Genomic DNA, 72,089 nt, shown 5'->3' with positions numbered 1-72,089 from the left:
CTTGAACATGTTGCTTAACCACCTATGCCTCCGTTTTTCCTTTGGAACAGTCAAGATAGTGACAGCACATACTTCTTAAGGTTACTGTGAGAATTAAGAGGGTCAATATATGCAAAGCTATCAAAAAAGTGCCAAGATAACTAGGCATGGAAAGAATGTAAAGTATTGTTACCTGCGGTGTCTTGTCTATCTTGCTTCCAGGAATAAAGGAAGGGCAAACCAATCGGCATTTCCATCAATAGTTAGTCTTCTTTTTGTTTTAGTAGTCATGAGGTCGACTGATGCTTGAAGTTATATCCATGATGTTCTTGGATAGCCAACAACATTGACAACTTACTCCCAACACAACTGACTCCATGGAAAAGAGCCTACTTATCTCCTTCTGCTATAGCTTCCTTAGTACAGAAATGGATCTGGACCCAATGGCCCAAGAATTGATTTGAGGCCAACCACATATTTTCTACTTGCAGGCTCTTCATTTCATGTTTGGACTTCTATTTTCTTTCTGCCCGCATTTCCAGTAACATTCCTTGTTTAATTCTCAAGGTTGTAAGGGTTAAACTACTTTGTCCCTCTCACTATGAGAACTGCATTGCACTCCACCCTCTTATTGGAAAGGGGCTTGTCCTTAAATGAAAGGCAAATTTGAATACTACTGAGTCATGATAAATGGTGAAACTTCAGCCCACAGAATATTTATCTTTGAACATATTTTTGTTATGACATCTTAAAAATATTACATGATGCAATTATCTCCACAAGTATTTGTTTAAACCACTTTCTATTCCAAATGGGACCTCAGGTTATTACCATTATCATCCCATGAATTCCTACTCTGTGTAAAATATATTAAGGATATGGCAAACACAAAGAAATGTATCACAGACCTTGGCCACTAAGGGTTTAGAGTCTGTTTGGGGAAATTGTACAAGCACAGAAAGATAATGGTCCCAAACAGGATTTACTATGTGGCTAATAAATGTAGCAGGTAATACGTGTGACATACAAAGTATAAAATGGCTGGGAAGGGTCTTAAAAGATGAGTATTATTGAGACAAGGGAAATAAGTATATCAGAGTACTCTTGACAGAAGGGATGTAGTGAGCACACATTATGAAAGTCATGTGACATGCCTGAGAAACAATAGTAGAACTGTTTGGCCACTGTGGAGAATTTCAATATGAAATCATCTTTCTATTTAGTAAAAACTACAGAGTTCATAAGAGAAGAGGAAAATAACCCCCAAACATCAATTAAAACAAAATATGCATTATAGCTGTTAGGTGAATATTCTTTTTGCTGTGAGCAAATATTTCTTTTGCATGTCTTTTCCCCTTTCCCTTCCTTTTTGATGGCAACCTAGTGTTTTTGATTTTGACACCAAGCAAGAGCATCTTGAATTTTCCATGAGACAAAGAAATAGAAAATTTAAAAAAAAAATGGTTAGAATGGTTATCACCTGAAGAATATGGAAACTAAGAAGGGCCCAGATGGTATATCCAGTGTGAAATGGTTCCAATATCTCCAGAAGGCCCCTGTTTCTACTGTACAGGCTAGTTTTTTTGTATTTCACAATACGGTCAAGTCCTGTGGTGTGCTGAACTCCTTGTTCTTTTTCTCCTTCTCTTCAAAGGTTAAAATAAGCAAGAGAAATTGGGTGATGATCATAACAGGAAGAATGTGGGTGTGGGAGGTGTGAGGAATCAGTGCCTGAGGCTTGAGTTGGTTCTCCCTAGAATGACTGGAAGTTACCATGTGGTCTGATGACCAGAAAGTATACCAAAAATTTCAAGTAGAAGCTTCAGTCCAGGCCCAGGGGAACAGTATTCTGCAAGGATGAATCTAATCATCCCTCACTCACATTAGCCAAAACAATTAGCCAGGAGAAGGACATCCCTCTCCCGCCAGGTCCTGTTTCTTTCTCCCAGGATGTAGTATCGCCTGTTGCTAATGAACCCTTATGATGGCCTCAAATACACCCTGACAGCTGCAGGAGATTTTGGTAACAGCCCTGACTCTAGTTTCCCTTCCATCTGTCTGCAGATGTTTTAAATTTGACCCCTTAAAAAAAAAAAAAGTATCTTACCAAGAAGCAATTACTATGCTTGTATATTTCCCATTTAAAAAAATAACGGGACTGCGATTTGCAGGAGTCTTGTAATTGTGGATTATGTTGGGAGTTTGACACTCATTCTGGACATGGAGATTTTTTACACTATTTGGGGCTGGATTACTAATATTTCTTTTAGATTTATTCAAACTGTCAATCATAACGACATAGAAAATAATCAGAAATGTCAGCCATCATGCTGAAGGAAGTTAATCCTTTCAAAATTATTCATTGCTTTTATTTTCCTTTTTCAAAATATCTTTCAACTACAACAGGATAATACAACACCAGAATGTTTCTGTTTATCATGGGCCATCTGGATTTCCTTTATTAATTATATAATTCTACAAAATTTTTCTTCTGAGAATTGCAAAAAACAATTTCAAGGTGTTATTTCAATGTTCATCACACTTCAAGGGGATTATCTTAGTATGAATAATGTAACCAAGATAATTTAGGAGAAATAAAGATGTCAATAAAATCCTAATGTATTTCAAAGAATTATAGAACCTTAGAATCTTTAGGGCCTTAATGCTTTCTGGTCCAAGTCTTTCTTTTGCCAGGTGGGGGTCTTAGGTACAAGAAAGGTTGACCTGCCTGGAGTCAGTCCTTTCGTTGGTCACTGAACCAGAAGGAGATGCCAGTCCTCCTGAGGCTTGATTCAATACTTCTCACACTGAATTTTTCCGAAGATGTACTTAAGTCATTCTTCTTGAAAAAGTCAAGTTTTTGTAATGATTTCATTCCTCTCTAAATAAAAATCTCCGAAATAGGAGAGATTTCACTTACAACATATCAAAGCAATATTTTAAATCACTTGCTTTGTGTACAGTACTATGGAGCTTACCAATAAGAGACACAATCCCTTATGTAAAGAAGCATATTATTCTCTAGGGAAATAATATTGGGGAATCAAGGCCAAAGTATGTGAAAATATAATTAAGACTGTAAGGATGTATACAATAGAAAATGAATGACACAGTAGATACAGGAGACAATAGGGCTTCTTACTGGCTTTCAACAGGTGCAGTGTGAATACTTATAAGTCATTGAGCTATATTTACTTGGAGAAGATCTTCTCTTTGGGAAGAGGAAGGATGAAATCAACAATGTCGCCTACTCATTTTCAGTAAAAATCCTATAGACTTGGGTTTAATTGTGTGCTTTTGTGTATTTTATATTTTTAAAAAGATGTATTTATTTCTTTTAGAGGGAGAGAGCTAAAGAGAGAGCACAAGCAGAAGGGGGAGAGGGAGAGAGAATGTCAAGAAGACTGTGCTGAGCCGAATTCAACACGGAGCTCAATCTCAGGACCTTGAGATCATGACCTGAGCCAAAACCAGGAGTCAGTTGCTCAACTGACTGTGTCACCCACATATCCCAATTGTGTGCTTTTTAAGCATATTTAAATGTAAAATAAGTCTAGAAAGACATTTGGGTGTCATGCATTCATTCTATAAACCTGATGATAAAAATAAGGATTATATTAATATGTGAGAAAAAATATTTCTTTAAATAATTTTCTAAGGATTTTACCAGTAGCTTTCTGAACTATGATGGTGAATTTTATATGTCAACTTTGTTAGGCTGCAGAACCCAGATATTTGGTCAAACACAAGTCTATATTTTGCTGTGAAGGTATTTTTCAGATGAGATTAACATTCAAATCAGTAGACTGAGTAAAACAAATTATCCTCCCTAATGTTAGCGGATCTTAGCAACCAGTTGAAACAAATGTCTCTTGCATTAAGCACCTGAAGTTTGGTAACTGTAATCTCAGCATGACTTTCCTATTCTGACTCAAATACATCTGAAGAGAAAAAAAAAAAAAAAAACAGGAAACAAAAACTGACAATCCCCAAAGGAAGAGGGAATTCTGACCACAGTCTGTCTTCCGATTCTAACTGTAACATACAGTTAGAATTTTAACTGTAATATCAACCTCTCCCTCAGTTAGGGTTCCTACCTACAAACCTACCCTGCCAATTTGGAATTTGCCCAATGAATGAACAAATGAATGAATGAACAAGCAAATAAGTGGATAAATAAGTAAATAAAATTCATACACACACACACACACACACACACACACACACCCCTATTGCTTCTGTTTCCCTGTGAACCCTGAACAATTATACACCATCAATGTAAAAATTTAATAAAGTATCACAAAAATGAGCTGCTCAAAGGAAGATTCATCTCAGTGGTTCAACAGAAAAACAAAAGTAACACAGACATCAAGAGAAATCTATCATTGTGCGTGACCATTTGACTTGCCTTGGATTTTGGCAGTTGGAATATTCTTTTGCAGGTAGAGAACTGCTAAGTTGTGCCCTTAAGGCAGGGCAATTTGTGGTCTAGACTCAGATGAATTATACCTTGTATCCTTATTTATTGGCTGTATCTCTTGAGTAAGGCATTTAAGTTCTCTGTCATTATTTTTAAACTGTAATTAATTTAAAATTGCATATTATAATAATTGTACATATAAATGCATATAATAGTAATATATAACTATGTTCCTATCCATAGGAAAAATACTCTACAATATTTCACTATTTTTACTGGTTATTCTTTTTCTTCCAAATGTGAATGAATACTTGATTTTTGGAATCCTTTGGAGAAGTTTTATCATTTCAGTTGGATGACTATATTATTGAAGAAATACTTCCATGGTTGGCTTATAGGTTTCCAGAGGATATTTGGGGATTGATATATTGTTCTGTGCTCAGGATTTTGCTCAGTGATTTACATATTTATAGGTACTCAATACATATTTGTTACCGTTGGTGGCCACAGTGGAGAAAATGTTCACCAAGTATTTCCTGCCCAGCTTTTCCCATGTTCATTTAGCTGGATAGGACCATGGGAATAGTTTGAGTCAACTAAATATGAACAGAAGGAAGAACATGTTTAACTTCCAAAATGAATCCACTACAAAAACAAATAAATAAATAAATAAAATAAAAATAAAAAACAGAAACAGAAAAGACTCAAGTTTCCAAGTGTTGGAACTTCAATATGCAAAACCTTCCTTATTCTGGGTTCTAGAGTGGATAGAGGTCCCTGTAAATTTCTACACTGAGTGTAGAGTAAATTTTTCTTACATTAAGCCTTTGAGGTCCTATAATTATACTTTCAGCCTACCGTTCCTATCCTGTTTAAAACAGTGATGTACCATGCTTACCCTTCAATAAGAATAATCAGAGACATTCCCAAATAACTGGAGACTCCAAACAAACATTACATTAAGTAAAATATAATGAATTATCTACATAATATGTGCTGAGAAGACAAAACAATGAGATGACTCAGATTGAAAAGAGTTTTTACTTTTTAACATTTTGTTAATTTATACGTTTGTATAAAGTTTGATGTTCAAGGAATCTGTATACTCTTTACTTCAAATAAAACTTATTCTGAAACTCTTTACAGAAGGTTCAAGTAATTTAGGGAACTAACATACATTAAATGGGTTTGGCATTTTTAATTACAAGCATGTTTTAATATTTAAGATAAACTCCTTTATCTGTACAAATTCATAAATTTAGTTTCAAAAGTTGAAATACCCTTTCTGGTGTCACTCGACTGTCATTGTAGAGTTGAGATTGTGTCAGAAGCTGAAGAACAGTATCCTTTAATTATTAGCATGTTGAGATACTGAAATGGTTCTAGAATTTGAAACAATAGTATCAGTCATCCCTGATGAAACTTAGAGGAGATATTCTAGTACCAGTAGGATAAATTCTATAACTCTAATACTAGTGATATCAAGAACTATGACTGGGGCATATTAGAATGCTGGATCATTGGCAAAATATTTATAATGTTTCATAACTCTCCAACCATGCGAGCCTTGTATGCTCTCATCAAATGTATAAACCATTTTAAACTCCAAAAAGTAGATTTCTTTAAAAGTTTAAAGTACATTAGACCTAAGAGGAAAAAATCCAGAATTACATGAATCCCTTATACTTTCTAGAAATTGTAAAGCTTATCTGTATTTCTAACAAGTCATTCTAAATTAATTTTTTAAAGCATTTCAAGTAATGTAACCTTGCTTTGTGATAATGCAGCTGGTCAGAGCTTGTTGTTTTAAAATAAAATTAGCTGTGTTAATAATGACACTGGAAAGGTCATTTGCAGTCAAGAAATGTTCAATTTAAAAAGGTGAAATGTTTCTTTTATAAAATTTCCCACACAAATACAATTCAAACTCTGTGCATGCAAAGCTAAGTTAAACGAAGACATGTAAAAAAAAAAAAAAAATCCTTTGAGATAACAGTACAAAAATCATTTTCAGAGATCTGTGGGGCACCTTGGTGGCTCAGTCAGTTAAACATCTGACTTTGACCTGGGTCATGATCTCAAGGTCTTGCGATCAAGCCCAGCCCACATCAGGCTCCCCACGAGGTGGGGAGTTTGCTTGGCCCTCTTCCTCTGCCCCTCCTTCTGCTTGTTCTCTCTCTCTCTCAAATAAATGAATAAAATCTTTAAAAAAAAAAGGCCTATAAAGAGTTTCCACATATAAAATATCTGTGTCTGTAAGGAAGAAAACTAGCAAGAAGTCATATTTTAAATTCAGAAATCCAAAGCTAGCAATGTAGGTGGTTAGCTCTAGACAGGGTGTCTTCATTAACTGGGGATAATTTGAAGATGCTTCCTGCAGAAAAAATAATAGTTTGCATGTGCATAACATCTTAGTGTCTCCAAAATGTGGGCCATAAATTCCTTATTAACTAGGAGAGATGTATTAAGCATGCATAGCCAGTAAGTCATGAAGGCAAAGTGTTTAATGCACAGACATCTTAAAATGCAATTAATGTCTCTGTCCTTAAAAAATAACAATGAAAAAAAAAAAAAACCAATGAGATAGTAAGATAAGACATATGCGAAAATAAGAATGTCTACTTTAAACTGCGTACTTATATACTGAAGAACTCTATCTTACCTGGATTCAAGATGTCTATTTGCTTTAAATGTGGTGTGAAATTATTCGAGGGAATAAAATGAGAATTTCTTTTATGCTCAAGTCCTGCTTATGGGACAAGCGTTGGTCAGGGAATCTGGTCCAGAGAGACAAGAAAGGTTTTGCCTAAATGAGGAGGACAAATCCTAATTTAAAAAAAAACAAAAACAAAAAAGTTGTAATAAGGAAAAATGACATGTGCTGAATCAAAATTATGAAATGGAGTCAGATCTACATTTATTTGGTATCCTGAAAATCAGGAGAAGAAATAAGCTTTCCGTGCATGGCCAATTCATGCAGGATGGTAGTAATAAAAGCACTAACATGGTGTACAAAAAAACGCAGCTGCTTCAAGGACTGAGCCAAAGTGACCACCTTGACCTTCTCAAGTCTGACAGATAAGGAAGCAGAAAATTAAATAGGTTTTCCTATTTTACAGATCCTGAGCTCCTGTGAGATGAACTTATGTCTGAATCATTTTTCTCTCCTGGGAACTGACCTCAGGGACCAAAAAAAGAGCAGGAGTAGTTGTAACTCCACAAACTCCCCAAATAATAAGTGCTAAAGGCACTGTGTCTTTGGTGCTTGAGGGCTATTTTATCTAACCCGTATAACTATGCTACTCGTGCCCTCAGCCTCTCACAGATGGTCAGGTTTATCACCTACAAGGGTAATCAAACCTACATTTCTGAAGGATCTGAGTTTCTGGGACTTGCCTTTATAGGTTTTACGTTATCTTCCCTGATCTTATTTTGAAATATGGAAGTAATAAGATCTATTGTAAGAATCCCCTGAATTCCACACATATTTATTCTTACCACAAATTACTAGCAATCTATTTTCCCCCTTGGTTTTATAACCGTCCTCCATACCCATTAGTTCAGAACCATGAGGAGCCCAAAATAGCCAGGTGTTGGTCCCCACTCCCACTTTAATAAAACAACTGTTGTATCCTCTGGTAAAACTATTCCTTCATTAGAGATCATAGCAAAGCAGCCCTCAAACCTGCAGGACGGTAAAGCAAAAACTTGCCAAGTGGATTGTTTGTTGCAAAGGAGGCACAAATATACACTATGAGGAGCGCATGTGCCTATAGTGTATATAGAGAGTTTATTAGAGAAGCATTTGTATGTGTGTGTGTGCATAAATGTGTGTAAGAAGCATATATAGTCCCCTGAACTCCACATCTTGGGTCGAGATGGCCTGGATGCACCCTGATTACTGTTCTCCCAAAGGAGACCTGCCAGGATAAAAGGCCAAAAGAGCAAGTGAGATCATGCCAAGACAGCCAGTGAGCCCCAAGGCCACACTGCATTGCACATTCATAGGTGAGCCTAAAAAGAGATAGAAAAAATCCTAGCTAGGCTAAGAAAGGAGAAATATATCAAGTTATCTCTGGGCCCAAGTATGATGTTACAGAGGAAGCATTAAAATGACTCAGGGCTGCATACGGAGTGCCCTGAGAACGGCTTGCGTGCCCAGAATGCAGACATAAATTAAAGCCTTTCTTGTTTCTCTGTGGGTTCTTACCCCGACTGAACCAGCTCTCTGCTAAGGTACCAAAAACGAAGAGAAAAGGAGCCTGGGGTCCATCTAGATTTGTCTCTTATTAGGTTTATAAATGTACCGGTGAGAGAATTACTCCTACTTCCCTCAGTCCCCACACTAGGGTCTTGGGATAGTGGAAAAGGTCACACGGCGCATTAGTTCCAGTTTCAAAGCAGGTTCAGCAAACTTTGTAAGCCAGCAAAACCAACCTTGGAGCACATTGCCCAGATGACCCCCAGATGGAAGCATTAGCTGTTCCACTACCCTACCAGAACAGTCGGTGCCTGAATTAAGTGCATTTTGATGGATGCGGATCACCCTCTTCTCTGGCTGTGAAATGGGTCTCTCAGAAGCTGTGAGCTGTGGGATATCTTGACGGTGAGGCACTCTGTCATTGTACGGATGCTGGTGCTGGAGGAAGAAGCAAGGTGCACAACTACGGTAAATCCACTTGTGTATCTGTATTTATGAAAACAAGTTTTGCTCCCCCAAAGTCATTTTTTCTTCTGAGAGATGTACTGTGCAAGTTACAGCAACCTGCCATTCAGCTTAGAATTTTCCCCTATGCTTTTAGAAATGTGGCTGACAAGGCAGAAGATGGGATTTTCATTTATTTCCTGCTCCCTTTGCACAGAGAACTTCCTAGGTTTTTAAGTTATTCTTGCTGCTTCTTCCTTACCAGACTCAATCGGCATCACTGTCATGGGCTAGAGGAATGTGCTGAGGAACATCCTGGTCAAGGACTTGAGGACTTTATCATATACAGAAGCCATGAAAATTAAAAAGCCCTAAGATAGAGCAGTCTCTATACCTTATATATTTATAGATTCAGTATTCTGATGTCACTGATGGGTGAAATTCTCTTAATCCTTGCAGATTATTATGGAGAGAAAAAGGATATAGGCTCTTTGCCAGCAGATCAATAATTGTGTACTGAGGGGCGCCTGGGTGGCTCAGTGGGTTAAAGCCTCTGCCTTCGGCTCAGGTCATGATCTCAGGTCCTGGGATCGAGCCCCGCATGGGGCTCTCTGCTCAGCAGGGGGCCTGCTTCCTCCTCTCTCTCTGCCTGCCTCCCTGCCCGCTTATGATCTCTCTCTCTCTCTCTGTCAAATAAATAAATAAAATCTTTAAAGTAATAATAATTGTGTACTGAGTTCCAAAGACTCTTTGCTTTCTTGTACTGAGGATACACACCTGGGAGAGTAGTTATAATTGGAGCCATCACCTGATTGAGTTTATGACAGTCTATAGCAGTGCTCCAAGGCCCCTCCTGCTTTTTGTGGATGAGTTAAATGTGGAGATCCTGGAAATTGCTATTCCTCTATTGTTTAATTCTGTGTAGAGGAAGCTGATAGACATAGTTCCTCCAGAATTTTGCTTCTGGTTTACTCTTTAGGTATGGATGGACAATTCCAGGGACTAACATGCGGCCCTTCTTGTCATAATGACCACTAGAGGGGATTCTGTCATTTTCTTCATCTACTTTACCCAACTATGTGATCAGGACCTGGCACAAAAACCAAAGGATGGACCCATGGATTCTATAGGCCCACTTTGAGACAGACTTGGGCCCAAACCATTCACCAGCCAATTTCCGTAAGTTTCAATGAACCATAGTGACCTTTCAGGTCCACAGGGATTAGGGTGAACTCAGGGTCAGTATCTGGCATTTTTTTTCCTTTCTCTAGTGTGCAGAGTGGCAGATAAAATAGCTATATACCATATCAGGGGATGCTTAGAGAGACATTTAAAATCAGTTCACGTGACAGTGTTGCAAGGCCATTCTCAAGAGGGTCCTGGTGTTTCCTTCAACCAGGGGATCAGGTTTATAGACTAGCTGGGGTGGAAGAATTGGGTAAGAGGTCATGACTTGAGGCAGTGACTCACATGATATTTCTGCTCCACAAATTTCCCGTAACATAGATCAAGTTGTATTTTATGATTATTTATTTTGTTGCTGGGACTCTAATTTCTTAGCCATGCCCCAGATCCCTAGCGGTTAAAACACTCTGAATGGCAGTCCATCCCTACAGCCAGTTATGGTAACTGAGCTGTCCTTATCTCTGGAGGTTAAGTACCGCCACCTGGCCTCTGCAGCTCTGGGATCCTACAATTCCCATTAAAATCATGGAAACTACATCAAGGGTGGCAACTCCCACAATCATCCCCAATCTACAGATGACAGCCAGCACCAAATTTTCAAGGATTCTGCTATTTCTCTCATAACACATTTCTCAATGCCCCAGGGATAAAAGTGTTTTCTGTAACTTTTAGGCAACATTGTCAGAAGGAGAGAAATTAAGTTGCATGTAATAATTTTATTCTAACATTATCAAATTTGTAATTCCGTTGGATTCCTTCCTTTAAATACTTGCAGAGTAGTTCTGGCATCTTGATGTCATTAAACCTAGCCCCTTGTGGCATCCATGCCTTAGTCAGTCAACCAAGCAAATTATTAGAGCCATTTCCCACCGGCAAATTAGTATATTCAATCCGGGATCCAACTTTTTTGTTCCATCTTCTTGGTTTAACATGCCCAGGATCCACTCATGTGCATGCTTCTCAGTTTCCAAATGGTAAACATGGGCAGATTCTTTCAATCCTTGTGATGTGTAGACTCTCTTCTCCCAAGATAACTAGTGATTCTCCCCTGGGTCTTATTGGAATATTATCTAGAGGCAATGAGGTGTGATACAGGTATATCATGCAAGAAGGCTAGTATCCTCAGAAAGAAGGAGGGAGTTGTTTCAAGTAACAAATGAATTTAGGAATTCAGTTATGGAATTTATTTAATCATGGGAGACCAAAATTTCCAGCTTCATCTGAGAACGCCTAAATGTTTCTTCTGACATCTAAAGGAATTATTCCTTCCTCACTAAATCCCCTATGGTTAATGGAACATTCTTGTCAAAGTTGTCTGACCATTTTGCTTCATAATTATCCAAACTGTACCATAAGATTTTAGTCCTGATCATCAACCATGCTTCCCTTTGTGTCTATATTGAATAAAAACATTCATTTAAAGTAGTCATGAAGTTTTCTGGTTTTCTACTTTGTTTTCTTTAAAGATTTTTATTTCTTTATTTGACACAGAGAGATCACACGTAGGCAGAGAGGCAGGCAGAGAAAGAGGGGAAGCAGGCTCCCTGCTGAGCAGAAAGCCCAATGTGGGGCTCGATCCCAGGACCCTGAGATCATGACCTGAGCAGAAGGCAGAGTTTTTAACTCACTGAGCCACCCAGGCGCCCCTCTACTTGTGTTTTGATATAACAGCTCAAAACTTTGAGTTGTCTTTTTCTTTTATTTTCTTCCTTCCTTCCTTCCTTTTTCTTTCCTTTTCCTTTCCTTTTGTTCCTTTGGCAGCCCTCCCGTATAGTCTCAAATAACTTTCTAACCTCTACAATACTTGCAACCATTGTCACTGCTACAGCAGCCAAGTTCAGGAGACTTAATTTCTTAGACTCCTGATACTTCAGGTGGTTGTGATGCCACTGGATTACTAAAATCCCTCTTTTTGCCTGCCTGGGAGTTATTCCTACACTCGTGCTCTCACATGAGAACTCTATGCCACAAACTTTTCTTGAAAATGTTTCCTGGGACCATTCCTTATAGGCAAAAGTATTCCTGTCACATTCCAACTAGTAAATAAAAACCACTCTGAGTACTTAAAATAGCAAATTCATCTTAGGAACATGGTTACAGGGTAATAGAAATGCTAAGGAGATGGAGAAGCAAACCACAGAACAACAATATCAGGAAGTCACTCCCACATGTAGAGGCAAAAGGGAGAAGCAGTATTAAAGGAACCTGGGGCCAGGGAACCTGGCAGGAGCTGAAGCCACAGAGGAGCCATAGTCATTGCTGGAGACGTAGCTGCTGCCAGAGATGCTGCCCAAACTGCACATACGGCAGGAGGCAGTAAAATATCTTGGCTTATCCCCATCTCCTTGCTCTGTGCTTTAATCATCAGCCAGTGCCGGAGGTCAATACTCCTGTGATACTGAGTGGAACATCAGAAGATTTGGGAAGAGATCCGAGGGCAAAAAGACATGCAGGAAAACAAATGTGGTTGCCCTTTCTAGAACTGAGTCTTTTGCTCCAGAGGAGAAACTATTTTTCTTTCCACCTCAGAATACACACAGAACAAAAGCCACTGCCCAGTGAGAAGTGCCTCAGGCTCCATGTGGGGCAGTCTACCGATGATAAAGCTATTAGAGGGTGAAAACTGACCAACGATGCATTAGGATATTTACTAGGGCAAAAAAATTGAGGATAAGCAGACATTTATGTATAGAAATTAAGGAAATAAAATAGGATTAATTTGGCAAATCATTAAATTATTGATAGAACACAATGTGATTGAGATCCAAAAATGGTACTTCCAGACCAAGGAGGTTGAAAATATTCTTAGGGCACAGAGACTGTGTCCATTTAACTCATCTTATCTGACATGAGGAGATGGTGAATGATTTCAGATTATGTTGGGAAATTGTTCTTCCTGATGAAGAGTGAATGGCTGTAGGTAATTACATGAAATTCAGATACAAGGAGATTTTGTCAACAAACATTTATTGATACTGAAATGTACTCAATGATTAGTTTTCCAGTTGAAATCATAGAAGCCAACATGGTATGTTAAAACTAAGCTGGACACATCACAAGTTTGGGGTTTTTTTTGGGTTTTTTTTTTTTTGTTTTTTTTTAATTTTTTATTTTTTATAAACATATATTTTTATCCCCAGGGGTACAGGTCTGTGAATCACCAGGGTTTTTTAAACCAATCAGAGCTAAGTGAGTAGGGGATAGGCTAGATAACTTGTGTCTTTAATGGTATATGCCTGTGACTTTGTCTCTTGTGTTGGACATAATTAGTAATAAGAATGCCGTAAGCAAATTTTTTTTTGATTTGTACATTTCTATTTTCCACAACTGACTAATTCAAACCAGCACGTGAGACACATGGGATGAGCAAAAAAGTCTAAATTATACACAGGTTTGAATATTGGCTCCTTGAGGGATAAACTGTGTTAAAAATACAAATTCCAGAATGCCTAATTTCTAAGGGAATTGTCTCCCCTTTGCCTTTTTTTTTTAAATTTCAGATTATATAAATACCAATGGCGTTTGTTACAAAGAGATTCTTCAGAATTTTTCTTTGTTACACTCTGTACAACATTGTCATGATTGGATTTTTTTTTTATAGCTCAGACTTACATTGACATCTGAACAAGTTGTTAAATAATCTTTTCCAATTAGGTTATTCTTTCCAAAGTATTTTAGTTCCAGGAAAATTTTAATTCTGATGTCTAAATAGGTTAATGTGTTTTATTTTACAAAAATATATGTAGAATCACAGCCCTTTTAGAATTAGAAGAAGCCTTAAAGATTCTATCATTTTAATGTCATTATTTTATAGATGAGAATACACACCAAGAACATTTAGTGATTTTTCTAGAAGCACATGTGTTGTTAATGACAGATCTAGGTAAGAAATCCATTTCTTTTCAGATAATCTAAGAAAGCATTCTTTGTTTCATTATACAATAAGTGCATTTTTTTGAACATGTTACATAATTCTGGTTCATGATCATGAAAAGCTGCAAACATCATATAGCCTTTTTTTTTTTAAGATTTTTTATTTATTTGACAGAGGGAGAGAGATCACAAGCAGGCAGAGTAGCAGGCAGAGAGAGAGAGGGGGAAGCAGGCTCCCCGCTGAGCAGAGAGACCGGTGTGGGACTCGATCCCAGGACCCCAAGATCATGACCTGGGCCAAAGGAAGAGGTTTAACCCACTGAACCACCCAGGTGCCCCATATAGTCTTTTTTTAATCCTTAAGAAAAACAAGATTGTGTTGTGAAGTGTGTAAACCTGGCGACTCACAGACCTGTACCCCTGGGGCTAATAATACATTATATGTTAATAAAAAATTAAAAAGAAAAAAAAAAGAAAAACAAGACTGTTTTTTGCAGGAGGTAACTCATTCCTTACTGTTCTCAGCTTCAGGTTATTTGCACATAAATTCTTCAGTTCAGTCATCTCATAAACTATTTTCTCCTTGTCTATATTAAATTCCTTCCAAAATATTTCAGCTTTTTCTTCTGTCTCCCTCTCTCAAATGGAAGCCTTTTTAAATCTTGGTTATTTGGTATGGAACTCTTATCATCTTTGGATTTGTAGTTTAATGTACTGTAACATCCAGGAACCAGAGAAGTAAAACTGTGAAGCCACATATCAATGCTCTTATAAGTAGGACCTTTTTAAAAAACAACAAAAACAAAACAAAACAAAACACAAAACAAAACCATGGGTGACACATTTAAGAGGCATGATTTGTCCTAAGCCAATGAGAGTAAAGCTTCTGGACGCCTTATTTGCATGGACCACCTTCCAAAGCTCTGAGATGAATCCTAACTAACATTCATCTTGACAGAAGTTTTTGCAAATTTTAAAAGGTAAGCTATTTTAATGACAAGCATATAAAAATACTCTCTCCTTCACTCAGATATCTCCTCCACCACACTTCCCTTTGCGGGTTGGTAAGAATCAAGCTATCTACTAGATACATATAGTTTGAATTTACATTCAGCAGGATATATTCATACCTCCATATATAATTAAGTATTCATGTCCTAGGGAACAAATGGTGTCTAGGAATACTGCAACCCCTCACGATGTTGTGTCAAGAGGGGCTGAGAACGTATTACTCTATGAACAGAACCTACCTGTCCTACCACCAAATAGGAGAAAGGAAAGAAACATGTTTGAAATGTACTAAAGATAAAACAAAGATAAATGTGCTAATTGTTGGAAGAGTAGTATGTTATGTTATACATATGGCTTGAGCAGGTAGTGAATACAAATTTGCATGATTTTTCTGAATTTTGTGTTTATGTTCCTCACCTTTACAAAATTTGTTGGGATTTCTCATACATACTCTAAATACTCACTCTCATAACTTAGTATGATTTTTGTTTCTTCTTAAAAAGCTCCCCTCTGCACAACTTTTATAGGATTCAGATCCTAGATCAGCCCTTGGGTGATCAGCTTGCCAAAGTTAATCATTTCTGCCTTCAGGACCGCTGGATCCTGGCTCACTCCAGGAGCTAGAGTCAGCAGGGCTGGGGCAGTAAAGACCCTATTATGAGGAACCAAAGAAGTCAAAACAGGTACAAACTTCTTTGGGAAGCACAATAAAAAGTTCAACATCAAAGCAGTTGAATTCTACTGATAAGTCTAAGGGCATTATCATGGGGCCAGGAAACAGACAAGTTCAGAAGCTTCACAGGCCCAAACATACAGCAGAGAGCAAGAAGCAGTGCTTGCATCTGAGAATATTTCCTTGAAAAAGGTGGCTCTTTAAAGACATGTTTTTATGAATGGGAACTGCCTAATAGGAAAGTAGTTGGCTTATCTCAAATAGTCAACATGGACACTATACCCACTGTTAAGCATTCAGGCTAAAGAATTTAAAATCCATATGACTTCAAGACCATAGCCCCAAGGGATTGGAATCATTACTTCATTTTGCTTGAATGAATGTTATTAGCGTATATAGGTGATCTGTAGAAAAAGTAGATGGGAGAAGAAAAAAATAGGTTACATGCACATACACACACAGTAAGTTCTGAGGTTCCAGGAGCCAAGAAACATTAATTTCTGAGGTTCCAGGAGCCAAGAGATTTCTACTGCTCCATTTTCATAGGATTTGGAGGAAGAATAAAATGGGAATCATTCCAGTTGGCTAAGAAATTATTAAAATATTCTCACCGCAAATACCTTCACTTTAAAGGGTGGTGTAGTGGTCTAAGATTCTTTTCTTGGTTAAATCTGGGTTTGAATCTGGCTCTGCCACTTGTAGTCAAGTTCCCTGGGCAAGGACTTAACTGATTTCCTAAATTCCCTAAATTACTAAAAATAAGGTTAATAAGAAGAAAAGCATACTATTTACTTAGTGATAAATGATTTATATATGTTATTTAATTGCTGTAACAATTGTTTGGAGTAGTTTTAATATCTTCATTTGACAGGTGGACACACTGAGACTTAAAGAGGCTGAGGAAATTGTCCAAGGACTTCCAGCTTCTAAGTAGCATCATTAAAAATGAAATCTGCAGGGGCTCAGTGGGTTAAAGCCTCTGCCTTCAACTCAGGTCATGATCCCAGGGTTCTGGGATTGAGCCCTACATCGGGCTCTCTGCTTAGCAGAGAGCCTGCTTCCTCCTCTCTCTCTGCCTACTTGTGATCTCTGTCAAATAAATAAATAAAATTAAAAAAAAAAAGAAATCTGTATGGTTTTATAATGCTCAGTGCCTCCCAAATAATGCTGTCTACATGTTGCTATTTGCGAGAATTCTTTAAATTCATGCAATGCTCATGATATTCGAGTTTTAATAAATATCAGTTCCTTCTCTTTGTATCTATACAGTACTATTAATTTTCTCAAAGCAATTTACATTTATTTTATTTGATCGTTATGCTACTGATAAGGAAACTGACTAGATGATATCAACAAATTATGACTGGATCTGATCCTAGGTCCCAGGGTTTTTCACTTCACATTTTCCACTTTCTCGTCTCCAAACTAGTCCAAATGTGTTAAGAAGAGACTCATTTTTAATTTCTCTTGGGTCCTCCCTCCTTTTTTTAAGCTGTAGGCAGAAAGGAAAAAAAAAAATTTTAAATAAATGAATGAGTGCCTTGATGTTACAGAACCTGATAGCACACATTTAAAGTGATTATTCTCTGTTCTTTGGGAACATCAGAGCAGGAAGGCCACGCTCAACCAGACATTCCCTCGCCTTGCAATGACAAGCCTTAATGGAATCTGGCCTGCAGAGTGTCTGGGCTGTGTGCAAGGCTGGTGTCAGAGCAAGTGCAAGCAAGTTCGGGGAAGCGCAGACTTTATGACACCGTGTAACTCAAACAGTCCTTCAAGGCACCACCCACCTTTTCCAGGGGGAATCTGCTGAAGTGATTCTCTTGGAAACAGTGTGGAAGGGGTGTGTGTGTTAAGTTATGCGCTTTTGTATGTGGACGGGTGAGTGGGTGGAGACGGGTGGGGGGTTGGTGAGGGAGATGCGAAACAAAGATGGAAAAAACAACCACCACTGCCACCAAAATATTCTGCTCAAGGATGAGGGAGTACACCCTACAGCTGTTCGCACTGTTCGGCATATTCTGCATATTTACATATACCAAGTATTTCCAAACAGCCTTGTGTTTGTTTTAAAATCCCACATGAAGATGTCTGGTAAAGCTGTCACTTGAAAGCTTATTTTCTTGGTGATGTTTACAAAACTGTTTTAAAAATTCTGTGTATACATCATAGACCAAGCAGAAGAGTTAACTGTCGTTACCAACTTTATAATCTAGACTAATCCATCTATGCATCGGACAACATTCAGAGCAAAACACCCAAGTTCTAAGGCAAAGAAAACACGTGGTTGGTTGAAGACAATTTCTCTTTTTAATTATTTTTTGGTTCAATACAAAATGAAACACAGAACATCACCCAGTGATACTCTGTCTTGAAGCCACCAAAGTGTGATATTCTTAACTACTATTGATTCTAATCTTTGATTTAGAAATATTTTGTTTTTAGGGGTTTTTTTTTGCTTGGTGCTTTTTTGGTGTGTTTCTTGTTTTTTGTTTTGTAGGAAAAATGCTTAATAATGGCTGGATTTCTCATATAGCCATTTTCTTTAGGAAATATAAAAACAAAACCACACATAGCCCATTTGAAAAAAAATAAGAAACTTCCAGCAGAAGGAATGGGGTTGTTTAAAGCTTTATTTTCCTTTTAGCAAGATCCACAAGAAAAGGATAGAGTGTCGTATTTAAAGGGGAACAGATTTTGTATTTTTTGGCAAGATAATAAATCCTCTGTTGCTATATTTGGCTCTCTGCAAACAGTGTGTTTTACAAGTGCAAAAGCAAAGATCCATGCTGGTGTCCTTCATTCAGCCACAGCCAAACTTGGTGTGGAAAGTAAAACGGTTGTACTTGAGTGTCGTTTCGAAGACAGTCTAGCTCATTTACTGATCAACAACATTCCAGAGTACAGGTACCTACTTTACACATTACATGCATCAAAACATGTTTGCTTTCCATCACAGTTGTTCCACTGCTTAACTGGTAACAGATGTAATGATTCAATCTGAACAAAAATGTAAAAGCTTTACTGTATCAGTGTGGTCATATATAGATATTTTTGTCATATGTGTATAAGCAGGTCAAATGAGAAGGTTGGAGACTTAGGGCATCACAGGATGATCACACGTCCCCCAAAAAGGAGGCAAAACCATTAAATGGTAGTTGATTATCCCCAGAGAAAACACACTTCAGCTAGGAAGAATCTGCACCAGATGTCCTGCTCTCCAGCCCCCGAATGCTTGGTCTGACATAAATACCGCATAGCCCTTTAGATTCCAAGGCACTATAATAACCACGTGAAATGTTTGAAGTAACAACAGAAATTCCCTTCATATGCCATTATTTAAGTGAAGGAAGATGAATCCTCCACAAATGACCATTGTAAACATGGAATAAGCCTTGCTAGTTTCAGTGATACACTAAATACTCTCAGGTTACAGAGCTGATGAAAAAATATATCGAAATCTACTACTAATTGTGGTGGTAGAATAATGCCCCTTTCAAAAAAATCTCACATCCTAATCCTTAGGACCTGTGAATGTCACCTTACATTTAAGAACTTTGCAGATGTAATTAAATTAAGAACCTTGAGATGAGGAGGCTATGCAGGCAGACTCAGTGTAATTACAAAGGTCTTTAAACATGTGAGAGAGGCACAAAAGAGAGGGTCAGAGTGATGCCATATGAGAAGGACTAGACGAGTAGCTGATGGCTTAGAAGATGGAGGAAGGGGGCCATTAGTCAAGGACTCTAGAAGCTTGCAACAAGGAAAGAGCCTCTCCCTTAGAGCTTCCAGAAGGAATGCAGCCGACACTTTGATTTTAGCCTGAGAGAAGTGCCGAATGTCTGACCTACAGGGTGGTTAAGATAATAAATGTGTTGTTTGAAGCCATTAAGTTTGTGGTAATTTTTTACAGTGGCCATAGAAAACTCATAACACTAATCTCATTTAAATATGGCTAACAGTTAAGAATGCGAAATTATCTCACCTAATATGTTGGAGAGCCTACTGATTCAAACACTTATTTCTAGACTTTTGCACTTCTAAATGAAAGATCCATTTAAGAAGAAAGTAGAGTCCAATGCAGGAAAACTCCAGCTTCCTTCAAAATTCTTAGAATTTTCCTTTCCAGGTGCAGTTGTTCAGTGCCAATGAATTGTTAGGAAAGTTTCTTTTTTTTGTTGGTTTTTGGATTTTTTCATAATACTTATATCAAGTTCTGTAACCAACAAGTGTAAAAACAAAGCAACAAAATGCACTTCTCATAGTCAATGATAATTTTGAAGCATTGTACTAAATTCATTCACAAGCTTCCTGCTGTTATATAACTAACATAGCCCATTTCACTTGCCCTTCCATTATAAACACTTCGCTTCTAACCCACTCCTCACTGTAACAATTAGATTCCCTGGCCTTAGAAATTAACCTCATAAAACAAACAAACAAAACGCTAAAATGTTTTAATTTCCAAAGATATTTATAAATTGCTTAATCGGATAAGAAGAAAACAGAGCTTTAGTTAATTATCAAGAAATGCAGACCAAACCAAAATGCTACCTTAAAATACAAACATTAAATTCACATTAAATTATTTATTGAACATATTGAAGATAACATTGTTTTTACTTACAAAGTCCTCCACCATCTTTTATCACTGACATATTATGCGACCAGCATTTGAAGAATGAACAGAAATACGAAAATGTCTCTTTCCCGAACCCCAGAAAAAGAACAGAAAAAAAAAATTAAGATTTTTTAATTAGTTTGTGACGCCAAAAGTTTTATGAACTTTGTAAATTAAGACTGACAACATAGGCAAGATTACTTGTCTTTCTAGAAATGTAAAATTAAGATAGCATAAAATTGTTCATCAAACTATCAAGTCTGGAATTTTATTGTACTTCAATCGTGCAGGATAGTATTTCTATTAATAGTTTTCAGTTTACTTAAGTGACAAATATAAAGTCTTCCACATTATTTCTTATAAAAGTTATTTCACCTTCCTAGATTTATATGATAAAAATTAATCTGTTTTCCCTTTCAACATATGCATTTTAAAATGATACAAAGAATTCACATGGAAACTCTTCCCTATACTGTATATCCAGAAAAATGTATGGAATAGTCTTTTTAAATCATATATAATATCCAAGATTGTAAATAACCTAAGGAATTAAATCATATGTGTAAATAATCATTATTAATTTCTGCCCTAGCCACAGAATAAAAAAATGTACATCTCTATTAGTATAAAGAGATATCATTAGAAAAGTTCACATCTTATGCATACACCAAACAAAAATCTCCTAAAGAATCTTATATTCTAAAAGAGCTATTCTTACGTCAAAATTTAGTAGTCCAGAAATTGTTAAAAAATGAAGCTAATTGACAGTAACCTGCCCTTTCTAGAAGGCATCATAATTTACTTATATAATGGAACTGGTAAATTACACTTAATCTAATTAGTATTTCCTGGAACTTTAGAAGGAGATTCAGATAAATTTATTGAATCTAATTAATTTGCAATTTCAAGTGAATACTTGTTTGATCAATTATTTGAAACTATACAAATATTTTTCAAATAAACAAATAAAGGATAATGGACAATAAAGGAAATAAGAAAATTAGGATATTTTAATAATAATGGCTATTTCTATATTTTGGAAAAGTGTATAGGGTGAAATTCCCAGAGCGCACTAAAAGAAAAAAGCCCGCTGAAAAATTCTGAAAGTCTGTTCTGTGCCCAATGTCCATGACCAAGTTACCAAGGTAATTAACATTTTGAAGCTCTTGAGACTGAGGTCTTCCTAGAGGGTCCACCCATACCCCAATCTTCAACCATCCACTTTTGTGCAGCTTATCTATTTGTCTTCCACACACGTTTTTAAACTAAAACTATAACCCGATTTTTTGAAAATTACTTTAATAAGAGTTTTAATACTTTAATAAGTGATTTAAAGAGCTCTTAGGCCATGTTTTCAGAGAATAAATTTCAATTTCTCAAAGAAGCTTTAAATTTTCTGAAAGAAATGTCTTTTATCCTGGAGGAAAGAAAACACAAAACGAAGCAAAACTGGGTTCTTAAGATCCTGTACATGAAAATCAGCAGGCGGATTTCAGTCTTGGTCTCATACAGTTTCTGCTTTTCTGCTGTCCTTATGTCTGTTGTGAAGGTGATCAATCACAGGGATTCTAACTGCCATCAATACTCCTTTGTAACTGCAATGGTTCAAGTGAACTCTTTCCATCTTCAATAACTGACACAGTGTCAACATCTGCTTCCAATAAAATTGTTTCTTTTTTCTCAAGCAGAGTAAATCTGCTGAGATTGTAAAGGGATTTTTTTCCCTCCCCTTTTCATGCAAACGATTTTTTTCCATCATATTTTGCAATTTTTCCTCCAAGGCAAGTAAAAAAAAGAATAACTTCAAAAGAGAGGTTTTTATTCCAGGTGCTAAAGAAGCCAAAATAGAACTGAAAAAAATATAAATTTTGGTGATTTAGTAAAGATGTTGCCTTAATATGAGAGAAAATAATATATAGGATCCTGGATGAATAGGGTTTTGGAAATGTAAGAAAACTCACAATTGGATCTACACACCACTAAAATGTTAATTTATTTTCCTTCATAAGTGACACACTAAAGTAACAGAAATAATTAAGAAATTTACATTTTATCTTCAACAAATAGTAGTGGACAAGATTCTCTTGCAACAATTTGTGATGAAAAAGCAGTCATATATCTATTTGATTGCTGCAGAAGTAGATATGGGAAGTATAAAGAAGGGACATCTGGGAGCTCAATTTTATGACTTAATTGACAGACATTTGTGGTACACTGTGGTGCTTACTGAACATTTACTATGAGACAGAGATGACTGATGATAGACAGATAGATGGATACACAGATAGATAGATAGAAAGATATGATTTTCAGACTTCACAGCCTGCCACTTAGGTAGTTATCTCACTTTGCTCATAAGATAAATAAAACCCAAATCACACATACCTAATTGTGGCCAAGCCAGAATTCAGACAATGACCTAACGTACAAGTCAATGCTCTTTTCCATGAATTCATTTTGCTTCTCTATTCATTCCTCAGTCAACACTCCAATATATAAATTTTCCTTTTCTACCACTAATGCCATTACCCCATTGACTTAATTTGGCAATATTATGTAACAAAGGGACACTCGTTAAGAAATAGAATTTAGTTTCTTGAAATACTGTTTCTGATTGCAACTTCAAATAACAAATGTAACATTAAACCAGATAGCCAATGCAAAAACTGGATAGATCCTGCCTGTTCTGCAGGTCTTAGCATAGGAATATGATTTCCAAAATGAATATTGAGCTCTGCAAGGGCATGTTTTATACCAGTGACTAAAATTTGTCTTTTTTTAAGTTTTTTTATAAAGTTAAAAGAATTAATTCCTTAAATTATTTGCAACCCATTGGTTCTCATTTGCAAAATGTAGAGCAACCCTGGCCATTTTTGCTTAAAATAATAATGTAAATAATTTCAAGAGGACAGAGAAAGAAAAAAAAAATGGCAGATGAAAGTTCAGAGGGGATGGTTAACCTTCTTAAGAAGAAACACTGGTTTGTAAAATATTTAGATGCTCTTTTCAAATAAACAGTGAGGGACAAAATAGCCTGTTGAGATCTAACTTAACACTTTTATGTTGTTCCTTAACTTATGTTGGTTTATAGCAGTCAAAGCCTTGACTCGACGTCAAATAAATGAGATGATTTAGTAGGGTCTAGCTCAAAGACCTTTAAAAACCTTGAAAGAAGTCTAATTTTTAAAGTAGTCAAAGGTGGAGTGGTTCCAAATGAATGGGGAAGAAAGTTGGTAGCCCTCAGTGAAGCAGGTTAGAAGCCTCTAAGTTCAACAGCATCATTTTGATATGCGAAGAGCACACCCAGAGAGTGACAGCATTTTATTTTATTTATTTTTTTTTTTTAAAGATTTTATTTACTTATTTGACAGAGAGAGAGATCACAAGTAGGCAGAGAGTCAGGCAGAGAGAGAGAGAAGCAGGCTCCCGCTGAGCAAAGAGCCCGATGCGGGGCTCGATCCCAGGACACTGAGATCATGACCTGAGCCGAAGGCAGCGGCTTAATCCACTGAGCCACCCAGGCGCCCCGAGAGTGACAGCATTTTAAACTTAAATTCAGAATATCATGTTAAATTACAACTCATCTTCTTTTACTTAAGGTGGTGTAGGTAATATGATCGTAACAAGGGGGTACCAGTCAAATAAACAAAACAAAACAGAACACCAAGGGGATGCCAGACAATGATAGAGACACGCACTCTCTTTTTACTTAGACTTTGATCCATTCCTTGCCTGTTTAAGGATCTAATCCTTGCAGTATGTCAACAATGCCTTTTCTTAACAGGAGACCTCACTTACAAATCTTTCCTGGATACAGCAGAATTCAGATCTCCAACTTTTCTTGGACCCCAGAGCCAACGAACCTTTCATACTGTAGTTATCAGGAGTGGCACAGAACACAGTCCAAATTCAGGGTGTAGCTATACAATTGTCTCTCACTCCTTGAATTCAGTACAATGGCGAGTAAGGAAAGGAGCAGAGAGTTAACACTTCTCCCTTAATTGGGAAACTCCCATTGAATGACCTGAATGAGCTGGAGTACAATGCTATTCTAAGAGAAACTGCAAAGGAAATTAATAGGTTCCAAGAGAAGGGGAGGAAAATAAATAATTCCCAGGGAGTCATCCCCTGGGAACTGCGTGAATACTTTACTTTGAAAACTCAGGAGGACACAAGAGGAAACCAATTTTACAGATTCATTTAACTTCATGCTCCACATATTGGGCAAAGTACATATAACTAAAACGAATCAAACTATAGATCAAAATATAGATAATTTAACCAAACCACTCCCTAGAAATCTAAGTTCATATCATTTGTAATATGATTTATAAGTCGAAAATTCCTTAAGGTTTGACCTCACATTCGGTAAAAATATGCACATTGTGTTAAGGAGAGTTTGGTTAAGAAGAAGCAACTTATGATAACAATATAAGAGAGTGTATAGATTTATAACTCACCAGAAGCACCAGGAAAGAAAATCAATGCAAAAAACAGAGATAAGGGAACTACTTTAAATTATCTATAAGAGCCCTGCCTAGCTGAGCAGAGGTTGTGCTGCTCTTATAGCTAAAATGTATATGCACAAGATATACACAATTTAAAGTGGAAAGTGGTATTTCATTAAACATTGTATTTCATATGGGTTAAGACCAGGATGGGGCACATTTGAGAAACTTTTACCAAACTAAAACTTCTCTATAACACTAACTTTTTAATGTGACCCATCTCTGGAAGCAGCTAGATGAGAATGGACTTTGCATCAAAAATTCTTCATAACTGCTATTTTTATAACCCTAATATTTTCCTAACAAGGTCTTAATGGTAATTCCAACTTCACCTTATTTAGATCCTGAGGGCCATCCCAAGTTGAATCCTGAGTTTTCAAGGATAAATTTCAAAGAACAGTCAATTTGTAACCCCAATTTAAGTAACTGTGGCATAAATTCCAATTTAAATTTCATTTTGCTCTAAAAAGTTTTCTTAAAAGAGTTCAACCAACTAAGACCAGATTTAAACAAACAAGTCTTGAAAAAAAGATGTTTAAAGTATTACATATATAATATATTATTTTTTAATTTACAATGATGAGTAAAATGATCAGAAATAGTCATTGAATTAAAGGCTTTGTGATGCATCTAGTACCTTCCCAAATATTGTCCCTTGAACATCTCTAGGGAAAAAAAGTCCACTTAAATAGGACCTTAAAAATTGCCATGATTGCATAAATAGAAACAAGGAAACCAAGCCACTGGCAATCAAAGGTAGCATGGGTAAATGCATTTTTTTTCCCCAGTAGTTGGATATAAACTGGTTCCATTTATCAAAGTTGGATGGGCTAAAACGACAATTATATACTCTAGGCAAACTCTCCCTCTGATTTAAAGTTTCTGCAAAACTTAGTCAACTTCCAAGTACTCTTTGGGACAAATCGAAGTAATGAAATATCCTTTCTTAAGTGTGGTCATTAAAACACTTCCTTTTCAAGCTATGCATATAACTCAAAGCTAAGTGAGCTAGCATGGCATTAAATCTTCACTGAGATTTAGTATAAAACAATACTATATTGGCTTGGCTATGGTGCTACTTTTGTAAAAAAGGAGAAACGGTCAAACACTTGAGGTAACCTAGAAAGCACAGAGCATATTACAGACATCTTAAAGATAAGCCTTTTCAACATTTTTGCCAGTGCTTCTCTGAGAGCAAGTTCTTTAAACAGAACTTAACAATTTTTACAATATTAAAAAAAATACATCCCTCAAAAATAGCCCATCAATGCTAAATCAAACTTTCCGTATTTCTACAAAAATAGATACACATAGAGCTACAAAATTGTATTCCTGAAAGAATGAGCATTTTCATTTGTGGTTCATCTTTTCCTGACAAGGTGGTTGGTTCAAAAAAGAAAAAAAAAAAAATCCAAAGGAAACAAAAATTAAACCATGTATCCATAAAAGCAAGACTTAAAAAAGAGTTGCACAGTTGGCAAAGGCTCAGATAAGGGGAAAAAAACAAACAAAAATGCTTTTCTTCAATGTCTAGAACCCACTCTGCTTTCTCAAGAAAAGGCTCCCAACCAAAGTCAGCTGGCTGATACATCCTCTTCTTGCATGTCTATCGTGTCCCACTGCAGAATGGGAAATCCTGGCAGCATCTTTCCCAGTGGGCCCACGGAGTCACACTCCAACCTGACTTGCTAATACTGTGTTTCAGTACCATGGTGATTCCTTGCTCTTGTCTTGATGCTGTAGACCTGGGAAAGGTGAGAGTGAGAAAAACGAAAAGCTTTAATATAGGAAGTACTCAAAAGTGGGCATCATCTACAAGGCATTGGATATAGAAGCCAAAAAGACAATCTAGGCCAGTGTGGGGTATGGACTAAGGATGACCTGATCTCAAAAAAATTCCATGCTTGAGTTCACAATTTTCACAAAGCCAAATAATACAGCAGTGGACAAAGACTCTAGACCAGCGCAGTGCTATTTGGATAGTAGAAGTTCTTCTTCTTTATTTCTTTTGGTATAGTATAAATTCCTTACTGTAGTTTTTTATTTTCTTAGAGTATGAGTGATAATAAGTACAATAAAATAATATAAACAAAACATTTTTATTTCTAATTCCAAAAGGAGCTGATATTTGGAGAAAACAAGTTAAAGTCAATTCTGCTGCTATTTTGGAAATGTAGTCCATGGAAATGTAGTCACCATCCAATATGGTGAGCAATGAGACATGGTTAAAAACTGGATCTAATAGTGTTCAGTAAAATAGACACAGTTGGTTCATAGCTAATAGCACAAAGTATTATTTTTATAAATGTACTTATTTTTTCACATTGTCCTCCAGGAAATATTTAAGATGGCTTATAAAAATCTATACTTCATAGCAAGAAAATAAAATTTACAGATAAGGTTTTAAAAGTAGTAACCAAAGGAAAATAAGTGAACATGTATGAATTCCAACTCAAAGCTAAAGTGATTAAGAAGTTTATCAAACAGAAAATGGAAATTGTGATTCTGATTTGGTTCCAGTACATTCAGTTGACTGATTTCTGAGGTGGACAATTAGCATAGCACCTTCAGCTTATACCTACTTGAAGTCACTTACCTCAGGTTCCTTTATTTTTGGCATAATCATTTAGAAGAGGACAGACAAAGCAATGATTAAAACCAAATACCAAAATATTAAGGAGTGGGTAGAAAGGCAGCATGTCTGCTGCTGTGCGGGTGCTCAGATCGCAGGGTGTTTTCTTGATCCTTGATCTAAAACGGTTGTAAGTCTGGGCTGGATGTCAGAAATGGAATGGTTAAATGAGCCAGTAGGGTTTTAAATTAAAATTGTTACTAAAACAGCTGCAATGATTTCATTTCTTGTCCCTCCAACTTGTCGAAGAATTTTATAAAACAATGGGTATCATTACAAAACAGACACAATTAGTCAGTCATTGATGGGAGACATTAAGACAATCTACAAAAAGACTACATAAAGGGAGAGAGAACAAAGAGAAAAAGACAAAGCACCTCATAGAACCACAAGTCACCATCTATATCCTATAGCACTTGCATACTGGGGGGAAAAGCAACACTTTCTGAAAAAAAGATTAGTTTCATCTTAATTTTTGTTTTCTCTTGAGACCAGTATTATGTTTAGATACAGAGTCAACAGTTTTCCTTTCAAAAAAAGAGGAGGAGGAGGAGAAACAGGAGGAAGAAGGGAAGGAAGAAATAAAAGGATTTGGGGTATACCCATTCACTAAATTTGCTCTACTCGTTTTCAAATGATTTTGTGGTTAGAATAATTTGTAACCTGACACAGTCTCTGTTTGGTGACTCTTATAATCTAAACCACCTTAACTGACAATTTGCTGACTGCATAAATATTTTTTTCATTATTGAAACGTCTCATCTTCTGTATGACTCAGTATTTCCAACACTTGAAGACCCCATCAATCTATAGAATGTCAGCACGGCAAGTCATGAATAGTGTTGGAATCATCAAGTGATTTGAGTGTCTTTTTTTTTTCCTCTTAGATAAAGGCAATCCCTAGTTTGCTTTGCAAAGACATATGACTCCTTCAAAATCATGTTAGCCTTTTTCTGCAGACAACTATTGCATTACTTATCATAGCTCCACATTTTCCAACCAGAATTAACAGAGGGCATTCTCTTCTTATAACTTCATCTCATTGTTTTTGTTTCCAAGTCTTTGCATTACTCTAATGCAAACCTTAAAAAAAAAAAAAAAATCAATTCGTCTAAGGCCTCAAATGTATTTTTTTTTTCAAATGTATTAAATAGCTAATGTGGTCCTTGTGGTTTAGCTGCTTCTTGGTGATGGTACAGTCTATCAAACCTTTGCTTTAGTTACCAGGTATTTCAAAAATATGCATAAATTTTAAAAGTTAGGCATAGGTAAAACACAAGAAAATGAACAACCACAAACAAAACACCCTACTACTAATAAATTGCAGGAGAGAAGCAGCTAGGATTTTTCTTATTAGACAATTGATGAGGATAGATCAGGATATTTAAGAGTCAGCTGGCATGTTTAGTTTTCTCAGCAAGGGTTGAGGACGACAAAATCATTGACTGTATGTGGTCTACATACATTTGGGGTTTCCCCAGCTTTTCTTACCAAAACACAAAATCTACTCTGCTATGTTCTCCTATTCGGGCTTGTTCTGCCTCTCACTTTCCTAACTCAAACTGATAGGAAATTGGTTCGTAACATATACTGAAATCTCCCCACAGGCTGTCTGAAATCACCCATGTTTATCTTCTTGAAATCAATAACTCAGTTTTAATTTTATTGTTTAGTCTGTGAGATTTTTAGTAGAAAAGAAAATAAACATCATAAAAATGTCTGAACATTTTCTTACAGCTGAATATGACAGGCACTGTGTGAAGTGCTTCTAATGAAATATTTCATGTAATGCTCCCAACCATGCTACAATAATATATTTATTTTACAAATGAGAAAATTAAGACTAAGAGAAATTATGAAACTATTAAGTGGCAGAGCTAGGATTGAAAACAAGGTGGTCTGATGTCACAGTCAAAGGTCTCAACCACAATGTATATGGCTGCCCCCATATGGACTATATTTGCCAGAGGCTATGTCACTAACCTCTACTACCCACAATTCCCCAAGTCAGAAATCCTTTCATTAAATCAATCTGAAGAAAAAATGTGTTTTTTAATATTCCTTTTCACACTGTTTAGAAATCACCTGACAACAGAACCAATGTCGTAGTTAAAAATAGAGCTCTTTTAGTAACCTTTTAAAACTATACATCTGTAATGTTTTTTAGCTTTTTAAGGTACAGTCATTGATTACACAGTAGTTTATTATACTTCAGATGAAGACTACTTCAGTTGTGTAATAGGATACTCCACGTTGACTGATATGTTTTGATATATAACCCTCCCCACAGCCACACAAAAAAAAAAAAAAAAAAAAAAAAACCCTTCCCCAGTGTGAACACTGAAGGCACAGGGTGGCCATCTGGTTCATGAGGTGTTTTCAGAAATGAGACCAGAGAACAAAAACATCAGATTGTTGGCTTCAGAGTTTGAGAGTCTGGGATTCAGTTAGGAGAAAAGCTTGAATGGAAACACAAGTCCACAGACCAGTTCCTCAATTCAAAGCAGGGAGGGACAGAGGGAGAAAGAAACTCAGTGAGGGCAGGGATCCATTCCACAACCCTGAGATCAGGACCTGAGCCGAAATCAAGTTAGATGCTCAACCAACTGGGCCACCCAGGTACCCCAAAGGTTCACCTCTTACAAAAGGCTCTGGAAATAAGGAAGTAAAGATAGCAACGGGGTGTGTCTAAGGATGAAAGATCTGAACACTTCTCGCTCTCATTTCCCTCCACTCTTAGATGTCTTGTGAGAAGATCCTAACGTTTTCATGGGACCCCCCAAAAAGATACAAGAGAGAGCTCAGAGAAAATGTTGGTGACCCTGCTGGTGTGTCCGATGTCTGTGATGTGGGTACTCCACAGCAGAAGAAATAGCACCAGCCACCCCAACTGAGAATGTTGGAGGGATCACAATGGCTAGAAGTTGAACCGGACTTAAATGGGTCATTACCTGGAAGGGTGCTGTACAGAGAATGCACCGAGAAAGAGTGAGGGAGAGGGTTAAGTATGGAAACCAAGGCCAGGATAGGCAGGAAATGACAAAATCATGAACTAGCAACCTCTTAGTTAACAGTTTTTATGATACAATGATTCTAGGAATAAAGAGGCAAACCCAAGGAGAGGGTGAGGATGGAATCTGAGAAAAGATTCCAACTCTAAACTGGACATTGTACTAAACTGAGAGCAATGGAAATATCACTATGTTGGACTGAGTATACTCATCATTAATGAGGTTAAGATTTCTGCTATTGGGTAGAAATAAATAATAATTCAGGTTTCTGAAAAACTACACCCCAGCACATCTGAGCTTTAGGGAAAGTTTGATTGTCACAGTTATACCCATTAGGAAAGCATGCCCTGCTTCTAAGTCAGCATAATCACTTGACAACACCACTGCCTATAGCTCTTCAGTAAGTTGAACATGCTTCCAATTAATTTTATTGCATAGATAAAAGAGGTAATGTGGTAACCGTACACCGGGGAACATGCTGCTGATAAAAAAGAAGAAAACATAAGAACATAAAACCTTGAAGTGTGGGTAGAATATTTTATGACCTGAAAGCCAAGAAATACTTAGATGCATAAATATAGATTTTTCATTTCATAGATACTAAGAGTCTAGAAACTCTTTAGGATCAAAATGCTTGCCATTAAAATAAAAAAAGCTGATAGCTTAGTCCTACATTAAAAAAAAAAAAATCTCCTGCTTCTTCCCTGCTTTAATAATACTTATGTATACACAACACTGTGTTGGCTACTGTATCAAAATATCTAACCTTTACCAACAATTCGACATCTAACACGGAAACACTGACAAATGATCACAAAGTGATGCAAGAGACAGTTGTATTATCTTCTCCTACTTTATATAATTTTCATTGGTAATGATCATACAACTGCATTTGTTTGTCTGAGCCCCAGGGCAATCAGTTTAAATGCTAGTTAAGAATTTCTAAATAAAATCTATGTAGGGATATCACCTTAACACTAAGTGGGAGAAACACAAAGTAGAGGAAACACAAAGTGGGGGAAAAAATAAGAGGGAGAGCTATCCAATTCAGAAACTATGATTTCATTTCAGGTAAATACTTAAAAAATGTTTAACCACTGTGGACATCTCCCTTCATTCTTTTTAAAAACACCTTTTTTTCCAAATTCCAAAACACCACAGATTTCTTGCTTAATATCCAGTTACAGGGGATTTAGAAAGTATAAGTTCTACCTAAAAGCCCCTGTCACCATAGAACTCACGAAGTATACTTTAGATGTACACACATACTCGTACCACTATTTATACTATGCTATAACATGCTTATTTCACCTGCTATATTATCTTGGAAAATGTTTTACTCCACATCAGTGCATGTACATGAACCCTTCTGGAGGGATGTAGAATATTTATTCTACCCTGTAGTGTAAATTATCCCATTCTATATAGGTATATATCATTTGGATACACACATGTGTACAAACATACTTGTTACTAATGTGAACATTTTGGCAGATAAGACAAATTCCTGAAAATATGTTTGCATAATTGCTGAACCTCAGCATAAAGTTCACTTAAATTTGCATATTTCCATATTTCATTTTGGGTGCTACATGTTTCAGCAAGTTTGTACCAATATTCATCTTATTTTTTACAGATTAAAAGTATATATTTCAATTTGCATTTCTTTTCACCTTAGTAAAGGTAAATATTCTGTGACTATGACATTTCTTCCTCTGTGTCTTATCTTTGGACAATTTCCTATGCATTTAAGAAAACAATTTTCTCATTTATTTCTAAGTGCTTTTTGTATAGTAGATAAATAAGGGTTATTTTTCTCGTATTTTACAAATATTTTAGCCAGTTCGATGAGCATTAAGCATCTTCACAGTTAGCACTTCAATGTTGGACAATAATTCTTTTGAAAGTCATCACAAACAAAATGTACTCTTGAACCAGACTGAAGAATAAATTTATTATGACACTTGAATTACAATTACCTTCTTATCATTACAACCCTTGCACACTAAAACAATGGTAAGAGATACTTAACTATGGCAGTGAAATAATTTATTAGCAGAGGGATGTCTTTCTGTATATAAAGATGTTTTCTCCAGGCACATTTAGAAGTGACTGAAAAATTTCCATGTAGTCGTACTGTCAGAAACAATGAGGTGAAAACTGTCTAAATACTTGCTAAAATATATTTAAGTTCAGATTCAAGAGACGAGTAGAAATGGAAAACCCGCTGAACCTCATAGACCATAATTTACTACGTTTTTGTCAGAAGCATAGCACCTGCACACCTGAGGCAACCATTGCAGGTGGTAAGCGGGTCAGTGCCCAGGTGTTTCCGCTGCTCCTCTTTTCCCAGACAGCCCCCCCACCCCACCCCTGCAGCCTGCCTGCTGCCTGCCCTCTCACCACCTTCCTCCCTCCGAAGCCACAAACTCTCCTACTCACACAATCACCAGCCATTGCCTTTGGCCATGTCCACTTCCTGGGACTTGTGCAGGTTAAAATGGCCAGCTAGCAGGGACACTGGCAAGTACTCAAACCCTCAGGATATGGAATTACAAATCTGAATGAGTCATTTTAAAATCGATCTCATGGACAAATACAAAATATCAATTACAGAGTTGGGTAGTTTGGGATCATTGTGGCAATTTACTGCACTCAAATTGAAAATCAATTAAGCTCTTAGGTGAGAAACACCGGGGACCAGGAGGGAATATAGACACTGCTCACCAATTCCAAAAGCAGATATACACAACAAAACAAAACAAAACTTCGAAGACAGAGACAAAGAATAAAGGAAAGAGGGAGTGGGGAAGAGCGAAATGAAATACCCTCTGTAATTTCTTCTACAGACTTTCTCCCAGAACTAGAGAGGAGCAAGACCAAAAAATGCTTGAATCACTTTTTGTAACTGAAACCACAAGTTATAATACTCTCAAGAGATTTTAACTATCCAGACATCTGTTGGATAACAAATGCAGCCAAACATGCATCTTTAAAGAGGTTTCTAGGTTATGCAGTGACAGCTTTATGATCCAGAAAATAGATAATCCAACCAGAGGAAGAGCTAATGTGGATTCATTCCTTACTCATAAAAACATAATTGGGGACACAACACCAACACAGGAAACACCATACCTAGGAGGATGAGTTATTTAAAAAGACTCCAAATTTTTTAAAAATTACTTCAGAACTGCAGAAATATAAATGTCTTTTTCTACCCATTTGATTTAAGTAATCAATCTCTCCATTAAAGCAAAACATATTGGAAAATATTCGGTAAGAATGAGGTATGTTGCGTATCAATCATCTACACTGACATCAGTAATTTCTCATCTTACTTAGATATGATATAAACACAAGCTTGTTCTGACATTTTCCAGAAGGGATTGTCCAATCCAAGCAAACAGAAATGGGGCTTCAAAGATTCTGAAGATGCCAAGCATCACCTGATACAGTTCAGGCAAAGCAACCATGAAAATAAGCCTTGTAACACATGCTTAGAGTTGACAGAAATTATGAAAGTAAACACATAGTATATCAAGCTGTATCCAAACAAAGAATGGTATGGTTTGCCCCTAACAGTCTCTCATAAGACTTTTTTTGGTCGTCTTTTTGCCAAGGAATTCACAACATGCTGGCCACAGACAACTGTTTGTGAAACCTTATATTGTTGATAAATAGAACAATAAGAATTAGACAGCCTGGAAGGGAATAAAAAGAATCTGTAAATTCTGCAAGCTGTAAAGAATTTTTGTATGGAATCTCTGCAGCCTATTTGAAAACTGATGTGAAACTGTCTGGGAACAAGTTCTGAAACAGATTTCTTCATTTGAGCTGTTTCTTTTAGAGGTACCCCTATATGTGATATGATATGAGCAAAGCATTACTGAAAAGATAATTTGTGAACACAAAATACCCTGACCCTGAAATAGGACTTTTAATTCTTTGAGCGGTTCTCCATTAAGAATCATACTAGAATATCCTGGGAGGGTTTTGTTTTGTTTTGTTTTGTTTTTCAACCTCTACACCTCTCCTCTCAGAAGAGCACATATGGTTCTCTCAGGAAGACACGGTGTAGTTTGAAAAAATACCCAACTGCCAACCATAACTAGTTGGCGAGGTCTCCGTTAAGAAAACAGTCAAAAGTTGATGGCATTTCCTAGTTTTGCTTGCAGTTCTTGGGAAAATATATCAGAGATCAAAAGATGCTACCCCATTTACAGAGCAATAAATAGAAACTTGTTCACAAAATTAATACTGCAATGGAAAAATGAATCAGTTTTTAGTTCACAACTTTCAAAGATTAGCATATTAATGGAGTTTGGTGAGTCTATCTATACTCTAACTGCCTCATTCTGCTCATAAAATTTCCTTTTGATCTATATGAGTGATGAAGACAAATATCTCAACAGTACTTAATTCCAAGGGGATAGGATCAGTTTTCTAGTATGTTCTCAGTCCACAAGGCAGAGTGCTATAGACAGGAAAACAAAAGAACAAAAAACTTGTTTAAAAATGTCTTAAAGATGCACATCCTGATATTCCTTCAAATTCTTTTTTTTTTTTAATTTTTATTATACCTCTCCCATTTTGTCTGCCCAACCAATACAAAAGTACCCAGTTTTCACTGGATGGCCAATACCAGCAAACAGCAGTATTAGGAAATTTAGCTCTAGTGAACATAAAAATTATTCTTTTCTTTAAGATTTTACTTATTTATTTATTTATTTATTATTTTAGAGAGAGGGAGAGAAAGAAAGATCGATCGATCAGTCGATCAGGGGAAAGGGGCAGAGGAAGAGACAGAAACCTAAGCAGATCCTATGCTGAGTGTGCAGCCAGATGCGAGGCTCAATCACATGATCCCAAGATCAGACCTGAGCCAACACCGAGAGCCAGACGCTCAGTGGAGTGTGCCATCCAGGTGCCGCATATCACAGCTATTCTTCAGGAACAGAAGCAAATTAAGGTAGACAGGGAGTGACAGGCATTCAATGCTTGCATCTCAGTTATTCATGATGTCTCACATCTCCAGTATTCTTTTTCTGTTTGAAATGCAATATATTTAGTAAGAATAATGAGAGCTTTAGTTCTCCCTCATGTGCACCATCTAGGAAACACAACCATGTGCAATCGTTCATTGGAATCTCCCAGCTGTGACAGAGTAAGAAGTATCATCTCTATTCTGCAGCAAAGGAAGGGGATGAACATACAGGTTATAAGACTTGCTCAACATCATGCAGCTAAGTGGTGATGTGGGTCTTGGAATTTATTTTTTTGGTCCTCTGCTTTTCCCATACACATCTCTAGACACACATTTCTACATGTCTGCAAAGATTAAAGCTCTCTGTACTGGGGTGCCTGGGTGGCTCAGCGGGTTGAAGCCTCTGCCTTTGGCTCAGGTCATAATCTCAGGGTTCTGGGATCGAGTCCCACATCCGGGCTCTATGCTCAGCGGGGAGCCTGCTTCCTCTCTCTCTTCCTGCTTCTGCCTGCTTGTGATCTCTGTCAAATAAATAAACAAAACTTAAAAAAAAAAAAAAAAGTTCTCTGTACTGACCACCATTTTTATGACCCCCTAAATGATTGGGGGGAGGGGATAGTAAATCATCAGTTAGATCAATCTCATCTCTCCTTGCCTCTTTCTCTTTTACACACACACACACACCATTATTAGTATTATTATGCAAATAATCTCAGACCATCTGGAATCCTCTCAGAAGGCTCCTGCACTTGCTCTGTAAAGTAGGAGGAGGCTCTAAGAGACAAAATCCCCATGCCATGGGCACTGTGACATTATGGCACCATTCAAAGGAGGAAGGCCCAGAAGACAGCATGGGCAAGATCTACATGGAATTGGGAGAGCAGGGGAAATTCATTAAGGCTCTACAGAATCCAGCCATGGATACTTGAAACTGACAGCAGTGCTCTGGAATGCGTTTCTCCCTCTGATTCACCATCCAGTTACTTTTCATGCAGATCTCACTCTCTGGCTGGGATCTCCTGGCATTTTGCATGCATCTCAGAGATGGTTTCCATTACCCTTCTGGTCACGAAACTGTCATTCTGGACATATGCCCTATACAACTAACACCATTTAGGAGTGTGTAAATACTTTAACATACCTTCAATTTTTTTTTTTTTTCTCTCAGTGGAAAATAGGATTATGACATAAGTCAAAGAAAAAGAAAAACAATTAGTTGTTAATTACTTGAGTATTGTTATCAAATCATAATAAACTTTAAAAAAGTCCAGAGAAAGTATAGTTCAAAAAACATGCCAACATATACATTCTTTTTCAGCTGCAACTATTGCTTTGTGACATCTTCACTATCCTAGGTTAGATGATGTCCTCAAGGTAAGTATCCAGAAATCTATAAATTTTTATTGAATAGCATAATTGCCACTGAAAAATCACATAGTCTCAGGGCAGGCTTCTATATAATATGCCATTTAATATGTCTACCTGCTGAAATCAAATTATAAGAAGCTTCTGTGTCTATCTTATGTTAAAACATGATTACGGCCAATTTCCTAATTTCCTCATCACTTAAAAAATTACTAAAAATGACAGGAAAGGCTTCAATAAATCCCTAACCCTATAGCCTCCAGAATTTAGACAACTAATATATATGCTCCTTGAGAAGACGTGAAGAGGAAAGGAAGGAAACTGCTTTTAGCTGAGCACCAACCACATATATTACTTTGGTGTCCTCTCTTCCCTAGAATAAAAACTACCTTAGTGCTTTAATATTTTATATAGATCATACTGTCCTGTCAACTACTACTGTGGCTTTCTGACAATTTCTGTCCAAACTTAGCATTTTTCTCACTCATTGTAAAGCCTGCAACTGGAGCATTAAGATATCAAATAAATATCCAAGTGTACTGGGTTGATAACTATTGGTTTCCTGTAGGGTTTTTTGTTTGTTTGTTTGTTTTCGCAAATGTATATGTTTAGAGAGAGAAATGATTTCCAAGAGATCAGTGGGTATAACGCTCTATGATTTGAATCCCTTGGATAGCCCCAATGAAATTCAAAAATTAGTAACATTTTACAAGGGGATGTTAAAATAGTTTAGCACGGTTACTTTTGAGAACTTTCATGCAATCACAATCTTCGTTGCCCAGGCTTGTCAGCACCAGACCACCTACAAGAAAGTGCAGGTTTTGAGATGTGATCTAGAGAGATGGCAAAGTTACAGGCTGAAAGGAAAAGCAAGTGGTAACTTGATGTCCACCTCTCTTTCAGGGAGGGAAACTGCCTATTTGCTGCTCTAGTTCACTAGCTACTTTCCATCCTGACTTCTATTTCCTGTATTTGATAAAACAAAGACGGATGTTCCTCCTCATGGATTGCAACGTAAAGCATCCACATAGTATTGAACAAGACTGACCACCATGGTCTTAACAGCTAAAGTCATTTGATCAGCCTATTTCAAAGGGAACAGTATAAAACAATTTTGAGCAATAATATTTTACATTGCTTCAAAATACAATTCTGCCTTTTGTGAATGAGGTCCCTTTTGTAAAATCTTCAGATAAGAAGATTAAAATTAAATGCATTTTGTGAAATGTAGTATACAGGACTTATGAAAAAATTTTCCAAGAAACATGTAAGGTTGATTCTTTATCAGACACCAAGTATCCATGGAGAGGACAAAAATAGATAAAAAGGACATTTGGTTACTCCTAACTTCCCCACTGGTGCCCAATGCTCCCTACCCATTATCAAAATTTAAGTTCTCAAAGAATGTTTTCCAGGCCTTTTAAAGAGTAACTCTATTCAGAGGTTAATCAAGGCCATTATTGTGAAAGTTTCTTCAGAAATAATATGTTTATGCCTTTACATCTGAAGGAATACTAGAAACGTAGCTTCTTGTACTTATGGAAAATTTCATAGCCTGTATCCAGCAAGTTATTTTAAGATCTAGTAGCTACTGTTTTTCTGTCTAACAAGGGTCAATGTCCCATGCTGTAATACATAATCTTGATTTCACTCAATAATTGAAGATATGCTCATTAGTGATACTGTTTAGTATCTGGCTATAATCATAGTTTGGGGCAGAATCATTTAATGATCTCCTTAAAAAAATCTACTACTTATGCAAATGTATGGTTAATGCTTATAAGACAAATTTTTTAAGAAGCCAGAAGATACATCAACATATATTAACATTAGGCTATTTAAATGTATTTCAGCAAAAGAAATCATTTGTGTATATTTTATATTGAGTTATTGTGGCATTCCTCAAGGTAAAAAATGATAAATTTGTAACAAAACTGTAACTAAAAATCATGAGGAATCCTAAGAAAAATAAATCTGTGGCTGTGCAGATAAAAACAATCTCAAGCCATGAGCAGCTTATGTTTATAGAGAAGAAGTCATAGTACAAAGCACGACCCTTTTTCCTTTTGGTAACTTTAAATATAGCGGATGAAGTGGAACTTAAAAATAAAATAAACTTTGTATTTCAGTAAAAAGTCCTCATGAACAAATCTTTGCTTACAAAAATTAATTCAAACTGGTTGGGATGAATTACATTGTATATTTTATGTTAAGTAAATTATTGGCAATAACAGGAAAGAAGAATGACAGCATTTCAGTGAAATAAATTATATGATTATGGTCACTGAACAGTGAATACTGCAACAGAATTTACTTAATGTCATTGTCAAATTTCTGAGCATGATAGAGATAGATCTTATTTTTATGTACATAGCTAATAATATGTTGTATCATAATCAATAAGATAAAATCAAGAAATATAGAAGTATGCAAAAGAAAAAGTAAAGTTCTCTCTCGACCCCCAAATTTCACCTCTACGTACATACCCAGAAGAACTGAGAGCATCGCTTGACAGAAAATCAGTACATGGGTGTTCCTAACAGCGTCATTCATATTAGTGAAAAAGCAGGAACGAATCAATGAAAAAATGGTAAGCAAAATGTGCTGTGTCTATACGATAGAATAGTACCTACTCCTAAAAAGGAACGAAGTTCCGATATATGCTACGTGGATGAATCTAGAAAACACAGGCTAAGTGAAAGGAGTAAGATATAAAAGGCCACATACCGTGTGACTACATTCATAAGAAATGTCCAAAGTAGAAAAATCCATGGAGGTAGAAAGTAGATTAGTGGTTGCCAGGGCACAGAAGGAAGAAGGAATATGTATGGGGATATGTTTTATATCCCTAAGATATAGGGATTTCTTGTTGAAGTGATGGAAATGTTCTGGAATTAGATCGTGAGGACGGTTGCACAACATCATGAACGTACTAAAAGCACCCAATGGCTCACTTTAAAACGGTAAAGCATCTGATATGTAAAATGTAGTTCAATAACATATATTTAAAAATTTATTTATTTGAGAGAGAGAAAGAGCATGGTGGGCAGGGGCAGAGAGAGAAGGAGAGAATCCCAAAGCAGACTCCATGCCCAGAGCAGAGCCCAATGCCGGGCTCGATCCCATGACCCTGAGATTATGACCCCAAACCAAAATCAAAAGTCAGAGGCTTAACTTGACTAAGTCAGCCAGGAGCCCCATCAAGAACATATTTTTTAAAGCTACAAAAAGTAGGGGCTTGATCACCTTCCCTTGAGAGCTAAAATTTAAAGAGTACCTATTATCCTCAAAGCACATTTGTAAATGTTTTACTTCTTCAATTCATTTAATCCTCAATACAACCCTATGAAGCATCTTTTAAAGATAAGGAATTTGAGGCACCAAAGTGGTTAAGTAATTTGCACAAAGTCCTGCAGCTACTAAGTGACAGAGTGGGGCTTCTAAAACCAGGCAGTCTGGCTTCAAAGCTCAGGCCACACACTAATTGCCAGGAGCAATGACCATTAAAAGTTGTGATATATGCTTCCAGATAATTTTTATTGAGGGAGTACAGGCACACACATGCATATGTGTGGGTGTAGACAGATAAGAGTGATACATATGGAACTATACCAGAGGCCAGCAAACTCCAGCCCACAGGCCAAATCAGGCTCACTTCTGTTTATACACAGCCCATGAGCTAAGAGTGGAAGAATGGGATTTATGTTTTTACATGACTGAGAAAGAAGGAAATACAAAAAGAAGAGTAGCATTTCACAACTGCATGAAAAGCATTTCATGACAAATAAAATTAAAATATCAGTGTCCATCACTGAAGTTTTAATGGGACACAGACATCTTCATTTCTCTAAGTTCTGCCTGCGGCTATACACACACTACACTGTAAACACAAAGTTGAGTAGTGGTGACAAACAGAGATCGTGTGACCCTGCAAAGCACTGACTATTTCTACCAGGCCCTTTATAGAAAACTTCTGCTGACTCTTGGATTATACCATACATGATACTCCAAAACTTCCTTTGTCACTAAGCATTATATCATTTGAGTCTTCCAGATTTCCTTAATTTCTTTAAATGGCTACAAAATAAAAATGTACCTAAACTTATTAAACCTTTCCCCTACAGATGAAAACGTCATAGCCTTTACCAAATTGCTCTCAACATAGTCGGATTAATTTATTTGCCTCCTAACGGGATGTGAAAATGGCCTATATTTTGGTGGCCTAGGTAGCTGCACTTTGAGGAGTTTCAAATGTGTATCACCTGAATACAAGCTCTTCCCCTGATTACTCAGGAGCCACACAGTGTTGCTGCTGAGTCCTGAGCTAAGCCACTGTTTGGGACTACCTGGTCTAGTCAACTCTGCATAACCTGTATGGAGGAACCCACCTCGAATTCTTTTCAACTATCCTACCTTCCTGGCTTGGGAATATGACAGAGAAACTTCTGTTCTTTTTACATACTTGGAAAAGTGGAAAGGTAGCTACCATTCATTCTTCAGTTGTTCCCCTGCCGTGAGCGTCAGACACCTCCCTAATCCATGCTGAGACTTGGGAATTACCTTCAGCAGAATAAAGTCACTTTGCCTTATGTCCCGTCCGCTTTCCAGAGAAACAAATACATCCAGTAACTGGTCAATGCAGACGTATAAAAGCCCATCCACCTTGACTTAAAAGTAGGACAATTAAGAAGTACAATCCCAACTCCAGAGCTTCTTATAGAATCCATTGAGTCTCAGTTGAATGTAATCGTAGGGATTCTCTTGCCCAATTCTCCCATTGCAGAGAGATGTTTTCCTGAGAACTCTACCCCATAAATGGTCTATAATCAAATCTGCATCTTCGAGTCTGTTTTCCTGGGGAAACTGACCTAAAGCACTCCGCTATAACTCTTCCCAGAAAAAGAGAGATGCGATATTTGATAGGACGTCTGGCCTTAGGAGAAGAAAATGAGTACATATGGCTCAGCCCCTGCCCCAGTGTCTCTCTCAGGCCAGCACCTGAAAGGCACACCCTCCTCCTGCTTCTGCCCTTTGCAGGGAGGACGTACCACGTTCATGCCACAGACCATCTTTTCAAGGCAAATCTGGGCAACCATCAACCTCTTTTCACAGCAATGAGGCTTTAAATTACATGACAAGGAAGAGGGCTAAGGGAATCTTTTCTGAAGTCTAGATATTTTCTAGGATTGAATCTCCCAGAATCTAATCTTAGGGGAAGACACTAGAAGTCCAATGGTGGGAGTAAAATGAATCAAGGACCTCCAATTCAGCCTGATCAATGATTATGCCTATAACGTGATCTTTATCTGCTTTATTTCTTCAACTTTGTTTTCTCAGTTGGATCAAAGCTATGGGACATCCTAAACCACACTGGCAAAGAGAAGAGTAACACTATGTACCTTCCAACAGACAAACCTGCATTCCTTATTATTAACAGTGTAATAGGCTTAATAGTCAAATGTACCTGTATTTATGGGGAGATCGTACCCTAGCAACTTTTTAGATTTGGGGTAGGTTTTAGTTCAGATCCAGCTTGGGCATTTAGATTTAAGAAGCAGTTTTCAAATAGGAAAACTGAGACTTGTTTCCTTATTGCTAATGAATCTAGATACATCTAGCTCAGATTTAGTTTAAGAATTAAAAGCAATAATATAAATAAAGTACCTCTGGCAATACCTTATATGTAGGTACTCAATAAATGTTAATTCACAGCTCAGTAAGTATTAAGAACTACTTATATTAGACCCAAATGGGTCCACTGTAGATTTTTTGAAAAGAAAAAAAATCCTCCCTTCTCCACTTCCAAAAGGCAGCATAATTTTTCATCCTGCAAAGACTATTTCAAGTCAAAATTCTGAACTATGAGTATGTGAATAAAGCTCACACCCAAAATAAGGAGGAGTGCAGAAGTAGGTAGCAGATGAGAGTAGAAACAGAGAGCAAAGGCGGCAATCACTGTCACTTTTCCCCTTTACGTTGGGCAATGCACAGTCTATACACCAAGTGTATGTGACCCTCCCAGCATTCATATGTTAAATGTTAACCCCCAAAGCGATGGTATGAAGGAGGGGGCACATGATTAGGGAAGTGATTAGGTCAGGAAAGCAGAGCCTTCTTTAATGGGATTAGTGCCCTTACAAAAGAGAGTCCCGAGAATTCCCTGGTCTCTTCTACCAGCTGAGGACACAGTGCCGAGAAGCAGAGAGTGGACCCTTAACCGACACTGAATGTGCTGGCACCTTGATCTCAGACTTTCCAGCTTCCAGCACTGTGAAAATGAAATGTTTGTTGTTTAAGCCCCCCAGTGTACAGTATTGTGTTATAGCGGCCTGGACTGACTACGAAAGGAGAAAATATTTCCTATGCCCACTAAGAGCGCATAGTGGCTGCCATGATGGCAGTTACCAAACTGGGACTCTAATCTGATCCCATTCCGGGCTGCCATGATGGCAGTTACCAAACTGGGACTCTAATCTGATCCCATTCCGGGCATTAACCCACTTAAGAAATGCCTTCATTCTGCATAGTATGTGGCAATGAAAGGAAGCTTGTGATCAGCCCCATCTCGTTCTCTTCTTCTACACAGAGAGAGAATCAAGTGCCCTGATTGTTTAGAGAAGCAGCTTAAACTCAGGGACTTAATAAGAAGCTGAAACAGGTCAGTTTAAACAACAAGCAACACTGGAAAGCTCAGCAGAGAACCAGTTTACCAAAACAAGAATGTTCATGTACATCAGGGCACAGCAACTTAATGCTAAGCAATGATTACTCCAGGGAGTCCTCTGCTGCGAACCAGCAACCAGGTGAAAGACCTTGCACACTAAGAATAAAACTAAGAAAACTAGAAAAACTAAGAAAAGAATGAGCTTCTTTAAACTTCTGGAAAGAAAGTCCTAATATGGGGCGCCTGGGTGGCTCAGTGGGTTAAAGTCTCTGCCTTTGGCTCACATCATGATCCCAGGGTCCTGGGATGGAGCCCCACATCTGGGCTCTCTGCTCAGCAGGGAGCCTGCTTCCTCCTGCCGCTCTGCCTACTTGTGATCTCAGCCTGTCAAATAAATAAAATCTTAAAAACAACAACAAAAAAAGTCTTAATATATCACAAAGTATTCCAGGAAAAGAACCTGGGATTGGAGGTGGAGGTGGGTGACTTCGGAATGTAAACTCCGGGGATGTAATCAATGACTTGTGTTTTAGCCTCTGATGCCTCTGATTTTTGTGAACTCAAAACCACTAATACTATTAAGATGAGTAGTCTGATCTAAAAGCCAAGATCAAACATTTAACACCATGACTTTCAGAACTAGTGAATTCCAGAGAGGAGCTGAAGGCGCTGTGAAGAAACATTTGCCCTACCAATTTTATCGAAATCTGTTGAATACAAACTTTATAGGAGTCTTTTAAGTCTTGTGCTATTTAAAACAGAGCGAGAGAGAGACAGGGAGGAGGAGAAGGTAAAGGAAGGAAGACAAGGGAATTCCAATTCTTTAAAACATGCTCCCTAATTCTTTGCAAAAGACCACGATTATATTCCATGGCTTATATCCCAGGAAGCAGTTTTATAAATCCTAAGTAAAACCTGACAAAGAGGAGAGAAGGTAAAATTACCGAAGCATACTGCTTTTGAATTCTATTCGGCAATATACATGGTACAGAGCACAGAGACAGCGGAGATTTTTAAAAATGTGTTCAATTCTTTGTAAACATAAGGTAGTAGAGATTCTACTTCAAAGACACAGGTTACTAGTTTAAGAAATGAGAAAAAATTTCTGCCACCTTCCGCAAGCTAGTCACCCTGCTCCCGCAAGGAGTGCAGAAGTCAATGTATTGTCAACGCTCAGTTTTATATAGAAGACAACAAATATTTCAAAATATTTAAAAACATCCTCCCCATTTCTATATTTAGGTCTTTACTGTGGCTTCTTTTTATGTAAAGGACGACATTCCCCAGCTCACCTGTTTCAAACCCCACACTTGGCACTAAGTCCACGGTTCCATGAAAGGCTCCGGCCCACGCTGAGGTAGCAGTGGTGACTGTAGTCGGATCTGTCTTTGTGATGTCACACTGGGGAGCAGGAATCCTGGCCGCACGCACTGAGGGCATCAGCAGGGGCCCGTAGGATGGATCCAGGGCAGAGCCAGCAGAAGGGTGGTGGTGGTGGTGGTGGGGATGGCGGTGGTGCATGTGGGCACTGGGGTGGTGGTGTCGCATGTATACGTCATGCATGTGGCTGTAGGACGGGCTCACCTGAGATGCCAAAGGATAGTGCCAGGGCTCGGACACGGGAGGGGGCGGGGCCGGGCCAGTCTGATGCAGCCCGTGTCCTGGCCAGGGGCTGGGGTCAGCTGCGGTAAAGGTGCCAGGGGGTGCAGTGACCTGGAAGTCAGGATGAACACCCCCCAAGCAGGGTGCAGATGGGGGCTGGTAAGAGCTGGTCCAAAAGGAAGTCGGGAAACTACTCCGCTGGCTTGAGAGAGTTGAGCTGTCTGAGAAGACAGAAAAATTATTTACATAAGATTCAGTTCCAGGATAGACTTGCCTCTACTTGTCCCATATTTTACAAGCCGGCTCATTAGTATTCACTCTTTTCTCCCCACACAGAGGTAAACCGATATTAGGCAAGTCTCTGATATCCCATACCAAGTCAATGCACACGGTGCAAGGTGCTGAGTGAGTGACCCCCCCCCCCACCTCTTGTTCATTTCCTGCTGGGTGGTTTGCTGCGATTGGGTCTGGGCAGAGGTCACAGGTACAAACATCACAGGTAAAGAAACTTATGCCCTCGTATGTGAGTCAAGTAGATTGGAAATGCTGATATTTATCAAACTTCTTATAAATGCAAATGCAATTTTCATTCAAACCACATTTTAATGCTGAAAGTGATAAACAGAAATATGATCACACTGAATTACCTACGCTCACCAACACTCATTCCCCATCAAGAAGAGCGCAGCCCAAGCTTATTTTTTCTGTAGAAGTCTGGGAGTCTCGGATTGAGAATAATAGTTGTTGATATTTAGTAACAGTGACCAAATGCCCAATCCGAGTCCTGGGGCTTTTCACGGATGATGCTATTGGATCGTCATGCCAATAAGGTAGTTATTGTTATTACCCCCAGTCTAGAGAGATGGAAACTGAGGCAGGGAAGAAGACCAAGACTGCACAGCTGGCAAGTAAGAGACGAGGCTCTGAAGGCAGGTGGCCTGCCTCAGTGGCTGGCACACTTCATAACTGTGCCATAAGAGGGCACAATTGCAACCGGGACATGAAAATCTAGCATTCAGTGATGACCATGAGTGGGGGAGATTCAAGTAGGGTGCACAAGTAGGAGAAGGGGTTAGGCAGAGGGGTAACACAAAAACAAACAAACAAACACACAAACAAAAAACCACTTAGAGATAAAGTGGGAAACCACCCCCACAATTATTCAGTTAAATTTCTCCACTCAATCATCGTATTTGTAGATGACCTACTATGTGTCAAGCATAGGGAGGTCAGGGATGGCCAAAAAGATCACAATCTAGCAGGGGACAGATAAGTAAACGTCATTGTGACCTGGTAGGGGTTCCCATAACGGAGAGAACAGAGAGTGGGAACAGAGGCAGCCTAAGAAAAAATAAATTACAAAAGTGGGTAGGACTAGCCTTGTGAAGAGGCTGGGAAGAGTAATTTAGGCAAATAAAGTATGTGTAAAAGGCCAAACGTCACACACACACACACACACATACCACACACACACGCACATACAAAATAGCATATGAGGAAAAAAAAAGAATTGTGTGGGCAGAAGGTGGCAAAAAATTAGACTAAAAAGTCAGACTGGGTCCAAGAAAGGCTAAGATGGGCTTTTCCAGCCATGTAATGAATGTGGGCACTGTCCTGAGGAAGTGCCAGTGAGCTCTGAAGGGTTTTAACCCAGGGAGTAATACAGTCAGATCTATGACTGGAAAGATCCACAACTCCAGCTACGGCCAGCTGTCTACGGTGGGGTTATAAAAGAACAAGCTCAGGACTAGGAGTCTAGAGAGCTCAGCCAGAGAGCTAGCACCTACCAATTACCTTATCTGATTTCATGACCTCAAATGGATCTGTTGATCTCTCCATGGCTCAGTTTCTTCCATATGAGGTATCTCAATTAAAATTCCAAATATTTTCTGGCTCTATGTTTCTATCATTCTGTGAAGTGGCCTATGATGTCTATCTATAGATGAAGATAAGGTTGCTTAGCCCATGAGTCATGCGTGGATAATAAGATGGTATTTTCATACAAAGTTCCACAGAAGAGAACCTAGCTAGATCTTTTCTTTGAGTGAAGAAAATCCCAAGAAGTACTCTGAAACAGAAGTATTCAGAAGTCTGACATAGCCATGTTCTCACTTCATAAATTTTCAGGTCATAGTTTTCTGACCGCAGAGGAAAGCTTCCATAACCTGAACCAGCCACTGTATATATAATTTGACTAACTAATTAGGATATCACCATGGTGTTCAAATGTTTCCTTTCTCCAGCTTCCCAAGTGGCTGTTGCACTAGCCCTGCAGACCCTCCCCCTCTCTGTCAGCCCTACACCAAGGCTACCATCATTCATCCCATTCATTCTTCGGACAGACAGCCATTTGGTGTCTCACATTCAAGTCTCTCCCTCCTCACCCCACCCCACCTCCCACCCCACCCCTACAAAATCTCCAAGGTTCTCAAATCCTTTGGGGAAATTAAATAAAATAATGATAATGATATTCTCCAAGAGGCAAAGGATGGAAGTGCACATTGTTCTTCAAGTCTTCCAACAGTCCAGGAAAACTATTAATTGAATGACTTCGCTTTGTCACCATCACATCTAGCAGAAAGTAACACTTAATGTCAAACTTACTGGCATTGGGGCTAGTCTGTTTTATTTCAGAATTGTCTCCCTTTGACCTATGAAAAGTGGCTACTAATGACCTGCAAGGAAAGTTGTGTAAGCCTTGAGAAGAAAATTCAGATTTGCCTTAAATGGTGGCCATGTGTAGACTATTCTGTCACACCCACAATGAGAGCTATCAATGTTAAAATTAAAGCCCGTGCAAAAGTTAATAGAGGCTCCTTAGATTATATAGTGCAGCTCTGCCAACCTGAATCTGTGCCACTTTGTTGTCACAGATTCAATCCTTGGGTAGCAAACCCTTCATTCTGCTCTTACCTTTCATCTCCTGATGGGGCCAGAATTCCATTATGAAAACGGTTAAGCCCAATGCACCCACAGGTGTGAGCCAGAGACACCGAGTTCCCCCTATTAAAATCCCCCATTAAAATGTCAAAACTACAGAGTCTATGTCATTTTCCTGGATACTTTCCTTTTACTTCCTTTCATTTATATATACTTAGACCCAATTTTATTTTTTTAGATGCTTAGGCATTTGGATATGCATGCACCAATGTGAATAATGAACAAATTCCTTACCCAAAATATTATCCCATTTATGAATAATTGTATTGTAATTAGTGAACACACTGTCAATGGAAGTGGAAATCTGTTTTTAAAAACGTGCTCTGTAAAGGCTGAACAAAGCTTTAAAATGCCCTGGGGAAGAATAAAATTAGAAGCAACTTAATATTTTCCCAGTCTGTACATCTCCTGAGATTAATATAAAGTCTACAGAGATCTTTGCAGCCCTTTTCAAAGATAGTGTTGCATTTTTCAAGTAAATGAAACAATATTGAAGAGAAAAATATGTTTATGGACATCTATACTTCAAAACCACTATTTGGTATCTTGGATGTTAAAAATGTCTTAATACAAAGAAACAGATGATATACTTTGGTTCATGCCTGGGAATCAGTGTACTTATTTCATATGTATGTAAATTTTTTTCATTACATGACTCTTTGCTTACGAGTACTTAATCACAGCCACATTTGTTTGATGAAAAAGCATATGAAAATTTTGTGCACAAGCTATTACCATGCAATATTACTTTTCAGGTTAGTGGAGGCAATTCAGAACTGTCAGATGTTAACACCCGGTGGTGACTTTGGACTCAGTGGTACTCGATATTTGGATGATGTCAGCCAGCACTGACATTATGACACATACAAAAAGTCTAAATACACTTTGGTTCAATTTGCATTTGGGAATTTAAAAATATTACATACACACACACACACACACACACACCCCTATTTCTAAAAAACAAAAATGACAAAATTGTTATGCTGCCTAATACAACCCACCCAAGGCATACCCAGTAACCTCACTGTGTGAATTATACAGAAATATACTTTAAAAGACACAGGAGAGTTTAACATGGAACATCAAGTTATTCTTTCAATTTAATAATAGATGAGATACTTTTTATATTAGCTCTAAATATTTCTGAAAAAAAAAAAGAAAAAACTCCATAAGGGTAAACAATTTAAACCAGAGAAAATTTAACATTTAATTTCATAAATAAAACACTTTACTACTTAATTTTGAAAATTAAACACTTTACTACTTAATTTTGAAAAAAAAATGAAAGCTATGTTAAAAGGAAAATGGTACAATAGAATGCTGTAAATCCTCTATCTTAAGTCACCTTTAAAATCCCCAGGAAACATATTCTCAGAATAATGATATAAAACATTAACATTAAAAGATAACATTTACCTTTTTATTAACTTAAGTGAAAGAAATATGACTCAACTCTTAATCCAAAGGGTCCATACTTTCATTTAATTCCCACCCTCTTATTCTGGTTCCCATGAGAACGAATTGTTGGGTCAGAGGTGAAAGGCTACATTTTCCAATGTTTTCTGTCACTCAGGGATTAGGCATTACCATTATGTTCAAAGTTTGTCCTCCAGTTACTTTGCTCTAGAGTTGCTCACGATGGACACTGTGACTAAAATGGCAGTTTCAAGGAGGCAGAATGATGATGTTAAGTCAGGCCTCGTTTACCTTCCATGTGTGTGTCCTAAACTTGCCGGCAGCAATGACCTCCAGGGCCTCCTGGAGATGCCGCTCAGCCATCTTTCCCAGTCTCGCGCAGCTCAGAGATGCGCCCTCCTTCCCTTTCTCCTCTTTTACTGTTTCAGGTTAGTGCATTCTGTGAGAGGTCTTCGCAATGAGAATGAGCTGCTCTAAGCAGACACAATATAATTAAACCAAGGAATAACTATTTATTTTGTAATAGCAACAAAATACCAAGGTCACCACTCAGCAAGGTTTTTTCCTGAGTGATACTTTTATTTTGTTAACTCAACTGCTCCACTTCCCTACACACACACACACACACACACACACACACAAACACACACAAACACACACTTTTTGTAATAACACTTGGGCACTGAGATCAATACATAGACATATTTGGAGCCAATATTTCTATTTAGATGGGGATAAAAGGGCAATCAGATTTGTTATGTTTTCTCAACTGAGAAGCCCTATTCAATCCCTATAAGAATATATACTGGGATAAGAGGTAATTTATGTGACATTGTGCCAAGTAAAGTACAAATACTTCCTATCAATTATTTGCCTAAAAGCTACAAACACCTAAAAGCAGACTTTCTTAACTCAGTCAAGACACACACTTAGTGTATGACCATTATTCCATTATTGCTGACACTCTATCTTTGTCTAAAGATTTACTGTGGCAATACATTCTGCAATCAGACATAACTCAGTTTTAAATTCCTTTGTAGCACTGTAGCACTTGTGCAGCATAGTAAAAACTTCATGCTATAAATTAGACCCTTTAATTTAACACAGCTGGTTAGCAGCTCCTGCATAAAGCATCACCGCCATGGCCATCAACATTGTCAATAGCATTGAGCAGCTACTTTGTGCAAGACACTGTTTTTTGCTAGAAAGAGAAACTTCCAGAAAACAGTGTTTCTGGATCAAAAAACCCAAGGTTGGTTTTCTATGTGCCAAATGAGTGGAAACTTACTTAAGGAAGAGAGAAAAGGCGTCTCTCTCATCATTTAGCACCTTGCATAAAGCCCTGGGCCACAAATCATTCATACACATTATCAAAGAATCTTTACAATAACCCTGGGAAACATGTATCAATAAACACATACTATAGTTGAAGTTGAGCTCGGAGAGATTTAAGTATTCAATCCAAAATCATGTTGTAGTTAGACATAGTAAGAGGCCTACATTGCAACCCCAAAATGAACAGAATCCAAAGACTGCATTATCCAAACCTGTGTTACATCGGCAATTAATACAAAATTACCAGTAACTCTCTTCAGCAGACATGGGAATCTCAATTTATTAGACCTCTCTTAAGGATATTATTTTCTAAATCTTTAATTACATTTTGGTAAATCTCCTTAATCTCCTTTCAATCACATCTAAGTAATGTGTATTTATCAAAATCCGACTATTTTGCAGCTAGAAATAGTTATGGCAAAGTTCTATCAATAATGGAAAGTAAATAATACTTTCTAATAATACACTTGAAATCACAGAACTCTACGGAGAAGAGATGTTAACAGTCACTTAATTCAACCCCCTGATTTTATAAATAACGAAACTCTAAGCAAAGATTTCACAGTTAACGCTCATCAATTCTACGTTGAAAACTTTTTTGTTTTCTCATCTGGGATAAATGGTATGAACTTGATTCATCTAATTTAGTCACAATCATCCAATTCATTTGCATCCTTGATTTTCCAGGCAGAAATGCATTATCTTGAGAATTAGGGAATTAGGGAAAATGACGTGAGAAAACTAGATGCGATATATGTAGTCTTAAGTCTCCGAGGGAGGGATGAAAATTGAAGAGGCTGCCATGTTTGCACTACCCAGATACACTAAACTGATAGTCATAAAAATCCTAATCTCTAGCTAGCGCTCTGCTTTTCATCGCGCTCATGGCAGCACTCTTGCTTCTCCCTGAACTTCCCATCTGTGCCCACATGTAGCAGACTCAGACAGAGTATCTATCATCACCCTAAGTAAAACAACACCTAGGCATTTCATTATTTACTTACTACCTGTCTCTTCCACCCAAAAGTTTCATGAATGTAGAGGCTTTGACTCTCAAGTTTGAGGATATATTCCCGCTATCTAGAACACAGTAGGACCTTAATATTTGCTGCTTATGTCAATGAATGAGACAGGAGGTAAACTTGAAGGCCACATTTCCAATAATCCCAAGAAAATTATAACAACAGTTACAGAAACATTACTATTATACGTCCTTTCTACTCGAACATTGGACATCAGTCCAAAGGTCTCTATGCAGTGGCACAGATAATGGGAAAAACACTGGACTGTAGAGCTTTAGCATATGCACAACACCTCACTTGAAAGTAACCTGTTATAGGGCTACAGAAAATCACTCACTTCTAACTACAATTTGGGGCTCTTGTTTCTATATTACAAATTAAATGATTAGTAGGTTGCATATACCACTATGCCAAAAAAAGAAAAAAAAGAACAGAACAAGTAGGCATTGTATTTAATTCTCTGCTAGGATAGATTATCCTAATATGATTCATTATTGACATATCAGACTAATTTATTAAAACCAGCTAATTTACTGAAGCTTTCCTACTTTTCACCTTAAACACATATTAAAAGTATTTACCACATGCTATCAAATAGGCCACTGCTTTACTTTTACCGAGGTAAAAACAATAGTCTAAACCACAGAGACACAGTCAATAATGTCTGGATTGTAAACTCCGAGAGTTCATCCCACAACAAAGCAAGACAGAAAAAACTACCAAGAGAACACAGAAGGCTTTCAAAGTTTGGACTCCTGGGTCAGACTCAGATTTCTCCTATGTCACCACGTAGCACCTAGTGGAATGAACAAGAGCTAATTTTTAAAAGCTGATCCAGGCACACCCATCATTTGGAGATCCAAACTGGGCCATTGGGGCTTTAAGGAATGGCGCTTCACAGCTCAGTCCTGCCACTATAAACTCAGGCCGGTTGCATCACTACTTTCCATGAGGAATTTAAGGGGTGTGACTGCATCCTTTCCAACCCTGCATTCCACATGTGACAAAACTGATCCAGCTGTTAGTCTGAAAGAAATTCCTTGCTGTCCTTAAAAATTAAAAAGCAAGTGGATATCCGTCCTCCAGGGGCAAATCTCCAGCTGGAACCTGGTACAGGCAGTTGCGAAACAGAGACAGAGCCCTGGAGAGCATCTGCTTTTGAATTCTTACCTCGCCATAGGGGGGTTAGCCCCATCTTGCTTTTTGAAATGGCAGATTCTGGATGGAGGGTGCTGGCTTGGCCCAAAGCTCTTGAGAAGTGTTCATCCACTACTGACCCAATGTCTCCCTGGAAATAAGTGAAAAGGACACAGCGAGAGTTAAGGTACTCCATCTCGGCAGGCTGGTCTTTCTCCTCCTCCTCCTCCTCCTCCTCCTCATCCTCCTCCTCCTCTTGTTTGCTGGGAAGGGTGACTTCCAGAGAGTCCTGCATCTTGCTGTATACCGCTAACTTCTTCTGGGATGGAATAAACAAAACACGGTATCAAAGACAGTTTGTAAAAAAGCATTAACTACTTAAATTTTCACTTAAAAAAAATCTAAATATTAACATATGTTTGCAAACTGATTCTTCTTAGTGTGCTTTACTCCATCTTTTCCCTCCCCAAACCAATCTTCTCCTTCCCACCCTGAAAAAATAAGCCTGTTATTTCAAATTTTGAAAAAAAAAAAAAAAAAGTAAATTATCATTATCAGACAATATATTTTCAGAGTGTAACAGGTTTGTTTGGTTTCTCTTTTTCATAATCTAAAATAGCAAAGTAGAACGGCTTTAAAAAAGTTTTTTTTCCAGTTTTTCATCAATTTTCTATTTTAAAATTTGAATATACATACATCAACATTATAGTTTGGGACAGAGAGGAATGGGGGACAGGCGGGGGTGCCGGGGGGGGAGGGGTGGGGAAGAAAAGAGCTTTCCATAAATGAAATAAACTAAAATAAAAACAGGAATGTAGCGTCTTATAAAAGGATTTGGCAGATGTGCCAAACTCGTTTCTCAAAAATCAAACTAAAATGACAAAGCTAAGTCTGTGTGAAGATCCATTTTGCATGGAACATATTTTGCAGATGTTCCACTTGCCACCATTATCATGGAGGGGAAAAAAGATGATATTATGGCTTACTGAAAATAATACAAGGTGTTACCAATGTCTAGGGTGGCTTTCAAATAAAAATGACAAAATTTTGATAATTTTAAAATATTCTTAAAACATATAATCACAGCTGTAATAATAATCAGTGTATATTACACCAAGCACTCTTATAAAACTTTGAACTTATTACCTCAGTTAATTTTATAATTCTACATCATGGTTATTACTACCATCTATATGTTAAAGGCGAAGAAACAAAAGCACAGAGAAGTGAAGTCACTTGCTAAAGGTCACAGAGGATGAAAGTGGTGGAGCCAGAATGTGTAAAAAAAAATATGCAGGTATACTTATATGTGTTTATAAGGACAGGGGAGGGGGATCTAGCGCAGGGAAGAAAAAGTCACCAAAATGGTATGTTATCATTTTCTGGCTAGTAAGGTCTCTAGTTGTTATTCCTACTTTTCAGTATTTCCAAATGTTTTTCATTGAGTACATATGATTTTTATAAGTAACAACTTCAACGTGAATTATATACAGAAGATAATGCTAAAGGTTATAAAACTTACTATCCTAATGATGAAATGAGTTCTCTATCATTTGTATACCTGCAAAACCTGTTTCTTTGTTATACTATTTTTATTCCAGAAAAAAATGCATGCTGGAAAATGAATGTGAGTCGAAAAAAAAAATCATTCTAGAATACTCCGTAAGCACATAGTTCTGCAAATGTTATCAAAACATGTAACCCAGATTCGTGTTTCTAATGGAATTACTAGCTTCAAAAATCTATAGCCCCAAATTATAAATGCATCATTCAATAAATTGAGCCCTTTCCCCCTAGCAATGAATATGTTGTTCTTGAGGGAGGTGGGCCCTGAAATGTTCAGGCATGTTATGAGCTGTTGGTTATTATGTAGGAGCTGTTATTTATAAATACATGCATTACTTTATATTTAAAATCTGTGTCAATGTGGTTATCGTTTGTTGATGAATAGATAATTCATTCCTGTGAGGGAACATGCCTTGTTGATGAATAGCCGGTTGTAACGACGGTGTGGTTATATTTCCTACAATCTGTGTCGCACAGGTTTGAACATGTTTATGTTTAACTTCAAGAGCAAAAAACACCACGGTAACAAAGATTATGTATAAAATAAGGGGGTTGAACCAAATGGCCTCTAAAATTACTGCTGACTTTAAATTCCATTAAAAAATAAACAAATATTACAATTTATTAGCCGAATCACACTACAATTTCTCTGTGTGCCTGTGTATTTATCTGAAGTTATGCCAGTAAGCATATACACACACTCTCTGCCAAGTACTCTGGAATATGAAAAAGCAGCACTGTTTTTATATATGAAAGGAGCTTAAACTGATCTAGAGGGAGTGACTTCAATGTCCACTGGTATTCATTACTATCCCTGAAACTGAGCTTTTTTTCCTGTTAATGTCTAGTTCAGCATTGGTTTTTGAGAGTCAGGTTTTGAATCTAATTGTTTCATTTGTTCAATTTTAACATTTATTCTTTAAAGGAAGGAGCCTGGGCTGTGCTAATTATGCAAAGAAAGGCAATGTTTTATTTTATCCCAATTAGCAAATAATTCTTAGATGAAATAAAATTAAAGTTTTATAAATATGGAAAAGATTTACAACTACAAATCCTGACATAAAGATAGCATAGTATTATGACCAGTAATAGCAGTAATAAAATATTTTAATTTATTAATTAATGGCAGTTGAATTTAATCTATAGATTTTCAATTTATTTAAGATTACACAATTTTCTAAATGTTGTAAAATTTCACGTTACACTTTTTTGACCAAGTGTTGAATGGTTGTACACAAATAAATTAATCTAAAATTTGCATATGAAAAATTCAATATGAAATGGGGAAAAGTGAACAAAAAGTGAACTGCCATTGTATCAAAATATCTTTTATGAGTCTATTTTCTAAAAGTTATTCTTCTGTTTATGGTTGCATTTATTCCCTATATCCCTTACATTTCATATACATGTAATATATGTCTGTATATATACATACGCATTTACATAAATATATAATGATACCTTATTTCTTTTGATAGGCAAACACCAATGATTTTGTTAAAATATATGTATTGACTCTATTTAAATACAATTTTTTGAATGGATATAAGATATGGGTTTTTTTTTTTTCCTCTCCCAGCTCTTTAAGACAGGTCTTCTATTAAGTAAATACATTTGCTTGGAGACTATCAAATAAAATACAGCCTATGATACACCTACCAATAGGCCGGATATAAGGCATTATCTATCATTCTCTAGTACTTTTTTCTGATAAAGGTTAGTTGATTTTACAAATTATAGTGAACCAACTTAAATACTTACATTTAACACACACACACACACACACTCACGCATAAGCACACACACACACGTGAACACACAATTAGCTTCACCATCAATACCACTGGTTAAAATAAGAATTCTAAAGTACTCAAATGGCCTGAAACCTTCCTAGAATGCAATGAATCTGCATACTTTTTAATGTTTTTATTGAAGAACAATATAAACAGAAAAGGCTACATATCATAAATGTATAGTTCATACATTTCGTAAACTGAGTGCATCAATGAAACGAGCAACAGATCAAGAACTAGAACGTCATCAGTACCCCCCAGAAGGCACTGCTTCCTTCAAGACACTACCTCCTGAACCGCCACCACTATCCAGACTTCTATCAATGTGATTTGCCAAAACTGTCTTTTGTACTTGATATAAATGGACTCATACAGCATGTACCCTTTGTGTCTGGCTTCTTTCACTCTATATTGTGTTCATGAGATTCCTGCATATTGTCGCATGTAGTCATCGACTGCGCATCCTCATTGCTGTGTAGTAATCCATTTATCTGCCCTACCACTCACAGGCATTTGGCTAGTTTCCAGATTTGGGCTATTACAAATAGTACCCCTATGAACATCTGAGTATGTCTTTTAATAAACATACGTCTGTATTTCTTTGGGGTATATACTGAAAGGAAGATTGCTGGGCCAAAGGGAAAGTACGGATGTGGTTCAGCCCTAACAGATATTGCTGGTTTTCTCAAGTAATTTTCACCAACCTACACACGGACAGCCCGTTTATGAGAGTTCCTGTTGTTCCATATCCCTCTCTACCCTTGGTACTGTATTTCTTTTTTCAGTTTGCTCTCCTGATAGATATCCCAATTTTTTTAAATTTTTTTTTTCTTTGAGGTGTAATTCACATAAAATTGACCTTTTTGAAAGTCAATGATTCTGTGGCATTCAGCACATTGAGAATGCTGTATAACCACCAGCTCTCCCTACTCCAAAACATTTCATCAACCCAAAGGGGAATTCTGTACCTATGTAATATTAACTCCCTATTTTCTGACTCCACCCCACCAGTCCACAATAACCACCGATCCGCATTCTGTCTATAGGAATTAATCTATCTTGGCTATTTCATAAAAACTGAATCATACATATATGACTTTTTTGCTTCTAGGTTCTTTCTCTCAGCATAATGTCTCCAAGGTTCATTCACACTGAACCAGTACTTCATTCTTTTTATAGCTGAGTAGTATTCCATTACATGCATATAGCATAATTTGTTTATCCATGTATCCACGAATGGATATTTGAGTCATATCTACCTACTGCCTACTGCAGATAGTGCTCTTATGAGTATACACGTATTTGGTTGCACACCTCTTTTCAGTTCTCTTGGGTAAGTATGTATGATAGTTGGGTCATATGGTAACCCTACACTTAACTTATTAGGGACCCGCCAAACTGTTTCCACAGCAGCTGAACCACTTTAGATTGCCACCAGCAATGTACTTGGGGTCCAATCTGTCCACATCCCTTGGTAGAAAAATAACACTTGTTATTTTCTGGATTTTGAAAAAATTATTATTACAGCTATAGGCACCCTAGTGAGTATGAAGTGGTATTTCACTGTGGTTTTGATTTGCATTTCCCTAATGACTAATGATGTTGAACAATTTGCATACATTTAAAAAATATTAAGTGTGAGTACAAAGAAAACAGGAACAGAATTTAAACAGTAACTGACTCATATGCTGACAATCATACTGTCTTAATATCTCCTCCATAGACCCTTAAGCCTTAGCTAGCTACTTTCCGATATCTGTGCTTTGGTGACAATAAATCAATTCCTTGCCTATTTTGAACTAAGTGAATTATCCATGTGCACTTTTGCCATATTCTGTATTCACTTGGTATTTGCTTCTTAGCATGAAACTTGCCTGGTGTTACATTCTTTCTTGAGAATAATATATAACATTCAAAATGTTGAGGATAAATCTCAAATCATCAGAATCTAGATTTCCTGAATTGAGGTCAAAAGGCAATCTAGTTAACGTTGTTTTTTTTTCCTCAAGATGCACAATACTTCCTAAAAATACCCAAGTCTCAGAAATGTTCATGCTTTTCTTACAAGGCTCTGAAGAATTGTTAACCAAAACAAAGACGTCATCAAAAGGGACTTCAACACCTACAAATTGGTTTATTTAGTGCACATGAACTAGCTCATCCCCATTTCAGAGTAATGACAATTTTCCCCCAGGCAAAATGACCCTGCCTTAGGTGAAACAATGACTGAGTTAGCAGCCACAACGTGAAAACTAACTCAGGAGAAGAGGTTAAAGCAATGTAGGAAGGAGTAGGCCTGGGCAATGCAGACCATACCGAGCCCCCTCACAGCCTGCCACAAGGCACGACAGGAACAAACTCTCACAGGAATGTGCAGGGGAAAGGATTTTGTCTGACAAGAGAGACTTCCATGTCAGGAGCCAAATACCACTAACTCCCCAAGGCTTAAGCTTACAAAATGCCAAATGATTACTGTGCATATGTGGAAACTTCTTTTCCTAAAAAAACAAAAGTATTTTAATGAATCATTGGATATTTGGAAACAGCTTTGTCCTTTTTTTTTTTTCTTTCGTTCTTTTTTCTTTTTCTTTCTTTTCCCGATTTCTACTGGCTCTCTTCTCTAAATGCAATGATTCTTTTATGTTCAAAAAACATGGTCAATGCCTCTAAGAAAGGACCGCTAGGCTGAAATAAATGTTTCAAATTCCCTATGCTTCAAATTGTAAAGTCCATAAAAGCAACTGACTGCTCCTTGATTATATTTTTCTGAATTTACTCGGTAACAGATTGTTAAAAATATATCAGAGAGACTTGAAATTTTGATCCTTAGCCTGTTTGGAAGAGGAGGAGGAATCAAGTTCAGGAAGGGTGGGTCGTGATGAAGAGCTATGCCACAGACCTTTCACATATCATATTTTGCTTCCCTCTCTCAAACACAAGCACACAAATATTTTGTCCAAATAATTGTTTCCAATTCACAAATGTAAAAACTGATTTCCTTGGCTGGGATCATCGAACTAATAAATGGCAGAGACAGGATTAGAACCTATTTCTGTCTGACTACAAAACATGAGCCAAGAAAATAGACTAAAGGAAATGAGTGTCTATATATTTAGGTTAGTCAAATAAATAAACAGAAACCCACAATCAGCAGGGTATCAGATGCATCCCATAACTAAGGAGAGTCGAAGTTACTTATAACATTAAAAAAAAAAAATAGAGATGTAAACATATAACAGAGTTACAGCTATTAAATCATGCAGTGCTCTTCAAAATAGATATACACCCACATAAAACTGAAGTCTCTATCCAAAAAAGGTATTGTACCCTTGGCAACTCAGATACATAATGTTATTGCCCACCATTTTTCTGGAAATCCTATTTTGGAAATGTGAGCAGAGCCAATTTTGTGAGACACAGTCATAACTCTAGATTCTGTGTTTGTTTGTTTATTTTGTTTTGTTTTCATTTTTCTTAAGAGTTGGGAGTAACAAACCAAAAATATTATTAACTCGACCAGCTATTTTTGAGCACACTTGAGTCTCAATGATTCTGGTCATTATCAAAAATCAAACTCATCCCTTCCAAGGATGAAAAGTTTCCAGTTTCGAGGATGTTCCAAAATAATGTGCCACATACTTAGACAGAATTTCAAAATTTGCATTCCCAAAATATTTTAAGCTATGATCACATCACAAGGGTATGTGTTCTCTCTCAAACTGACTACTTTGAATGAAACAAGTTTCCAATATGGGATTTTCTGATACGTCTTTATAATCCTATTACTAGACATAGGGTATGACTTCATCTTTAAAAATTCATCTGTTATTCATTGAATCACCAATTAATTCCTCTTCTCTATCAGTAATTGTGCAAAGACATGGATTCATCACAAAGATGAAAGTCATAGCCTATCATTAAACTCAAGCTGCTCATAGTTAGTTGGAAGAGCATTGTAAGGGCAGTGGTAAATAGAGAGAACCTCACAGTTTATCCATAAGGCTAATTGCCCAATTTCTCCAAGTAGCTAATATTTTAAAATTTTTAAATAAGAAAAGTAAGAAGGTAACATTAGGTCAATTATTAATTGTTTCCTTGTTTCCAAAGAAGTCCAAATGGGAAGGAACCGCAAGAGAAAGAGAGCGAGAATAGAAAGGAGGATTTGACCAAAATGAGTCCGTGAGTCTGGGTCAGTCACCAAACCGTCTGGCCTCCAGCTTCTTCCTCTGAAAATGAGGAGTTTTGAGACTCGATTATCTCAGAGGTCTCGTCCAACTCTCTATCCTAATAAGCAACATGCTAGAGCCCTAGACAAATTCACACTTAATTTTGTTTCTTACATTGGCTGCCTCTTCTGATTTTGCAGGACACCAGCCAAAAATACCGTACAGACCATTGAAGACTAATTCATTCCTAGACATGGGTCATTTAGCCCAATTCCCAAGAATTAGCTTTGGTATCTCCTTTATCTATCTTCACAGTAAGAAGAAAGGATACATCCCACAACTGCCCCGCCCCTCGCTCCATCCGCCAAGGACAAGTGTTTTGGCATACTACCACATTAGAGTTCTAAGAGAAAAGGACACCTGTTTACTTTAGGTCATTCTTCCTTTCTTTTCTTTGTATCCTCTCTACTAAAACACAAGACAAATGAAAAATAGTTTGGTTACCCCAGTTCAGACCACACTTCTAAATTATTGGCATAAATCTGGTATCCACTGAGATATCTATAAATATGGCATATACGACTACTTGTTTTTAGCAGCAGATGTTTGGGTCTATTGGTTCAGGGCAGTGTTGGGTCTTCCTAAATGAATAGTTAAAGCAGAAAACCAGCTGCTTAAAGAGGTGCTTTTTGAAAGATTCGGGGCAGAGTTTTGCCCACAATTATTTCCTTCACTGTGTCTGCCAGAACCTGAAATTCAAGTATCAGAAAGCTTTTGTTTCCTGAATGAAGAATGAAAATATTTTTCTGGAGATAATACCTTAAATTGTTATCTATTAATGGATTAATTAGTTTGGGATTCTTTGTGGGGTGTGTGTGTGTGTGTGTGTGTGTGTGTGTGTGTTTTAATGCTAGCTGGAAGTAGGGCCTATGGGAATGGGATCCAACTTCAGCACCCAAGTTTTAGAATGATAGACAGAAAGTCTAATACACAAGTTTGCTTTAGGATTTGCCCTGAGTATCCTGAGCATAATATTTTTAGTCTCGTTGAACATTCCCTTTGCACAGAAGGATACAAGACAGAAATACATACACTATCCAAAGGGATCAGCTCAGCATCTTTGCTGCAACAGCCCCAAGAGTCACTGTGCACGATGGCAAGCTTCTTCCCTCTGAACACCCTCATCTCCTTTGCTGTGGCACATGTCCCTGCCATGCCCAATTTCATGAGATGGGAGACTTTATAAAGTGCAAGGTGAATTAGGCCTTCCTTGCATTTGCCCAAAATACCCTTCCTTTCCAAAGAGTTGTCACCTTATCCTGGCATTTGGTTTTCTGCTAAACATATCTCCACTATGCATGATTGTACGGATTCCAAGCCTTCTCTTTCTATCGTTATTGTAATCTCTCTTCTGGTTGACTGCCAGAGACAACAGTTAGTTTAGTCATTTTAAAGTTTAATTTTTTTTTCCAGCTTTGAATTTTCTGGCTGCAAAGTTATTGGGAGCATAAAACTCTGGGTACTTTAAGCTTCTAAGTTTCTGCAGTCAAGTTAAGTTGTGTAGTGTGGAATTATGGGGGTTGTTCTTTCTCAATGAAGTCCTGTATGAATTCTTATAAGTCCACTTAAGTCCTTGCTTACAGTTGCAAAAAAATTGGATCCTCCACCTTAAATAAGTTGGCTGTATATTGAGACTATTTAGGATATAACTGTATTCTTTCCGTTTAATGAATCTAAACTTAGGTTAAATAACAGTAACATATGAAGCACTTAAAGCTGACTGTTAATACCACTTCCTGAAGATTATTTTAAAATAAATGAATGTTCATTTGCTAAGTGGATATTCTGCCTCATCAACAAAGGATGCAGAATGGATAGCAAAAGTCATTAGCATAATATAAATGCTTTCAAAAGGACTTTGGAATGGCTAAACTAAAAAAAATACACTACCAAGGACTTGGAAAGAATTTCAAGCTCCAAGGCCAAAGAATCTACTGCATATTAATCTTCTTTATCAAAAAGTTGATTTGGAGCACTAAAGACAAAAATAAGCCTATTGTGCAATTGCAAAATATTAAAAAATAAAAAAGCTTGGAAGACTGTATGGCATGGTAGAAAGATGCTAGATTGGGGAGCATGGCATCTGGTGGTCTTAATTTTCTCACCAATTAACTCTGAAATCTTTGGCTAGGTGGTTCAGCCATGTGAGTATCCATTTTTCCCATTTGCAAAAGGAAGGGTGTAGTATGTTTTTTCAGGGTGTCTTCTTCTGACTATGTGTGTGTGTGTGTGTGTGTGTGTGTGTGTGTGTGTTTTATGACCTAACCAAGGTATCAAAGTCCAGAGAAATAGTTTGGGGAGCGGGGCACTCCTTACAAACTTATAACTGGAGTTCTGCCTCCTAGGAGCATTTAATTCTTTTAAGTGAAAGCATGCAAGCAGATTCACACAGCTGTGGACAGAGTAAATACGCTATAACTTATATGAAGCCTGGAGCATAATTGTTAAAAACCCCTATGCACAATTAGAAAACTGGCGATCTTTTTTTCTGCTTTCACCACCTCATGAACAAACTACAGGATTCTGAAAGCTTTACGTATCTTTCTAATGTTGACAAAATGAGTAAATGGGGGGGGGCAGATTTAGACAATAACAGGCTGTCTACATTTTAGATGAGAAGTCCCCCGGGTATGAAGGGAATCTATGATTTCATATCATTTCCCTCAATTTTTCCTGACACATATTTGGAAATTTGTTTCTCTTAGTTCCTACTGTCACTGTTAGAATGCAAGCACATTCCTTTCTGGACACGTTCTGCAGTGTCATCATGCCTCCGGAGCAGGGGCTGAGAGACTGAGTCAAGAGTTCTCTTGTGGAGATGTTAAAGAGATGGTGGGCATGAGGACCACAAAGCTTAGCATCTCTTAGCAAACCCTGTCTGGATAAAACACACTGTAAGATTTACTCATAGTCATGCAACTTCTAGGAATTAATGTCAGGGACTATAAAACTTACTCTGCAGACATATTTACAAATTATTTTGATTCATGTAGTCTACTGTATGCCTGAGTAATGCATTACAGTGCCGCCTGAGATATATGTAGTTCACTAGCTTTTTAAGACACCAACCTATACTACCTACAATGCATAATATACTTGATGAAAAATATCTGAACTTAAAATTTCAAGTGCGTATCTGTGCTTTTAAGGGTAAAGCAGAGTACACACGCCTGGAGAATGATATTCTATTACTTCAAAAATAATTATCAGCTATATGATCATACATGAAGAGAAAAAACACACCTGTGGATAAAATCCATCATAATAGACCATTATAGGGCGCCTGGGTGGCTCAGATGGTTAAGCGTCTGCCTTCAGCTCAGGTCATGATCTCCAGGTCCTGTGATGGAGCCCAGCATCAGGCTTTCTGCTCAGCAGGGAGTCTGCTTCCCCCACTGCCTCTCCCCACTGTTCCTACACACACTCTCTCTCTCTCTGTCTCAAATGAATAAATAAAATATTTGAAAAAAAATAAACCATTATGCTATACTAACTTACAAGGACTTCTGAGCTATATGGATTCAAGGGGAAAAAATAAGCTCAAAGATACACCACTACAACGGATTACAGAAGGAACACAAACCTGAAATGCTTTCTTTTTTAACATTTTATTAGTGACCATGAAACTTTCTTTATAACTCTATCACTTTTTCTGCTTTCCTTTTTTCTGCTCAGCAAATCAAGTTTTCAAATGCTGTAGGATTGGTAGCCTTTATTTTTGTCTCCCAGGCAAGATGCTATTAGGGGTCACTTCCCATGGATGGAGAAAACAATCTTCAAGGATAATAATGATAAAACCTTATGGAATGCAAAAACAACCAAAATATGTATTCTCGGATGACTGCATTAGGGCCAAGTCAATATTAGTCCCACTTCACCCACGCACCACATAGTCTAAAAATGTTGTCAGCCTGATAAGAATTTCCTGATTTACTCTTTTTTCCAATAGAAAATATAGGTCATCAAAATAAACTCCTGACAGTAAAAGAACAGTAGTTACACTATCAAGTCTCTTTATTTCACTAGCCAGTTAGAGTCCATTTCCTTACTTAACAACAGAAAAAGTATCCTTTAACAAGCCATTTTTGTAAAAGTAACAAGAAAATTTCCAAGCACACCTCTCAGCTAAGTTCTTAAAGTCATCTCAGCCAATTATCTATTTGAAGGATACCTACAGAACCCTAAAGTCTAGTAAAGTTGACATTTACTAATATGCGCAAACTTATCAATGTGGACGATTCAGGTGAAAAAGAAAGTTCATTCTTCAGTCAGTTGATGGTCTCAGCAAAAGACTGATATCTGGGGATCGAGTTGTAGCACTGTTACAAAAGTTGGTGTACTGGAGTTTTTCTCACTGAAAACTGAATTTTATGAATAGTAACTTAGAATTTTTCCGATGTGAATTTTATTTTCTAGTTCAAGAGTATTATAATCCCTAACCTCCACCACAGATTCATATGTTAATGGAATTATTTTCACAATTCTATAGAACGAAACCCTATTCATAACTTACATAGTTCAAGTTATCTTTTAAGGGGAAAAATACTTTTCTGTATGCTTAGTAATTTTGAGTCTGTTGCTTGTCTACATTCCAATTGACAACTGAGAGCCTCTAAGTCCCTGAGATGAAGGAAGGGTAGGGAGGAAATAGGATGGTTCATCTGGGACTGACTGTTTATAAAACACATAAAAATGATACCAGCATCTCTTTGCCTCACTTGCCTAATTTGTACCTAAATGGTTTTTCTCGATTACTTAACATCTTTTATGTTTAAAAGCAAACATCTTTTATGTTTAAAATAAAAGAAAAGCAAACAGAATTACCAAAATGTTTAAATTTATCTTCGACCACAAATTATAAAATGTTTTTCCATTCTCTTTCCTAAAAGTAATCTTGCTTTCAAATGCTAAGGCTGCTGAATATTTAAAAAAAAAAAAAAATGGTAGCAATAAAATGGGGTTCCTTCCTCTTTTGCCCTACTTGGTCCGGTTAAGCTTATATTGTTTAGCAAATAACTCTGGGGCATGTTCCTTGCTCCAGAATCAGCTGAATTTTACAGTCCTTAAATTCTAAACTGAAGTTATGATTTCTTTCCAAAGAGTAGCCTTACAAATCTAGCAAAGAAACAAGTAAAAGGAATACAGAAATCAAAATTAATTATGTAAGTTTTAATAAAGAGCCAAACCCTTAAGACCATAATAAAACATATGGTTCCTAAGAAATTTTAAAAAAAATTCTGTGAATGGTAATTTCCGAAGCACATCTGGTTCCATGGTAAGTGTCTCCACCTCGGAGTGCATAAATTGTATTTTTAAAAATTTCACCAAATCAACCCTAATTCCCGAATTCCCAGAGTCTGAAGACCCTACTTCAGTACAAGCTAGTGCCACATACTCACATATGTGTTTTCTATAGCACTAACTGAGGTTTGAAACACATTCTGTTGGTGTCCACAGAGGAATGTCTAGGGGTACCTAGTGCCAAATTCCCCACACCCTACTCTCTCTTCTAAAAGAACTATATCATCTCCCTGCTTCCAGAACCCTTTTAATCCACAGCATTCTCCGTCACTCTCAGCATGGTGAAGACCCAACATCCAGTGATCCAAGGTTACCTCTTGAGTGGGGACACACTTCTACTAGGCTGAACTATAACATCTCTGCGCTTTGATGGAATTAAAAAATGAATGAGGAAGTTTGGGATCAATTCCTGCCCTCCCAGACACAGTCATAAGAAGTCGGACTCTACAGAGAAGTTCTAGTAACATTTGACAGAATTACATTAGATTTCTGTTCCATTAAAGTTCCAGAAAGGTCATTCCATGAGCTCACTACCCAGGTAGCTTCCCCTATGTCGGTGACACAATTTTATCCTCTTAATCAAGAAAACCCTGAAAACATTTCACCTTTCCAAAGAAAAGAAAATATTTGATTTAAAGTAAGTTTACTCACATACTCCTAAGACAGATGCCCTTGGTGGGTTTCAAAGAACTGAGCCCAAAGAGCTAAGGTGGCTATGCGGAGCAGCTCTGAGCTCCAGTGACACCAGCTCAATGAAGCCAGGTAGTGCCTCACATCGAATCCCCACCCGTCCACCAGGCTGCTGGTCCCTTCCCGAAGCCTTTCCTCCGTTCAGCTCAACGGCGCTCCCCCAGGTCCCAGAGCATCCTCCGCGCCACCCGTCCCGGCGGGACGTCGCCCGAGTCCCAGACAGATACTCTCGGTGCCCCTCGCCCCCGCCCCCGCCCCCGGCGGGCTGCCCGGTCGGTGACTCACCTGCTGGCCAGGTTGGGGCGCCGGGTGGTAGTAGGCTGTGGGGCAGGTTGCAGCTGCCACAGGGTTGGGCAGATACTGGGGCGCTCCATACGGCTGGGGGTGATACATCACCTCCGCACAACTCATGGCAGCCGGGGCAGCGGCGGCCCCCGAGCTGCCGCCGCCGCTCTGCGCGCTCGGGCGACGGGCGCCGCCGCCACCGCCACCGCCGCAGCTGCCTCCTCTGTCGCTGCTCCAGCTGCTACTGCGGCGAAGGCGGGTCCTCGGCGGCCGCGGGCTCCGCGCGGGGCGCGGGCTCGGGAGGGGTTGGCAATCAGTGGGGGCCCATGCGCGGGCACCTTCATCTTCAGCCCCTCCGATTGTCCCCTTCCCTGCGCTTATATAGCGGCTCCGGGACGCAGGGGCCCGCCGCGCGGCGGGGGCATGACAGTGCCCGGCTCGGGCGAGGACAGCAGCGCCCACTGCAGCGCCAGCCGACGCCGCAGCCCCGGCCGGGTTGGGCAGCCCTGGGGAGCCGGGGCTCTGGTTTGCATATACACAATGCACGCCCGGGGCTCGTCCTATCACCAGAGCTCGCGCCTGGGCGAGGACCGGGAGGCGGGGGCAGAGGGAGGGGGGCGCTGGAGAGGAGGGGGAACACTTCGCCGCTCCAGGCTCTGGCGCGGAGCTGTGCAAAGTTCCTCCAACTCGGTCCGCGGCGGGCGGGTCGCCCAGCGGGGGACCCCGGGGAGGGCCGGCTGCGGATTGGAGCGAAGTTTGAAGCCCTCTCCGCCTCCCGGCGGTGGGATGATGGTGGGAGGGGAACGGTATGCGAGAGGCTCCGCGCCCTCAGAGCTCAGGCTTTCCGCCCTGTGTCACCTGGCTGTCAGGGCAAGGGCTTCGCAACCCCAAGGAGCTTTTAGTGGGGAACACCAACGCATAGGCCAGCGCTAAACCAAGGCCAAGTGTACAAAGAGGTTAAACAGAACAGGCGCAAAATAAACTGGGATTAGCCCCTGCGTTAAATATAACCGTAAGTGAAAGTTAACTTTATTATGAACGCGCACACGCCAAGAATGCAACACAGTTTTCTACAAGTGATCTCGCTTTAAGTTTACACCTTCATGGTATGCAATTTTTGTGGGACGTCAACCTTTTCTGGCTCTTCCTGCCTGCTTTCCATAGAGTAATAACTGATTAAACTCATTCAGCTATTAAAGTTTTATCTACTTGCAAGTGGCTTATAATCCTCTCCAAAATTAAAAACAAAAACAAAAACAAAAAATCTCTTTGTGGGAATATAACTATTTTGATAAAATCAGGTGAAGTAGAAAAGAATTGTAATTAACTTATAAATAAGTTAACTCTTTGAACCTTAACAAGTGTATCTCTCCCCTTCTATTTAAGTATCCTTTTATGACACAGAACAGTTTGTTTTCACAGAGACTATCCATTGAGAAAAAGACAAGCTGAATGTCCTATGTACTGATGTTGTCATGGATTGAACTGTGTTTCCCTCCCCCCCAGATACATATGTTGTAGTCTGACCCCCAATGTGACTGTATTTGGAGACAAAGCATATCAGAAGGGAGTTCAGATTAAGTGAGGTCCTAACAGTGGGGTCCTAATCTAGGACTGGTAAACTTATAGAAGAAGTCGTCACACTAGCGATCCCTGTCCGCCCTGGCACAGAGGAAAGGCTTTGGGACAGCCAGTAAGAAGGTGCAGTCTACAAGCCAGGAAGAGACTTCTCACTAGAAACTAATCTTGAGGGCAGCTTGATAGTTGGATTTTTTTTTTTTTTTTTTTTTTTTAGATTTTATTCATTCCCTTGACAGAGAGAGAGAGTGTACAGGAGAGAGAGAAAGAGAGAGCACACACAAGTAGGGGGAGAGGGAGAGGCAGGCTTCCCACTGAGCAGGGAGCCCCATGTGGGGCTCAATCCCAGGACCCCAGGATCATGACCAGAGCCTAAGGCAGATGAACTGAGCCACCCAGGAGCCCCATATTGGAATTTTAGCCTCCAAAGACGTCGGAAAGTAAATATCTGTTGTTCAGGGCACCCAGTCTTGTGGTTTTTTATCACAGCTTAGCAGACTCATATACTATATCAGAGATGTACAGTATTAATATATTGCTAACTTGATATGAATGTGTATGTGTGTATACATAACTATACATTCCACACATACATAAATACATATATATTCACACATACTCAAATAACTATAGTATTTGACAGGAACTCTGCTACTCATAACAGCTCCTATTCACTCATTCATTCTTTCATCTACTGAATATTAAAAATACATTTATGAAGGGCATTCACAGTTCAGATTTTGTGCCTTTTGTAATGAAGAAGCACTCCTATCAATAAGACATATATGAACTTATTTGAAATGTTGTCCCTGCCTTTTCAAAAAATGACATCCTCTGGTCATCCTTTCCTGTGTTCCAGGTTCAACTATTTGACTTCTATTTAGATGGTTCCACACAGATGTTCCATAGGAACCTCAGTCGTGATAGCACTGATATTTTCCCACAGTCCCAATCTGAGTCCACTTGATCCCAGCTTTACACTTGTACTGACTCTCTTCCCTCATCATTTATCTCTCCTGCTATAATCCTTAGTTCATGCAGCATATTTCACCCAGACTCCTGAAGGCGGCTTCTACCTGATTTCCAGGCCCTAATAGTCTTGTCTTCTGATGCATTCTTCACACAATTCATCTTTTTTTTTTTTTTAAGATTTTATTTATTTGACTGAGATCACAAGTAGGAAGAGAGGCAGACAGAGAGAGAGGAAGGGAAGCGGGCTCCCTGCTGAGCGATGTGGGGGTGGGGGGCTCCATCCTAAGACTCTGGGATCATGACCTGAGCCAAAGGCAGAGGCTTTAACCCATTGAGCCACCCAGGCACCTCCACAATTTATCTTCTTACTGTTTTCTTTCCCAGCCACTGCAAATCCAACAGAGTAATAATGTTTTGTTTAACTTTAAAAAACATTTATAATAGCCCCCCACAACCTCAACTCTTTAACCTTTAAATTCTGGGTCCCTTTGTCATCATCTTCTATAAACTATCCATTCAGCCACGCGAATTGAGACCTCCCTTTCCAGGAAAGAACGTGGTATCTCCTATGACCTTCCCTTTTTATGCATGACCCGAACTTCTGTACCAACATACTCAACTTTATTTACTTGCAAACTCCTTTTTGTTCTTTAGGGGATTATCTTTCAAAACATCCACTGAAGACCAGCTTTGAGGCCTCTACTCTCTGCAACTCCAACACCCTATGAATCCTGCTCTCACCATACTGATTACGTGATTTGAAGTAGTCTATTTGCTTTTTTCCCACAACGTGACCATGGTTACTGGAGAGCAAGAACTGTGATTTTTTTTTTTTAAGATTTTATTTATTTATTTGACAGAGATCTCAAGTAGGCAGAGAAGCAGGCAGAGAGAGAGAGAGAGAGAGGAGGAAGCAGGCTCCCCGCTGAGCAGAGAGCCTGATGTGGGGCTCAATCCCAGGACCCTGGGACCATGATTCCAGCTGAAGGCAGAGGCTTTAACCCACTGAGCCACCCAGGCACCCAGGACTGTGATTTTTTTATCTGTGAATCTCAATCATGTAATGCCTGGCTAAATAAGCATTTATTGAATAAAATATTTTAAAAGGAGAAAAAATTCTTCAAGGAGCTTACAAATTCATGGAGGATCCAAGCACATCAGTGAAGTTTAGAACATGGAACATGGTTTCAGATCCTGTATCAGGATTTCTACTGTATGTTAGAATGAGAAGATCCTCCTAATATGAGAAACTTTTAGACCTGGAGTGGAAAGTGACTAAATTAGGCCACAAAACTAGTTTGCAAGAGCACCCTTTCCTCTATGGAAAGCCTTCTGTTTTAAACACTTAAGAGTTCCAACTGTATCTTCAAATAACTTAATTATCTGTAGCTTGTTGTTTTTAATATAATCATGTGTTCAATATATTTCCTCTACTAGACTTGCAGAGAACATTTATATCTTATATATTTAACATTAAGAAGATGTTCAGTATACTGGGGCACCTGGGTGGCTCAGTGGGTTAAGCCGCTGCCTTCGGCTCAGGTCTGATCTCAGGGTCCTGGGATCGAGCACCGCATCGGGCTCTCTGCTCAGCAGGGAGCTTGCTTCCTCCTCTCTCTCTGCCTGCCTCTCTGCCTGCTTGTCATCTCTCTCTGTCAAATAAATAAATAAAATCTTTAAAAAAAAAAAAAAAAAAGAAAAGAAAAGAAGATGTTCAGTATATATCTGTTAACTCGGAAAATAAAACAAAACTAAATCCAAAATGCCATACCCACAATTTCTGAATCTTCCTTGTTCCCCATATGGCCTTTAGTATGTTGCAAATATTTATTATATGACGAAGATGTAGTACTTGGATACTAATAAGTCACAGACCCAAAAGTCTGGAGGTATTTGGCAAAATCTTTCTATAATGAAGTACCTCCTTCATTTCTAAATTGTACTGATAGGGGAAAAATGAGAGACTAATGAAAAATTCTGCCCAGAATTAGAATCTAGAAGAAGCATGGACTGGACAGAGAGGGAAGAAAACTTGTTAAGGCCTGGAGGCTTTACTTGCTCATTAACAGAATGTAGGATAATTCCTGTCAGGAAAGTACCTGACTTCCCTGGTAGATGTTTAGGGTTTTAGAGTGGAAAAGAATTAAAAAGATCATCTAGTCTAGAACATCTTTCAATGATACACAAACACGTGGTCTGATCCATGTCTCCTACAGAAGGCACACTAAAACCAAAATCAATTCAGTTCTCTCCCTATCTCCCCATGCTAAGTCTATGTAAATAAGCACATATGTATTTATGTGCATACATGCCACATTTATTTATGCCTCTCTCTCTCTATATATATATATATACACACACACAAACACACATACACACATGTATGTATGCATGCATATTCATATATATCCATTTATGCATATATATATATATATATATATATATATATATATATGTGAGAGAAGAGGTTTTAGATTAGATCATTCTTTGGTCATCTTGGAGTTTCAGAAAAGGGGTGGGGAAGAAAAAATGTAGGCCAATTGCATTTAACAGTAGTGAGTCACTCAGATCAGAGAATGTGATCTGATCACTGGTATACTCATTGTCATGTCTAGTATGTGCAGGTGTCACAATTACTTGGAATAAAATAAT

The 72,089-nt window shown here is 37.9% G+C and overlaps 1 protein-coding gene and 1 pseudogene across 2 annotated transcripts; both read right to left on the bottom strand.

Moving 5' to 3' along the window:
* Positions 1-18,183: 18,183 nt before the first annotated feature.
* On the bottom strand, positions 18,184-20,444 carry LOC132010604 (uncharacterized; annotated as a pseudogene).
* Positions 20,338-67,047, bottom strand: VGLL3 (vestigial like family member 3). 2 transcript variants are annotated; one of them, XM_059392139.1, is made up of 4 exons: positions 66,888-67,047; positions 53,060-53,345; positions 44,864-45,394; positions 20,338-26,660 (listed from the first exon to the last, which is right to left on the bottom strand). In XM_059392139.1, the coding sequence occupies exons 1-4, from the start codon at positions 67,011-67,013 to the stop codon at positions 26,617-26,619; spliced, it is 987 nt and encodes a 328-aa protein (XP_059248122.1). In that variant the 5' UTR covers positions 67,014-67,047; the 3' UTR covers positions 20,338-26,616. The 2 variants fall into 2 exon arrangements, with proteins under 2 accessions (XP_059248122.1, XP_059248123.1); XM_059392140.1 differs by having other exon boundaries at positions 53,060-53,177.
* Positions 67,048-72,089: the final 5,042 nt, after the last annotated feature.

Source organism: Mustela nigripes, chromosome 2 (genome assembly GCF_022355385.1).
Source record: "Mustela nigripes isolate SB6536 chromosome 2, MUSNIG.SB6536, whole genome shotgun sequence".
Lineage (NCBI taxonomy): Eukaryota > Metazoa > Chordata > Mammalia > Carnivora > Mustelidae > Mustela > Mustela nigripes.
The sequence above is the reverse complement of the archived record's forward strand: the minus strand, read 5'-3'. Positions and strand labels throughout refer to the sequence as shown.

Excerpts from the sequence above, each read along its gene's own strand:
- VGLL3 (XM_059392139.1), bottom strand. The coding sequence starts at position 67,013 with ATGAGTTGTGCGGAGGTGATGTATCACCCCCAGCCGTATGGAGCGCCC. Across the intron at positions 53,346-66,887 it reads CGCCCCAACCTGGCCAGCAG|AAGAAGTTAGCGGTATACAG; the intron begins GTGAGTCACCGA and ends ATTCCATCCCAG. Across the intron at positions 26,661-44,863 it reads AAGTGTGGGGTTTGAAACAG|GTCTACAGCATCAAGACAAG; the intron begins GTGAGCTGGGGA and ends CACCTTTCCCAG.